The sequence below is a fragment of the Hesperophylax consimilis genome, chromosome 13 (assembly GCF_061612785.1).
Source record: "Hesperophylax consimilis isolate HC1 chromosome 13, BYU_Hcon_1.0, whole genome shotgun sequence".
NCBI classification, from domain to species: domain Eukaryota; kingdom Metazoa; phylum Arthropoda; class Insecta; order Trichoptera; family Limnephilidae; genus Hesperophylax; species Hesperophylax consimilis.
The window spans coordinates 23,892,611-23,964,699 of record NC_142848.1 but is presented as its reverse complement, the minus strand read 5'-3'; the positions used below and the strand labels follow the sequence as shown (position 1 = coordinate 23,964,699).

General features: G+C 33.8%; 2 protein-coding genes across 2 annotated transcripts in view; both read left to right on the top strand.

The window, feature by feature from the left end:
* The window catches only part of LOC149418634 (glutathione S-transferase 1-like), a 15,445-nt gene extending 14,180 nt beyond the window's left edge, over positions 1 to 1,265 (top strand). The window contains exon 6 of the mRNA XM_089638895.1: positions 1,050 to 1,265. Coding sequence (XP_089495021.1) covers positions 1,050 to 1,170 — 121 coding nt within the window. The 3' untranslated portion in view covers positions 1,171 to 1,265. The remainder of the gene's footprint in view (positions 1 to 1,049) is intronic.
* A 25,696-nt stretch (positions 1,266 to 26,961) lies between these two features.
* LOC149418633 (uncharacterized) lies at positions 26,962 to 56,933 on the top strand. The gene is made up of 12 exons (XM_089639134.1): positions 26,962 to 27,027; positions 32,199 to 32,339; positions 35,606 to 35,664; positions 36,435 to 36,576; positions 38,484 to 38,677; positions 39,546 to 39,648; positions 44,012 to 44,065; positions 52,484 to 52,624; positions 53,033 to 53,091; positions 54,179 to 54,320; positions 55,602 to 55,795; positions 56,763 to 56,933. The coding sequence occupies exons 2-12, from the start codon at positions 32,199 to 32,201 to the stop codon at positions 56,881 to 56,883; spliced, it is 1,350 nt and encodes a 449-aa protein (XP_089495260.1). The 5' UTR covers positions 26,962 to 27,027; the 3' UTR covers positions 56,884 to 56,933.
* The last annotated feature ends 15,156 nt before the right edge of the window (positions 56,934 to 72,089 follow it).

The following is a 72,089-nucleotide window of genomic DNA, read 5'->3' as shown; positions in this document are numbered from 1 at the left end:
AGCGGTATAGTATGTAAATAAATAATTAGTCTGATCTATTTACTAATAATTTGAGTAATTCTTATAATCTTATAATCTTCTTATAATCCTCTAACTTCTCCATTCTCTTCTTGCAACCCTAACTAGCTCTTCATCATTTTTATTATTTTTCTTTTTCATATCATAGTAATGTGTAGATTCTGTTCAAGCTGTAAAATTCACCCGCCATAACACAGGGTCATCCCTAGCATGGAGGGTGAAATATCACAAAAACCATATGTACCCTCTAAATCTTGTATTAATAAAAAAAAATAAAAAATACGATATTGATCCGTCATTTGCAGGTGGATTTAGGCAATATGTGCGAGCACGATCATCAGTTGATATTAAATGTTTCGACAATCAGTAGACAAAAGGGGTCTTGGCTGTTACTGAGCTTCGGACTGACACAACGTTTTTAATAATGTTCTTGGTCATGCAAAATTACTGCTGGCTTATTAATTAACGGAGGCAGACTAACAAAGCTTGTAGAATTGAAATTGTAGAATTGAAATATGTCGTATGCGCGATGAATTTAATCCGTTCGAGATTGAAGAAATCTGTTCAGAATATCACTGGTTGTGGCTAAACCTGTTGTGAACGGTTTCACCCTTTTTAGTGTCAAAAATTACATGCGGATGGCCAATACATATTTAAGTGAAAAGATCCCTCTAGAAACGTTAGAGATTTTAGTAATACGTTCATCAGAAATAATTAAAATAAACGGAAAGATTGATTTTCTAGGCCTAATAGGGAAAAGTCGGCCGTATGTCCATTCATTACGCCGAACCGTACGCCGAATATTATTTTTACACGAGTTCATCACTTATGTCGTTAAGCTTCCTACTTTATTTTTGAGATTTTATAGGGCAAATTCAATCGCAGGTCTATCCAATACACAGGGCTACTCATCGTATATTTCTGTGCAAGGCTGCTTCACTTACGTCGTTAAGATTCTGGCTTTATTTTACGGAATTAGTTAATTAATTCAATTGTTTATTGTTCTACTAAAAATAGTTGACTGTTTTCAGGTTCCCTAAACTGGCAGCTTGGATCAAGAGATGTTATAGCCTCCCCTTTTACTTGGAGCTGTGCGCGCCCGGAGAGAGCAAACTGAGAGACTTTGTTGAGTCCAAAACTAAACGAACCTAAATACTTAACCAACATTACTTTATAATAAGCCAACAACCTCAAATGCTTATGAACTAGACTTGAATGGAAATATCAGTCAATAAAGTAAAACAGACGCAGAAAACATATGTGTTATAATTTATTATTACTTAGGTCAAAAATGAGCTATAACCTTTTAATTTATCTATTTACAAGACAGGGTAAATTTAGTAACTAAATAACAGTTAATACTCAGTCCCGAGGCAAAGAAAATGAAGAAAATATTAGAACCTAATGAAGCTAATAATAATGTTTTCTGCATTTTTAGAGTCCGTTGTTCAAAACGGAAGAAACAGAAATCCTCACGGCCCAGCTCTTTTTTAGTGTCAAAGCATATGTCAAAGTAAATTCTGATTTCGAATGCATATTCAACTGAGAGTAGGAATTTCAATTCGACATGGTACATGCATTCTCAAAGTCGTTTGACGTTTAAGAATGTCGATCCACAGACAATACCCGCTGATTTTATCATGGCAGGTCGATATCTTATTTACTTAATTATATCGACACGCATAACAAGCCTAGCGATCCCATATAGAAATGTATCGATCTGACCACGATTATCCCGCTGGAGGGCTCAGAAGCTTCTAAATGATTGTCATCATTGATATTTTTGTCTACATTATCGGTAAATATTTGACCTTCACCAACAAGTCCGCAATCGGTAATGGCGTATGACAGTTCTAATTGATAAAAGCTGCTTAGTTTATCGAGCCCGTCCGTTTCCAAGATAACAACGTGAAGGAAATTTCTGAAACAGTGGGTAAGCTTTAAATAGCCTTAAGACTTTATTTATTTATTTATTCATTTTCGAGAAATCGACAGTTTACATTTAATCATTTTGAACATAAGTATTATATGTATAATAAAATAAAACCAATTATGGATTTCCTCCTTGTGACTTTACCTCTACTAGTAAATTAAATTTGTGAAAAAGGAATATGAATTAAAAAATGTATACAAAAAAAGATTATATAAAACGAAAAATTTACACAACAATACATATATAGCCATGGAGAGATATAAACAATAGAGACATAAACATTATTCACAAACCATCAGAGAAATATTCTTTTATGGACCTCTTGTATTTGGTAAGTTTGCAACTGAAAATATCAACCTTGGATAAATCGCTATTGTAATTATTGCATAGTCTGTTCAGGCAAGAATTCTGCTTATAATTATCTTCCCAGATATTGAGTGTCAGAATGAAGAAGATTGTATTGTAATTGGATGAATAATCTGTCGAACAATAAAACAATAAATAAATAATGAACCAAAAAAACACTATTCAGCTACTAAGACCTAATTAAGTTCTGTCATTTTTATCGATCTCATATTTAAATTTATGAATTAGGTACTATAATCGAACAGATACCAATAGCACTCATGAAATCAATGAATATAATAAAAATATATTTTGTTAAATAAATTGTATTTTAAGCCGAGAACCTTCTTGTAAAACTTTACCTACACATTTAATGGTAAAGTTAGGATTTTTTTTTAAATATTATTAAAATTCAATTGTTTTAATTTTTCGCCAAAGCAATTCCGACGAGTTAGAAAAGAGTATTTTGATATGAACATTATAAGATTCACATACAAAATAGTACAAACATAGAAAAAGGGTGGTTAAGTAGAACAAACAAGAAAAGAAAAAAAAACACACAGGGATACACATAAGCATACTACACCCATGGATAAATTTACTAAAAATGTACTTATTCACTAAGCATTGGTAAACATAAACTATGTTTGTTTACAAGTACAGGGGAAAGAAAATGAGAGAAAAAAACTAGACAAAACGAAACACATCAAGAAAATTACGTGTTTTCATTGTTTTCATTAGTTTTTTGAATGTACATACTTAAAAAATATCCTTTTAAAGCAATCCTTTTTGAAAAATGGCGTGCTTTAAGTGGAATATTTCAACATTACCCTCGATTCCTTTATTAAAATAACTCTTTGATACTCCAACCACCATATCTACAAACCATTTATTTTAAATGAATTTAAATCTGTAAAACAATATCTTTTCCACCCTATCAGCCGTATCGATGTCATGCTGATGGCCGCCGACTACACGAGCGCCATCTGCTTTGAGTTTTCCAAAATATCAACCATTTTTTATACAATTGCACCCATCGATAAAAGAGACGAAACAATTATAAGATAAACATGAGAACATAATTTACCTGTCCATTTTACGCCGGGAAACACCATATATGAGTTATTAATAGCAACTGGTAACCAGTCAATGACACAGAACAGTCGCTTCAATTCAGACCTAACCACTTAATTATTTGTCAATTTTTCACAGTTCGTTAAAATCTACCACGATAAATAAATATTTTACTTTATACTACAAAATTGAAGTGTAAACTATATGATATTATTTATGGAGCGATTGTTGCGATTTTGACCTTGACAAGGGACATAGATAACACTTGTGTCGTGTGATTGCCAACCATCCAAGAACAACTCCACTATAATAAAATAAATCCACTGATAAATAATAACGAGTAGTTCTGTGAACATCGTAGACAGAGATCTAACAGAGGTCTGTAACTATTTTTTACTTATTTAATAAATCAAAACCAAAAATTTCCTCGGATATCATAAAATTAGTAACTACAGGGTTTTCCAATAAGAGGTGTTATTTTGATATTCAATCGTAAAAGATCAATTATTTCGTTGCTTGTGTGGCACGTAGCGCCGTCTTGTTGAAATTAAACAATGTTCAGATCAATACCATCTAATTCCGGCCATAAAAAATCATTAATCATCTCTTGATAGCGCAATCCATTCACCGTAACTGTTGCTCCAGCCTCATTTTCGAAAAAGTAAGGTCCAATGACTCCGCCGGACCATAAACCGCACCAAATAGTCACACGTTGAGGATAGAGAGGCTTTTCAACAATAATTCTTGGGTTTTCCGAGCCCCAGATGCGACAATTTTGCTTGTTGACGAAGCCACCGAGGTGGAAATGGACCTCATCACTCAAGATGATTTGCATTTGATTCACTCAAGTGAATTTTAATAATTTCAATGCGTTGTTGAAGCGTGTATCGTTCCATTTTTATTAATGGCGTAGTTTTTACTTGTAAAATGTTAAAAAATGACAGCTTCAAAAGTAAAATGTACTGAAATAGAGGGCTATTTAAAATAACACCTCTTAACGGAAAACCCTGTAGTTTCTTAAATACCTACGACGTAGCTATAAACCATACAAATAACTTTAAAAAAATAAGGAGTAACACAATTTTTAAAAAGAAATGTTAATATCTCATGTTCTTCAGGCCGGTTGGTACCATAATTTTGTAAAAATGCGAATAAGAAAGTGTCACAGTAGTTATGGTGTGATAGGTGTAGAGCATCTTGTTCAAATCGATTGTGGATAGTGAATTCATGAATCAAATAACCCACTTGCTCTCAAAAAATATAACATGTGAATTTAATTAGATTGAAGTACATGAGTATAACTAAAAAAAATGTAACTACAATATACGTAAAATAGAGTGGAAATCATTTCAGACCAATTTATGCTAACGTACGCAATTTATGGAGGTAATGCTGAAATGGTAATCTTGGATCTCGTTCTCTCGGTTTCAGGTTGCCTCCGAAAATTAATCCTCGGCTTCCTCCTGTGTGAGTCTAAAAGATCAGGATCATTTAATTTAATGTTCTCAGTCATAATATAACAGAATTCAGATCAAAGATAATTAGAAGATACCTACTGTGAACAGTGTTGCCAACTCAACTACTTCAAAATATGCTAGAGTGATGGGAAAAATATGCCAGAAATATGCTAAATTCCTTTAAAAAATGCCAAAAAAAAGCCAACATAAATTTAACTTAGATACTCTATTGAGAAATAGAGTGATGGGAAAAATATGCAAGAAAAATGCTAAATTACTTTAAAAAATGCCAAAAAAAGCTAACATAAATTTAATTTAGAAATAAAATCAGTGAAATAAAATATCAATATCTTCATCTTCATCTTCTTCTTCTTCATTAACAGCAGCTGATGTGGAAGGCTGAGAGACGGAGTCGTAACTTTCTTTGGTCCCAATGCAGCGTAGTACTTCGTCAGGAACAGTGTAACAATAACAGCACTTTCCTGCTCTCTTTAGGCCAAATCTCACGTACAAAATGGCATTCGGGGTTCTCACCGCCAAACGATTTCGGAGTTTTGTTTTGACCAGACTCATTTGGCTAAATACACGTTCAATGTCCGGATTTGAATGCGGCAATGTTAAAATAGCCATTGCAAACTGACATAAATCACCGAAGGAGTTATTATTAGCTGCATCTTTATATTGCATGACTTCATTCCAAAACTCTACAGTGGAAGTCAAGGATTCCCATTTAATGTGAACTATGTTTCTCCATTGCGACACCAGTTTTTTAATCGATATCATTTTTGTTAGTTAAAAAATTAGTTTTTTTCTATTTTAATGTTTCTGTAAAAATAAGCCAAATAAATATGCTATATGCTAAAAGCATAATAGTTATGCTAAACATGGAGTAATTATGCCAAATTTAGCATATAATATGCTAACTTGGCAACACTGACTGTGAAGTGTGAAAAACTACTGCGTGTTTTTTATACAATAAAAAAAGGAATAGATATATTAAAGGTTGTGATGAACCCATTCATAATTTGCTGTATTTGTTCATAAGTTTGTCTATGGCATAGTTTTGTTTAAAAAAATACTAATTAAAAAAAAATCTGATGTCTTAAGTAACGAAAAGCACCCACTATTATTGTTCACAGGTTCCAGGGTCGTTGCCAGCTTCTTAATTAGGGGGGGTAGCCTAATTTTTAATAGAGCTTAGAGGGAAAGAACAATGAAGTAGTCAGAATACACTAGAAATGTTTACATACATGCTTTACCTGACATTACGTGGCCCGTGGGCATATTAAGTTCAAGAGCCTCTTTTGAAATCCGTAAACCTACAGAAAAACACTAAATCTAATTTTTCGATAATTTTATAGAAGAGGTTCGTACATGGTTTTTTCATTTTGTATTTACACAATTTACGTTTGAAAATATTCTTTTTCATTTTCAAGGTCAAATAAAAAATAAATATACATTATTTCTCAATAACCTCGGAGCTTGTGGAACTATGGCATCCATCATTTTGCTAACATTATGGCAAATAATGTTAGCAAAATTAAAATATAAAATGCATATTTTTTCGTCTCCCCCGACATAAAAACTTACCTTTCGTGATAATAAACCTAAATCTAACTGTTTGAATATGAAATATTACTGAAATTATAAACATGTTATTTTACGTTATTGATATTATTGCTTACTAGCAACACTTAATTTTATTTATCTTTGGTTATTTTTCTATGGATTTATTGTCAAAAAAACGCATCGACCATTGCGTTATATATTGTTTGCATCTAAAATTTTTAAGTCATGTATTTCAGTTTATATTGCTTGCCCCAACCTAATTCTTTCGGATTCGGATTCCCCGGCCCAAAGTTAGTATAAAGATGTATAAAGATAACTAGTTTTATTGTCAGAAAGCGTTCAAAATGGCCAGTTAAATTGTTTGTGCGTCGAAATTTTAAAGTCGTGTAATTCAGTTAATATTGCTTGCCGCCACCTAATTCTTCCAGATTCGGATTCCCCGGCCCAAAGTTAGTATAAAAATAACTAGTTTTAATTTTTAGGAATTTCACCCATAAACCGAAGCTTACCCAAAATTAGTCCCGCATCGACTAGTAAAACTCGAAAATTTATAAAAAAATTAACCTTTTAGATTTAGACACAAATTATTTAGACACAAATTAGGAAACTGCGTAAAATCATGGTGCCATTTTTACTCGCGAATACTTCGTAACTCCTTAATTCAGTATTGGCCGGTGAGCCGTGCACGCTTGTTGTGTTTTTGACTGAGGAAATTTATTTACGGTGTAATAGTTTTACCGTGAAATTAACTGAGATAAGTTGATTAATCAATTTTGAACATTTTATAACCTTAATTTTAATTGTGAAGTCACGAATAGTGTTTTGTATCTGTAGTCTAAACTGACGTCTTCTGCATTGTGTGACGCTCTGCCGTAGCTCTCTTGTTTTATGTGCCTCTGCGGTTGCGTTCACCGCTTTTACAGTGGTACCTACTTATCACCACACGCCCTCCTGATGTCATCATCACTGCACGAATTGATTTAACCAACCCGGAGCCCTTCGCGTCCTACCTAATAGGTCGTTGTTCTGTGATTATCTCTTCTTCAAGGTCACCATCTCTTTGCAAGTGGATTTCCTTCTGATTCATATCCGGATCCGGTTCTTCACTGTCCTCTTCAAACAAACCCAAAATATTGACGGTGGAACGTGCGGAAATTCCATCTCGTCTCTCCTCAGACACAGTCCGTTCTCTGTCAGGCATCTTCCGCGGGTCAAGCACATGTCTTGGTATGCCATCTATTTCGATGTTGTTGACTGAAGTAAGTCCTGTCACCCTTCCATGCACGATGTGCATCTCCCATCTACTGGCTTAACCGCAAGAAGATCGCCCACTTAGAACTAATTCAATACTTCCTCTTCTATATTCACTTGCGAAGAAAGGTGTCTCCACGAGTAAGTGTGAACTATACTAGACAGCGCAACACCTTGATCATCCTGACTTTTTGCAGCCAAAGATTGTAGCAAAACACTGCCTGCAGGGGATCGCTTCCACTTCTGGCTGCAGTTCTCTTTATTGTTTGATGATGTCGTTCAACTATACCGTTTCCAGATGGTCGGTATGCCGCGCAAAATCTTTGACGAACATTCCATCTCTTACACTTATCTGTAACACTGTAGAAACAAAATGCAGTACCATTGTCCATGAGAACTACTTTGGGCGGACCTCTTTCCCAAAACACTTCTTCCAAATGTCTGATAATCGAAGCTGCATTATCTGACTCGATTTCCCGCCACACGGCAAATCTACTTGGACCGCAATCGATAAATGTGAGTAAACATTTCCTACCGAAATGAGTAACATCAACTGCCAAGCGACTCCAAGTTGTCACAACATTAAGATTACCCGCTTCATGGGATGATGGCGGAGGGTCAATTGTCCTGCATTGTACGCAGGAACGCACGCATCTATCGACGTCCTTTCTTCTCGCCTCGGGATCGACCAGCCGGGCAAGATGAAGCGTTCACTTTACTCCAAAGTGATGCTGAGCATGAAGAGTTTCTACGCTTAAAGCACATGTTTGCTCACCAGTTCCACTTTCAAGTCTCTCCCACCTATCTTCACACTCTGAGGAGTCTCTTTCACAACGTTTCCTGTCATGGCTACTCTTTGCCCGGGTCTTGCAAACCCTAGTAAGTACATCAGTTTTATTTCTAAAGGACAACAAGGGTGATCGACAATGTCAGATCAAATTCTTCTACAATCTCCTTCATCAACCCCAAGCGTCACTTTACGAGCATCTCTGACACGACTACTCCCGGTCAGTGTAGATCTCACCCAGCACAAAACCGTCGGCGAATCTGTAATGATCTCCAGAGTTTGAAGATTTCACTTGAGAGTCAGATTTAATCCATTAAGGAAGGAAAAGTACCAGCATTTACAAAACTTAAAACAGACATTAGAAAAGGATTACCACTCCTTTAACGATAACCTTCCGCATCATTAAAATCATTAAAATGCATCTAAATAGACTGCCTTGACATACACATACATTGTTGTGTTTTATTTTGTGAATGTAAAATTCCTATCTCCCAAATTTTCCGCTAGGTTGTTCATAAAACTGTTCGCAGAAAAGTATGTATCTTTTGTAAAATACGTATCTCCATTCTCGGTTTTTATGTAAACTTCCTAACTCCGATTTGAAATAGAAAGCCTTAACTTACAAAAGTTTAATGATCGAAAATAAATTTCCAAATATATTATATGTTCGAAACATAAATAAAAAGAATGAGCCGTCTTTCATTTTTTTTCACTACGAGGTTTTTTGTGCCTCCTGTAAAATTTTACATTTGGTGGTTACGCATTCTACGAATTAATGCGACTTATCTACATAGGTGCAAAAATTGATAAAAATTTAAAATGGACTGATCGTATATACTATTTTTATTTTTTATTTTATATATATATATTTTTTTTATTTAGTAAAATATTATACATTATTTAAGAAATGTTTTGACTGCCCAACTAGGAGGATTCCCGTTTTAGGACAGTCAAATTAGGATGAGTATTAACATTTTGATAAGTAAGTATTAAAATAATAATGAAATAATAGGTATATGTACTTTTAACTGGTGCCTTAGCCTACTAACATATTTTTTATAAATATGAATAACAAAGAGAAGAAATAGAATAAAATAAAATATCCAATTGAACATAAGATTAACTGCTCCTTGGGTAGCATTCTAATTTAAAAGTACTAGGTAGGTACATATATACACATAATGGTAAAGATTAGAACATAAAGGTATCTTTTACATGTTTTTTTTTTTTGAGTTTTTGTTGTTGTTTTTGGTTTGTGTTTGATTTAATTTTTTGTGTAGTAAAAGTTCACTCTCCTTTCTACCTAATTGATGAAACCAATTAGTGGTCAATTTATTAAGAATAGCTGTGTTTTCCTTTTTACCAAGCATCAGGCATGAAGTTGTATAGTTTTGGAACTAAGAATGAGAAGTGTCTCTGAGCGAGAGATGTTTTAGTTGTGAGTGGTACAATTAAATAATAAAATTAAAAAAACACTAAGTTATTTCTTCAAAACTATCAGGAATGTCCTTAGTAAAAAAAGACTTAATAAAATCTACATGGCTCTTTGCCAATCGCTCTTAGAATCCGGTATTATCGGATGGATGAATAAAGAGTACTCTGTTTTTTTGCTTCATATTTTCGAAATCGTAGACAGTTTGTTTATTATAAGGGTTCCAGTTCTTTGGAATTCACAGTTTTTTCTGGAGTTCCTCAGGGGTCTATCCTTGGACCACTTCTGTTTCTGATTTTTATCAACGATATTGGTTCAGTCATCACACATTCGCTGTATTTACTATTTGCAGATGACTTGAAACTATATCGTTCAATAAAAAACCATCTTGACTGTATTCTCCTTCAACGTGACATTGACTGCGTCTCAAACTGGGCCAAAATAAATGGCTTGAACTTCAGTACACCCAAGTGCAATATCGTCTCGTATACAAGATCAAAGAAACCGCATGTATTTGAATATACAATCAATGAAATTATTCTCCAACACCTAAATCAAATCAAAGATCTAGGAGTTATTTACGACAGCAAACTAACCTTTCACCAACACATCGATGATTTAATAAGCAGAGGATACAGGCTTCTCGGCTTCGTAATTAGAAACTCATATCCGTTTCGTAACACAAAAACACTGACGTTATTATATAACACACTAGTCTTAAGTGTACTTGAATCAAACTCGATCATCTGGGCTCCACATGAATTAACATACACTTTACGCATTGAAAGAGTCCATAAAATTTTTTTAAGGTTTTTATTCTCGCGGCTCTATGGACGTTACCCTTGGCTTTACCCATCGATTTATATATTAGGCATGACCAATTACCACTCCCTAGAGACACGTAGAGGTATTGCTTTGCTTAAATATTTTTTCCAACTAATAAACGGTCACTTATCTAATAATGAGATACTGGCCCAATTAAATTTTTTTGTACCAGAGTCTCACTCTCGAGGACGTCATCACAATCTTCTATATAGTAGAGCAAGCCGCACTAATTTATTAATGAACTCACCTGTGGGGAGAGCTACGTGCTTTTTGAATGCGGTAGATAAGAAATTAGATTTATTTTTTGTGTCCTATAGCGCATTTGCGAGATTTTTGGCATTGCATATACACTGCATAAATGGTACAATTATAACGTCTTAGGCTTTATTACCTGTAATTGTTATAAATAAATGTACAAATTATATATAAATAAATAAATGGGGAAGTGCAAATGACAATCCTAAAATCACTCATTAAAACCCAAAATGACATAATGAAAATTATTCTGAGGATCACACCCAGGAACTGGACTGAGGAGATACAAGAGTTACAGCAGCATTCGGATGTCATGCAAGAAATTGGTTTCGAGGAGTCAGAGGAGGAGGAGGTTATTTCTACAAGTGAGATAAAGGAGATCTTAGGAATGTGGGAGAGAGTTTCACAGTTCGTGGAAAAGAAACACCCAGAAAAAGTTGCAACAGGTCGGGCATCTGATCTTTTCAATGACACTTGCCTAACTCATTTCCGGAACATTTTGAGAGGGAGGAAGAAACAAACCTCCTTGGACATGTTTTTTTTCTAAACGGCTTACATGTGAGAGCGAGAAAAATGTAGCGAAAAAGGCAAAGACTAGTTAGGATATCTAATTTATTTATTTACATTATCTTTTTTGTTTTTGTTCAATAAATATTTGTCATTTATAAATACGTTTTTATTATTCAAAACCATTTAAAAAAAATAACTGGGGTGACATTTTGGGGGTTGGAACAGATTAATGGTAGTCTAAATGTTTTGTATGGGGAAATCTACATCGATATACGAGTAATTCAAGATACGAGCAAGGTTGCGGAACGAATTAAACTCGTATGTCGAGGTACCACTGTATAAAAGAGTTGCAAGTAACCTAGTTTAGCCCAATTATCGTATCTTATAAAAAACATTTTGGATGAGATTACCTTTGAACCAAGGTTCTTTCAGGTATTAAAATATTTTATTTATCGGTATGTTTCAAAATGGCAATGTCAGTTAATAACAATAGTAGCTGACGTATACCCGGCCTTGCTCGGGGTTGTGAATGATTTGGAGTAAAGTTTTGAGGTTGAGAATTCTAGGATTAACATTGACCTTTCTCTACTTTCTATAAATATATGTCACATGTGTTAAATATACATAAACCTTCCGGAAGAAAATTTATAAATGGTAGTGAAAACCCTACGAAAATCCGTTGCGTAGTTTAGAATAACTATGCACACAAACAGACAAACGCGGATGGGGACTTTATTTTTTAATATTTCTAGATTTATTTATTTTTACAAAGTTTCCCACTTCAATCAGCATGGTGTTCTGCTCAGGGTCAGCCCTAAGCCAAACGGCGCCTGGCGCGAGTAAAATTTTGGCGCCCCTTGTCAAAACCAGTAGACTTTTAGGTGGGTGATCAGTGTAAACAATAATATTCGGATGATGATGTGTTAGGACGGGTAGGCGGTACGTATTATCAGCGCCTTGACAGTTCGGCGCCCGGAGCGGACTGTTTAAATTGCTCATAGAGCCGGCCCTGACTAATATTACTATGCGAGGATGTTAATTTGAGTCATGAAATCATGACCGTTGAGAACAAACCATTCTCATATTGAAACTTATAAAATCCCTATTATACCTCGACAAACTGCTTTAGATTGATTACACTGGTCAACACATTTTTTGTCCCTTCGAAAGTAGCCAAATCTGACAGGAATCACGTCAGGTTTTTATGGGTTTTAAGTTTTACTAAAATGTGTATTAATTCATATTTATTCGTGAGTTATCATTGGTTTTTTTTATAATATGGCAACATTAGACTCGAATGTCATTTCCTTCACTCTCATTTGAATTTTTTCCCCGAAAATATGGGAGATGTCAGTGACGAGCACGGCGAACGATTTCACCAGGACATTGCGGCTATGGAAAAGCGATACCAAGGAAAGAGTCCATCTATGCTAGCAGACTATTGCTGGACCCTGCAGAGAGACTCTCAAGATACTTACAAGCGCAAATCAGGAGCAAAAAAAATTAAATAATTAGTTTTGAAATTTTGTTAAGTAAGTACCCTTCCATACTATGGAAGAATTATGTAAAAAAACTTTGTTAAATCATAAAAAAACCTGACCTATAATTTTTTTTTGTTTCATTTCGTTGTTTATGGATACTAAATACATATAAAAAAATTAGCTATGCTTAAGGGACTGCACTTAAAAAAAATAATGTCGACCAGTGTTATCATCCTTTATCAACTGTCATCGGTCGATAAAGCATTGAAGTTAGCCCAGTCAATGAAGGGAAAAAAAGACCCAAGGTCGGAACTAATTCCCCGGAAGCTGAATTTTTCACAGATGTTAGAAGATCTTTAGACATGTATTTTTACAAAAGTCCCCGACTTTCTCCCTTGTGCTTCCTTCCCCACCCCCTCTTGAATATATTTTTTAAAGCCTTTTGAAAAACGCTAATATCTCCTTAATGGTTTTATAAAATCAAATTATTTATTTTTTGTTTAGTTTCTAATTAGTTATTCTAAAAAATTGTATTCTTTAATTTTTGCGAGAAAAGCTATACAATCTCTACAATTTATTAGTAAAGGAAAAATATCAGTTTTTAAAATAGTATTTCAGAATATATTTGCACATAACTTTTTTCTGAGCCCGTTAACGAAATAAAATAAATCAACAAAACTTGTAGACAATATTTTTAACTATAAAATAATGTATATAATGATGGGTTTTAATTTATAATAACGCACGTAGGCTGTTAATAAGGAGCACGGCGCGCGGCGGCTCGAACGCGCAGCGGTTCGCGGCGCAGCGAGAAATTACAAAAACCTAAGGAAAGTAATGATTAACTAGCAGTTAAAAACCCGCTCCGCGGGTTTTTTTTCTGCTAGGCCCTGCGGGCGGCTCTTGTTTGGGCTTCGCCCATTTTAAGTGATATTAACAACAGTTATATTTAATAGATAGATATTAGGACATTCACAGAGAGAGGGTGAGTATATATATATATATTGTTAAAACACGGAACAGGAAGGAGTTAATTAATAATAACATTCTAAATTTACGCATAATAAGAATGACAGTTGTTTGAATACATGAAATTTTACGTATTTGTGATGGATTATTTCAAATGAAACATTATTATTGACTACATGTCTACAACTGATATTAACTGTTATCGTACCTAATATAATTAGCTCATAGGAGACTTGCAGTGCTTAAATATGTGTTACAACCGTCAATGTCTATAAGTTGAATCAATATCGTTTAGTTTATCACAATTAAAGATAGTTATAACAAAGTTGATTAAATAATAGATTATTACATATTGATTAATTGTACCCGTGTTTATGAATAAAAGGAGGGTAATTGTGCGATGAGATTAGCAATCGGTTTAATTAAAAGGTGTTAATTTTACTCCAACTGGTGGTAATTCTTAACCTACAACTGTTACTGTATCTAATAAAGTTTAAAGTTAGATTATATATACAACATCATCAGGAGAATAAAAATCTATATATAAAGGAAGATTATTACAATATAGCGCCCCTGAGGTGATATCTCACAAAAGCGGAGCTATGCAAATTGTCCAATAAATAAATAAATTTAATGTTTACATTTTATTGTGTATACATCGAAGTCAAAAATTAAATATAGATTGCAATTGCGAAAGAAGAAGTGGAAGGAGGGGGGAGGGGTAAGAGTAGGCTGGGTTTATAATAATTAGGAATTACAATATCGTTAGACGGGAAAGACCAGTTGAGTGGGAAAATATTTAAAAGAGATTTTATAAAAAAAATCTTGTTAATTATATCTGCTTTTATATTAACATGTTTCCTAATTTCTAAAATTTCTAAATTATTTATAGTGAAGTATTTAAGACCTGAAAAAAACAAATAGCATATAACCATAAAACAATATAGTCATAAGACAAATAGCATTTAATAACGGATATTTTAATAAATTTATAGTTGAAATACTAAATAAAAAAATTAAACATATTCTCTTCAAACGGTCTTTCTAAAGATAGAAAATAAACAATGGCGTAGAATTCTGTTTGTGGATAACGATACTTCTAAAATTATATATAAAAACAATCTTGGTAGTATTCAACTGGCGTTTTACACTAATAACAATGAAAAAATATATTCTTAATAATAAAGATAGCAAAATTCAAACAAAAAAATCATGAGTTTAAAAACTCAATTGGGATGATTGTAATTTCTTTTACAAAGGTAGAACCAATAGAAACATTGAAGTGAGAACTAAAGAATATCGCAGGGCTCTAAATGGAAATAGTGAATCTGAGTTTGCAAATCATCTTTTGAATAATGATCACACTTTCGATAAAAAAAATCAGGTCTTAAAATACTTCACTCAGGATATAAAGCATCGCAAATAAATAATTTTGAAATTAGAAAACATGTCAATATAAAATCAGATATAATTAATAAACAAAAAAAATATAAATAATAATGAAAAATGCCATTACAAAGTGATAAGCTTCCAGAAGAAATCTTATTATTATAATAATAAGATTTAGAACATATTATATCGGGATGTTCTATACTATAGAACATATTATATCGGGATGTTCTATATTAGCACCGTCCGAGTATACATTTAGGCACAATCAAGTTTTAAAAATAATTCACCAAAATTTGGTAATTAAACATAACTTGATTGACTGCCGTAATGTAGTACCATATTATGAATACGAACCAAATTCATTTTTAGAAAACGAATTTTATAAAATATATTATGATAAAACTATACTAACAGACCGAGCGATTAGTCATAATAGACCCGATATAGTTTTACATGACAAAATTAAAAAAATAACTTATATCATTGATGTCGCTATTCCAAATTCCTGTAATATTCGAAAATCTGTTAGTGAAAAAATAAGAAAATACACAGATTTAGGAAATGAAATAAAAAGAATTTGGCATTCTCAGACTATAAAAATATTACCATTCGTTATTTCGGCTACTGGCATTATACCTAGCTCTCTAATTAAAAATTTAGGCGTATTAGATCTATCAAAAAAATTATATATAAAGATGCAAAAGTCGGTCATTTTGAATACATGTAGGATAACAAAAGATTTTTTAAATATTTATGTTGAGGGATCAGTAGGATTTATAGGCCCTGTTAGAAGTTCTACCGAGCCGAACCCTCTGATATGAAAATATCTGGAGACGGTGAATTATTTTCCCATTTGATCTCTGGTGATTTGACGTGTTGTTCTTGTATTGTTTTGTATTTATTTTGCTTATATAATGCACTTACATAATGTTGATTGACTAGATGATCATTTGTGGAAAAGTGAGTGGAAGGGTTAAGTTTTTCCTTTGGGGAAGATTTAACCCGGACAACTAAATCGGAAGTTTAAAAAAAAGCCTTTTATTCTGAACTTCTGTTAGGTACATTAATATTAGAAATATTTTTTTTGTTATAATATATCCCGAAGCTCAGTTTGCCTCTTGGCATAGGCCTCCTCTAACAATTTCCATTGGGACCTGTCACGCGCTACTCTTCTCCATTGATGTCCAGCCGTGAGTTTTAGGTCGTCTTCCCATCTCATGTGTTGACGTCCTCTACTTCTCTTGTTATCTCTGGGATACCAGTCAGTGACATTTTTACACCATTTCTCTTGTGGGTCTCGGATCATATGACCTGTCCATCTCCATTTTTGTTGGTCTATTCGGGTAACTATATCGGCAACATTAGTTATCTCCCTTATTTTGCTACATCTCACTCTGTCCTGTTTTCTTATTCCTGTCAAACTTCTCTCCATGGCTCTCTGGCAGCGTTCCAACTTTTCTCTGTGGCGTTTGGTGAGTGCCCAAGTTTCGCATCCATAGGTGATGACTGGAATTATAAACGTGTTGAAGACTTTCCTTTTTATTTGCATACTTAGTTCCTTGGATTTCAAGACTTCTTTCAAAGACCAGTATTTCTTCCATCCATTTGTTACTCTTCGCTCGATTTCTTTAGTGGTTTGATCTTTGTGTGATATTATTTGTCCAAGATAGATGTACTCTGACGCATATTCGAGTGGTTGGTTGTCAATTTTTATAGTTACTGTATCAGAGTTTGTAAGTAATTTTGTTTTGTCTTTGTTCATGCATAAGCCAACTTTCACACTTTCCTCGTTTAGTGATTCTATCATTTTATTTAGGTGCGTTGGGTTTTCCTCGAATAGGACTATATCGTCTGCAAATCTTAGGTGGTTCAGTTTTGCACCTTGCACGTTGATACCATATTTTTCCCAATCTAGTTTGCGGAAGATACTTTCTAGAGCAGCTGAGAATAATTTTGGTGATAGAGGGTCTCCCTGTCTTACTCCTCTCTTGATCTTGAACTTTTTCCCCAAGGTTTCTAGTTGGATCCTCGCTTCGCAATTCAGGTATATTTTTTTTATAATATTGATGTATATTAAAGGTATCCCTTGCTGTTTAAGACTATCCCATAAAGCTGTGTGTTTTATGCTGTCGAAAGCTTTGGAGTAATCGATGAATGCCATGTATATTTTCTTGTTATACTCGTTATATTTTTCTACTATTTGTTTCACTGTGTGTATGTGGTCCAGGGTAGAGTATTTTTGTCTGAAGCCGGCTTGCTCCCGTGGTTGGTTTTCGTCTAACTTTTTACTTACTCTTTCCAGGATAACCTTGGAAAATACTTTGTAGATATTTGACATCAAACTTATAGGTCTGTAGTTCCCTATATCTTCCTTTTGTCCTTTTTTAAATATAAGAATAATGTTTGATGTTTTCCACTGTGGAGGGATTAGACCGGTTGTTAGTATTTCGTTGAATATTGAAGTGAGTATTGGTAGTAGTTCTTTTAGGGTGCCTTTAAGAAGTTCGTTTGTCACTTTGTCTGGGCCTGGAGCTTTTTCCATCTTCTGACTGAATATGGCTTTTTCTACTTCTCTGGAAAGTATTTTTGGTTCGATTATAACGTTTTTCTGCTCTTTAATGACGTTTGTCTTCTGATCGTATTTTTGTTTGTCGTCTGGGCTTGAATAGAGGTCCTGGTAAAATTTTGTGGCTATTTCGTTGATGTTATTTCTATTTGAAGAAGTAGTCCCCTTTTTGTTTAGTTTTGGTATCCATTCCTTATTTGATTCCTTCAATTCTTTAGGCGCTTTTTTCACTCCTCCTGTTTTCACTATATGCTTTTCTAATGTTTGCAGCCTCTTGGTCTTCCTATCTTTCCTGATGTTCTCTCTGATTTCCTTACTTAGTTTCGTTATAGTTTTTATGTTCTCTTTTTTAGGATGTTTTGTAAGTAGATTTTTTCTTTCTTTTATAAGTTGCAGCGTTGTGTCACTTAGCTTGTACTTGTTTCTATTGCTAGTCTCAGCTTTTACTTTAGTTAGTAGATTTTCTAGCTTTCCATATTTTGTATGAGTATCAATGTTACTCGTAGTTAATTCTGCGGCTGATCTAATTAGAGATTGTGTTATTACCTTTATGTTTTCATCGCTGTGGTGTTTTGTAGTGAGTGAAGCGAAATGTTTTCTAGATTTCTTTGGTTATTCTATTCTTATGTTGCTTCTGACCATTCGATGATCTGTATTGAAGTTGAATTTAGTTAGAACCGACGTATCCGTGAAGGCTTTTGGATAGTTTGATGTTATGTAGTCAATTTCGTTTTTGGTGTTGCCGTCGGGGGAGATCCATGTCCACTTATTCTTTTGGTTTTTCATATATAAACTGTTCAAGAGCGTTAGGTTGTGTTGTAATAAGAATTTAACCAGAAACTCACCTTGTGGACTTCTTCTACCTTGACCGAACTTTCCCAAGACATATTCTTCCTTGCATTGCTTCTCCCCGACTTGAGCATTAAAGTCGCCCATTAGAATAATATGGTTGTTTTGATACCTCGTTATTGTCTGTGTTAGTTCTTTATAGAAAAGTTTGAATTCTGTTTTCGTTGCTTGTTCTGTTGGAGCATAAATTTGTATAATTGACCATACTTTTTGGTATCCCGGTATGTCAATGTTAAGAATGGCTATTCGATCAGAGATTCCAATTAGGTCTTGTATGTATTGTTTCATTGACCGTTTGATTATAATCTTATTATTAAACGCTTGTTAATCGTAAGTAGTCAAATATTGTGAGCTGCATTTTTAAATATTCGCGCCATTCATTTGGTTCGTTTTTAAAGCGCCAGAGGTGCGCTCTGTCGGCCATCTATAGCTGTGCGTATCGGCCATTGAAGGAACGCGTGATTTTTTTATAAACGTCAAACATAATCACGTAACTGTGGATAATTTTCACTGTAATGTAATTAATCCAATAGATTATGAACTTTCTAAAACATATTTTCTTCGATATTATCCAAAAATTATATGAGCAGAAACGATGCTTTTGAAGAAATCTCATATTATTATGAGGCGATCCTATTTTAGTATGAAATCGTGTCTTAATTTTCAAGTTACCTGAATTTACCCGAAACAGACAATTTTAATTTGACCAATCAGAGGGCTTACATCGTCCAGACGCTAGGACATTAATACTATCAGATTCATGTGTTTGCTTTATTTTTATTACAATTTCATCTAACGTTGAAGAGTTTTATTGTTATTTACCAGTTTTAGTTCGGCGGGGAGGGGGGGGGGGTGGAATATATATTTTTTCCCCTACCCAATGAAGCGCTTTCATTATCCACCAACCGCCGTGCCCTGGTCTGGATAAACAGTGATATTATGTTGTATGATTGTTTGTAACTTATTATTTAAATAAAGGTATGTGGGAAATTTATGGGAATCAGTTTACGCGTCCTCAACAGTAACCCACATGCTCCAGGGACATGAATATTCTCGGGCAAACAGAGCCTACACTTTAACAGCAGCGTCTCTTGTCCACGTAATTAGAGAAGAATACCGAGATATTGATGGGAAATTAAGACAAATAGAAAATATGTATCAAGATTTAGTTACATGAAAAAAAGATATGGAGGAGGTTAATAATGATGAAAATCTAAAAGAGACGATTCCATATACTGAAGCAAGTGAAGACAGGATTAATGAATCATCTAGTAGGACTGTCAAGTTGTGGCTTTACCTTTTACATTGCATCGACCTCATGTTTTGATTTATATTTGAAGTCCGGGAATCGGAAAATGCACCTAAATACTATTGTTGATTCCACCCGGCAGGACATTTACCATACGCAAAATCAGCACATATGTACGTTCAAAGTATGTTGCAACTCGAATCAAGAATAACTAAAAAAGAATATAAACTATTCACTGAAAATGGGTACTTTACAATAAGAAGAAGCGACAGATACGTGGACGGACATGATCATCGAGCAGTGTCTCATGCGACCAATGAAGTAAGTAGGAGGTTTGACACATTGGCGCGGAATCACTGACAGCGCTTTGTCAAAGTGGAAACTTGGAACCACTTACAATAGACCACTTAAAGTGCAAGAGAGCATTGAAGAATTCTTCGGTATAGAATTTCATTTTACTGAACAGCATATTGAGCTGCGCGAATCACGGAAGAAAGGAATGAGCTAGATATATGAAAATATACATCATGGCTAAGACAGCACAGCCCGTTCACAAAGCTCTCAGGGGAGCTGATGTCTTTATCTTCAGGGTTTGTTTCAAATAATAGTGTCAATTGTGATAACGCTCATGAGGTGGGCCTGGCAGCTATGCGAAAAACGAAAGGATGTAATTTTGGAGATATACGACTGAAAAGGAAAGACATGGTGACTACCCAGTAAGATTCAAATCAGCAACTGTTAGGACGAAACAAGTTGCAGTAAACCCCCAGCAGCTATTTAACAGAATACTGTGCATTAGTGATAGTCCTAGTAAGCTTTAGACCTACTTAGGATATGAATTGGCTTCAAGACCCCTTCTATTTTTGATGAAGTCTCCCTTCGTAAAGGAACAAAATCATGTATCGCGAAAGTATTCATGACGAAGTTGATTCGGAAAATGCTGCAATAGTCATCGATGGGGAATATCTCCTACACTCTGTTGTTTGGCAAACTGAAAATACTTACGGAGACATCATTAAATCATACTCACGTTTCGTCCATACTAAATTTGGCAAACATTCTATTGTCGTTTTCGATGGATACCCTGAAGAACCAACTGTAAAATATGAAGGGCAAAGACGAAGGTCGGCTAACAACTCATCGTGCGATATTGAATTAAACTTCACTACACGTTGTTTGGATAAGAAGGAAGCTTTCTTATCTAATAAGAATAACAACAAAAATAATGATTGAAGCACTGTGTCATGAATTTAGTGAATCTGGTTTGAAAACTGTCACGGCCGCAGGTGATGCCGATATTGACATTGTACTAACCGGCATCGAACAACTCAACATCTTCTCACAAGTGATTGTTGTTGGCACGGATAGTGATCTTTTGGTATTACTTGTAAGTCTTGCTCCTGAAGGAAAATCTTTTTTTTTTCTGTAGAGATGTTGGTGGAAAGGCCCCTTCAAGAACTTTCTACATCATATAGAAACCTATAATGTTACATAAAGATATTAGAAAACACATGATATTTACCCATGCCATTACGGGCTGTGATACGACCTCATCTTTATATGGGTTAGAAAAGATAAAAGCTGTTGACATGATGAAAAACAATCCCGAAGCAAAACGCGCAGCTGAGGCATTTCTGGAAAAATATGCAACTGAAGAGAACTTGTTGCAAAATGGAGAAAAATTCGCTCTCGCCATGTATGGTCTTGGTAGCTACTCTAATTGAAACGAAGCTCGATACTATAAGTTTACCAGACTAACGACAAAATCAGATTTTAAATCTAAATTTGAATTGGCAAAACTACCACCGACTTCAGAATCGTGTCATCAACATTTGTTGAGAGTTTATTTACAACTACAGTTTTTGTTAGGAAACAAACTAAACCCTATAAACTGGGGATGGAGGTATGAAAATGAAAATAAAAATGGTTGAGTTAAGAAATTTTTGAAACCATTTGCTCCTGATGACCTTCTTTCTCTGCTGTCCTGTTCCTGCAAGTCTGGATGTGGAAATTACTGTGGCTGCAGAAAATATGGACTTACCTGATCTGCCATGTGCTACAACCGTAACGGATTATCATGTCTGAACAGTATGACGAAGAAATGAAAGACTCTCTTGACTACAAAATTATTTAAATATTTGCCTAATTTTGTCATAGATAATATTGATAAGTATATAATATACAAACCGTTTTGTCATTATAATATTTTTTAAGGTATATTTTAAGAAGCTTGTTTGAAAGTAACCCATTTTAGATCTATGCACTATTTTAAGTGATTTGTTGTTTCGGTATTTTATTGTTGATAAGTGCACATAATAAAACAAGTGAGAATTTAAACAAAAGATTTTTTAGAACTTCGCCATAACATAAGGTCTGCAATATTTTAATGTGGTGAAAGGGTAGTCCCACGCTGTCGTAGGTATTTTTGGCTTATTACACATAACTTTATTTAAATAATAAGTTACAAACAATCATACAACATAATATCACTGTTTAGCCAGACCAGGGCACGGCGGTTGGTGGATAATGAAAGCGCTTCATTGGGTAGGGGAAAAAATATATATTCCAGCCCCCCCCCCCCTTCCCACCGAACTAAAACTGGTAAATAACAATAAAACTCTTCAACGTTAGATGAAATTGTAATAAAAATAAAGCAAACAAATGAATTAATCATAACTTTCCTTAGGTTTTTGTAATTTCTCGGTGCGCCGCGAACCGCTGCGCGTTTGAGCCGCCGCGCGCCGTGCTCCTTATTAACAGCCTACGTGCGTTATTATAAATTAAAACCCATCATTATATACATTATTTTATAGCTAAAAATATTGTCTACAAGTTTTGTTGATTTATTTTTTTTCGTTAACAGGCTCAGAAAAAAGTTATGTTCAAATATATTCTGAAATTAAAAACTGATATTTTTCCTTTACTAATAAATTGTAGAGATTGTATAGCTTTTCTCGCAAAAATTAAAGAATACAATATTTTAGAGTGACTAATTAGAAACTAGACAAAAAATAAATAATATGATTTAATAAAACCATTAAGGAGATATTAGCGTTTTCCGAAAGGCTTTAAAAAATATATTCAAGAGGGGGTGGGGAAAGAAGCACAAGGGGGAAAGTCGGGGACTTTTGTAAAAATACATGTCTAAAGGTCTTCTAACATCTGTGAAAAATTCAGCTTCCGGGGAATTAGTTCCGACACAAAACCTTCATTGACTGGGCTAAGTCCGTAATTTTAAAAGTAGGCAATTTACTTTAATTTCGTTGATATGTATACAAGTATTTACGTAAATGTCAAATTAGTAAGTGCCACTGCTAACACCTCTGCGTCCAAAATATGAACTACTTTGCACCTTAGCAACTGATATACCGGGCATATACCGTGGTATTATGCTATTCTTACTCCCATGCTCTATAGCAATGATACTCAACCTTTTTCTTCTGCGGGCCACATTCATATTTGAAATCCATGGGGGGGGGGGAGTTGTTACAGAACTTCGCTGAAATAAATTCCGCCCAGCCAAAAGCTTCATATGTGGTTCCCCACAACAATTTTTAAAATCCATGGGGGGGGGGTAGCTACGGAATTCCATTTCGATTTTAAATTTTTTCGTTGGCAACACTGATACTGGTATGAAAAAGAATATCATGAAACCTACCACCCCCGTTTTCTTGGCAACACTGTGAATGTGACGCATTTAACTTTGGAGCTGTAAAAAAATGTATGTGTTGCCACGAGCAAAATTATTTGCGCGCCTATTTGTCTGTCATATTTTTGTTTTTTGGAGATAGATCTAGCGTTTGCAGTAGCAACACTCTTATACCAGATATGATGTTGACACGACAACGACTATCCTCTTCGGTTTCAATGTCTGTACGTCAAAGTCGCAATTAATCCCAAATTAACGTGATATAGAATGCCAGATTTTGTAAACCATGTTCCTGATATTAAATGTATTGAGGGCCGCACAAAATAGCTTGGCGGGCCGCAGGTTGAGTATGACTGCTCTATAGTCTATACTATATAAAAATCCAACAACTTCAACTTCTTGTGAACTAGAATTGATTGGATATGCCAGTCAGTAAAACAGATGCAGAATCATGTATTATTAGTTATTAGTTTTAAACCTTATTCGTCTAACTTAGATTATTACAACTTGTTATATGTGAATACCCCACAAGAGTCCCAACTGCTTTCAACCGTGTAAATAATTAAAGCTGTAGAAATCATTACGTTGCAGAAAATCATCATTATATTATTGTCCAATTGGTTTGACCTTGGCACAAGACGGAGATTATACTCGTGGGACGGCCAACCAGCAAGAAAAACTATTCAACTTTATCTACATTGTTTTAATTGTTTATTTTTATTTTTATTAACAATTACAATTATGGTAATTTTCTCAACTACCATACTAGGATCATGTTGGTATGGTAGTCGTACATGATTTACGTTAGAACTAACAACATATTTTTTTGTAGAACAAATAATAAATCATAAGGAAAAGGACAAATTATGGTAAAACAAAATAAAAAAATACACATTATTATAATAACCATATTAATAGTAAAAATAAACATATTGATAAAACGATATTTAAAACAACAACAAAAAAGTAATCGAAATACTAAAAGTAAGGTTAAAATAAACCTAAGTATTTTATTTTAATATATTTTTTTAACACAGGTTAATCATGGTAACTACTTATATATACAGGTTAGTCATGGCAACTGCGTATATATCCAGGTTAATCATGGTAACTACTTATATATCCAGGTTAATCATGGTAACTACTTACATATATATACATTATATACAGGTTAATCATGGTAACGACTTTTATATACAAGTTAATCATGGTAACTACAAATATATACTGGTTAATCATGGTAACTACTTGTATACAAGTGTACCTGTTTAAGACACACTGTCACATTTGAATTTAGTTTTTAAACAGTATTAGGAACTCGTGTTTTCTTTAAAGAAGGCTCGTCCCTTTTCAAATAGCCAATGTTGAACACGGATAAAGGATAAATAATAAATTGAATTTATATTGGTGTTTAAAGCATTGAATATTTTAGAAGCGATGAACCAGAATTGTCTCTGAGCGAATGTCATTCTAGTTTTAGGTACCACGCATCCCAGGTTTGATGAAAAGTGGGTGTGTGCTTGATGTTTTGGAGATATCAGCAGGTTATTTGTATGTTATCTAAGATATTGTGCACGCAATGTTTTGGCAGTGTATAGATACCCGACACTGCCTAGAGCTTATAGCCCGACAAACAATTATCTGCGATACATTAATAATTGTTATTCAGGACATTCTTGTAAAACTAATATAAGTTATATCCAAACATTACAAAACTCCCTTACAAAATTGTTAATCCATAAATATACCAATGCACACAGAAACGACACTAAATTAATATACAAGTCTCTGAATGTTTTACCTGTCAGAGGATTATTGTTTTATAATATTGTAAGTCAACATCTTATATTGTCTGATTCCTTGTATAGGGAAAGAGTTTTCCATAAACATAATACAAGATTCACCCAAAATGAAGGACTGGTGGTCCCGAAATGTACCAATAAATACGGTGAAAGAACGCTAAACTTTATTGTACCCAGAATATTTAATAAACTACCAATGACAATTAAAAATATAAACGTTTTTACAGCCAAAGTCAAATATAATCTAAGGAAATGGCTATTAGATACTGAGGATTTATATTGATGCACTACTGAAGACCTTGTTTTCCTAATTGGAATTCTCATTCTAGGGAAATGGAAAATCGTTATAAATTTGTATTACCTTATGTGTATTAAAACCATAGAAGTACTTGTTGATTATATTCACTTGATTATATTCATTTGTTCATATTTAATTCATTTGTGCTTGTTTTTGTTATATGAGGCTTATACTGCTTCTTACATATTTATATTTATACAATTCTGTAATTTAACCAACTTGTCATTTATTGTTAATTTTATTTATCATCAGCATTATACATACCTACATACTGTTTTACAATTGTACCATGTTATTGCAAAAATGTTGTCATTATGTACCTGCTGACAAACTACATAAGTAGTTTAGCAGGTTTGAATGTTAATAAATAAAAAATAAAAAATAAAAAAAAGTTGTGTAAAATTGAAAACACATTTATTTGCAAGGCCCTTATAGTACACATTGGAAACCCGTCACAGCTCTGTCTGTCTCACTGAAATAAGTTATTGGAATATAGCGTACGACATAATTTAAATGTAGTTACGTAATTTGAACATTAAAGTGGGTTCTTTTTTAATAGTGGCAGTAAATATATAACAAAAAAACATCATTTGAACGAAGTTTTAGAAAGTCTAGCTACATTTATATTCATTATTAACAATTCTTTTTCTGCAAATTGCGTACTTTATAAATGTCAAGGGACATTTACATTCATTACTAATATTTTTATGTGCTTCACATTTAAGCATGTTTTATAAACGTCTAGGTACATTTATATTTGTCATAAACAATTACATATTTTAAAAATAATTATTATAATAATTTTTTCTTTGTGTAACCACACAAGAGTCCCAACTGCTCCCAACCGTCTATCACACCCCCGATCGGGGTAGGTTGTGAGGCTGTAGATAATAGGGAGGGGAAAGAGATGGAAAAGAGGAAGGTGGGGAAGTACCTGGCTATTCAGATCTACTCACCAGACACGGCCAAAGCCATTTCAAGCAACATTTTTATTCTGAATGGTGCTCTTACACCAGGGTGATACTGAGAGTATGTTTTTCTGAGAGTGCCGCAAATGTACAATATATTATTTCAAATGAGTAAATTGTGATATAAAACAAATGTTCCGTATAGAAAGAAATAAACACCTCAGTATTACATAACTGCAGATACATAATTTATCACGCCTGTAAACCAACAGTTGTCCACAACTGAACCCAAGGCCAAGTGGAATCTACGGTTACATCACGCACGAAACTCTTCACTTCGAATAGCGATTCTGCTCAGAGCACACGCAGTTCTCGATCCGCACTCCTGTTCGGCAACACTAAACAAAGGTAGGCTAACAAACTAATCATAAATAATATACTTATACTTTTAGTCATTATGTTGTTAAAAAGATACGCTCAAAAAGATACATATTCCTTTTGTGTACGAGAATCACCAGGTAGCCAATGATTGTATCTCTACGCATGTAGCACGTCCGATTAGCGAATGTTATTTATCGCGAACAACCCAATCAAATTAATGTTTTCCTTGTGACTCCATATCAAATTTAATCTCTTGTAGTTTGAGGTAAACAACTATATCATAAATAAACCACTCATTACATCTTTAAATAAAAAGCAATAAGCAATACATACGCCATTGAAGAAGAAGATAATACTAATAAAGGGTTTTCCAATAAGAGGTGTTATTTTGAATAGCCCGCTATTCCGGTAGATGTTACTTTTGAAGCTGTCATTTTTTAACATTTGACAAGTAGAAACTACGTCATTTATAAAAATGGAACGATACACGCTTCAACAACGCATTGAAATTATTAAAATTAACTTGAGTGAATCAAATGCAAATCATCTTGAGTGATGAGGCCCATTTCCACCTCGGTGGCTTCGTCAACAAGCAAAATTGTCGTATCTGGGGCTCGGAAAACCCAAAAGTTATTCTTAAAATGCCTCTTTATCTTCAACGTGTGACTGTTTGGTGCAGTTTATGGTCCGGCGGAGTCATTGGACCTTACTTTTTAGAAAATGAGGCTGGAGCAACAGTTACGGTGAATGGATTGCGCTGTCGAGAGATGATTAATGATTTTTTATGGCCAAAATTGGATGGTATTGATCTAGACAACTTTTACTTTCAACGAGACGGCGCTACGTGCCACACAAGCAACGAAACCATTGATGTTATATCAAAATAACACCTCTTATTGGAAAATCCTGTATATCTAAAACAGAACAAGACACAGAAAAATAAAAAATATAACGAACACAAATAAGAATTGAAACAAAGATGTTTTGTCTTACCGGGACAGACGTCTTAATCAACTTAACCATTGGGACATATTCTTCAATTATATGTTGATGGGTACAACCTTCGAAATTAGTTAAAAAGAAAAGTTATTATTCAATACATATACATTTATTGTCTTTAGGCGAATATCATATAATATTATGAATACGTCCAACTCCAGTGAAATAGTGGCAACATCAACAACTCAAGCCCCTAGAGGCGCTAGTGCATCATTTTGACTTTGATATTTGGCTTTGATATTTAAAATTTCCAAAAAGTAAGTTCTGTGTGTTCAGTTTACGGATGTAATAATTACATACAGCGAAAATGCTATTTGCATCTGGAATATTATTTTATCGGTGATTATTACTTATCAAAACTTTTCAACGATAAACTAATGGACTCCTACAGGTATTTGATATTATTGACATTATTAGAAAGTAAAGATACTTTTCGGTTAAATATTGTTGACTATAGTTTCACCTTCTGAACACGCTTCAAAATCATATAAAAATATTAGGAAATCTGACTGAGTGAAATGAACAAATTCACGATGTCCATTAAAGAAACAGGTTCTCAACAAATAATAAAATCAAGAATATACCGAGGAATCCAAATACAATATTTGATTCATATATAATATTATGAAGTTTAAATCATGTTCTACATTTGTACAATGTATCTGTACTCTTATACTACAGTGTGTCTACAGAAAATTTTGATACGTAACTTACCTCAAATTACTACATTGTGTCTATATAATATTATGAAGTGTAAATCATGTTCTACATTTGTACAATGTATCTGTAATCTTTTACTACAGTGTGTCTACAGAACATTTTGATACGTAACTTACCTCAAATTAGTACATTGTGTCTATATAATATTATGAAGTTTAAATCATGTTCTACATTTGTACAATGTATCTGTAATCTTATACTACAGTGTGTCTACAGAATATTTTGATATGTAACTTACCTCAAATGGCTACATTGTTAATTATTTTTTTGGTAAACTAATGTTTAAGACAAGATTTTTTATGCATAGCACAAAGGGTAGCAATTATTTTATAAGCAATAATTATTAGCCTGAAACACTCATCCACATTGAAAAAATCTCCTGATAAAAGATACATGACGCCAACGGTTGGTTGTTTCAGGTGAAAAAATGTAACAAGCAGTAATTGTTGAATGAAACACTAGTATATATTGAATTATTTCGCGGGTAAGAGATAAGCCCCCATAGCTCAGTGGTCAGAGCTGTCAACCGGAAATCGAAAGGACACGGGTGCATGTCCCGTTGGCGTCATCAGGAGATCAGGAGATTTTTTCAATGTGGTTGAGTGTTTCAGGCTAATAATTATTGCTTATAAAATAATTGACTTTATTGTGTCTATATAATATTACAATAAAAATGTCAACACAGCTTCTAACTTCTAACCTAACCTAAATATAGCCACCACGGGTGGAACTACGGTGGAGACTTCCAATGAGGATATTGTGTTTCCACCTATGACGGCAGAATAACACCCATGCGAACACCTCGGCACAGGTTCTCCTAGTGAGGTGTTCACAGAACATTGCTACCTAAGCTTCAATCATGTATATACAGTTGCATATCACATTTCATTCTACTACCACGTTTTATATATGGAACATCTATCTGTATTACTTGCACCCAATGTCATACTACCATGTTTTATATATGGAACATCTATCTGTATTACTTGCACCCAATGTCAATATTTATACTTATAAACTGTATGTATAAGTGAATAGATAAATTAATAAATAAATAAAAAATAAAGACACTTTAAGAAGCTACATTAGGCCACCTTATCATAATACTCACATTTGGAGGGTTTGTTATTTATAATTAATTTTCAAAGATTTTAAATAGACGGATTTCGTTCGCTTGGACTTATTACGAAAAAAATACTATTGCCTAAATTGTTAAAAGATCATATTAGTTTTGTAAATAAATGAGGTACCTACGTGTTATTATTACATTACTTGTATACAATTATATGGATTTTTACCTCCAACTGACCTCCAACTCTCCCAAATAAAACTATCGAATACGGTCTACGCGCACCGTTTATCGCATTCTAATTGTAACGCAGTAGCGCCTCTAATCCATTAGCTGTATTATCAACAACAAACATTTAGTGGTGTGACATTGTAAATATAAGATAAAAAGTTATTTTTATAAAATAAAACACAAACACTTTGTATTCAACCACGAATTTATTATTTCATATATCGACCGGTTTCACTTCGACCAAGCTTCTTCAGGATATAATAATAACTGTTATTTTGATATAATAATAAGTTATTTTGATACAATTAGTTTCCAAGACATTACTTATCTTTTAAATCGCCTTGTTATGCAGAATATTTTGTTTACATAATTATTGCATTAGAGATTAAATAAACAACTTTATGAATAATATTATTACTGCAACACACATAAGCGCAATTACATTGCGAACTTCCCCAATACAATGGTTTCACACTATGGGAAACCAATACTTAGGTATGTCGATATGTTTAATATTAACTTTGCGAATTTTGTGGATCACGTAAAAGACTTATTTCAACAACATTCCTAAATGGAAGTTGTATTTTTGTAAACCAATCAAATCGCTGTATTTTTTAATTTATGTTCTTGTTCTTAAACTACACTTAAACGCATTTTAGACAACTGACGATTAACGAATGATATTAACCGACCGATTTTTTTTTTAAATTTGACTTAAAACATTTCAATTTCAGACTCCATTTATTCGAAAGCTCAAATTAAAAAAAAAATTATCACAAAAATGTACGCAAAAGCTTTGCAGAATTACCAGCTTTCCGCGTGTTCTACGAGATTCACACCGTTTATACAGGGTGGGGCAAAAGTAATCACCCGATGTTCTTTTGTTGTAATATTTTATTATGATAAACTTTGGTACTGTTTGTTATTCCGCGTTCTTGCGGAGTAAACTGATTTATGTTTTGTTGATTTGTATTCTGCGTTTGTTAACTTCACAAATGCCACAACCGAATTGACATTTGGCGCCATTTGCAAAAGTTATATTGTTTTCCAATAGGGTGATTACTTTTGCCCTATCCTGTATATATCACACCTCTCCTCGCACAGATCCTGTAGTTGCTTCTCCCAATATATCCTAAGGCGACCACTGGTTTTATGATATTTTTGTTAATTAATCTTCCATCTGGAGTCGCAAAATTTGTGCCCTCCATGGTAGAAGGGTAAGACTCTCTCTAGCAATCCGAAGGTATGTGGTTCAAATCCTGGCGTGCGCAAGTAAATTTTATTCAACGATTTTGTGATGTATCAAAATTAATTAATTCAAAATAATTTATACCTAGTATGTAGAATATTCGCGAGCACGTCCAAGAGTGAAAGATACTCTCAGTATCGCCCAGTTGCTTGAAATAGCTTTAGCCGTGTTTGGTGACTAGATCTGAATAGCCAGGTACTAACCTATTTTCCTCTTCCCATCTCCTTTAGCTCCCCTTTAACTTAAGCCTCACAACTTAGCCCAATATGGGGATGCGATTGTCTCACTGCCTCCATACGGTGAGGAGAAGTTGGAGCTCTTGTGCGGTAATCACAATAAATGAAAAGTTAAATGGTTAGCTCATCTCTGATCGTCGAGATTTTTTCCAATTTTGTAAATTTTTTAGAATTTTGTAGTCATTCAAAATGGACGAAGCATTGTCCCGGTAAGATAGAGAACCTAGATCCTAGGTTCGATTCCTAGTTGAGACTGTTACTGTAGTGTTTCTATTGATTACTACACTTTTACTGTTGCTCAAGGCTCGTTAGGTGATTGAAACTCTGATGGTTCGTTTTCAGATTTATCACGATAAATGCTTATTACAACCGAGCTGTACAATATTAGTTGGAATCGTGTGCTCGCTAGCGGGGTGGTTTTCCGTCTGGCGAGCGCCGCGCACGCTTGCCCGTTTACGCGACCGGTTCGGAAGTGCTCGGCCTTCCCGAGCAGTTCCGAACCGCCTGTTCAGTGTTGCTAGACACTGCAGTTACCCTTGTTTTTTGTGTGTCTTGTTCCAGGTATCGTTTAAATTTATTATTACTATCTTATTCTCCAATGACCATAATACATTGATGGGTATAACCGTCAAAAGTTATTAAAATAAAAGTTAATCCAATAAAATTGAATTAAATAATTATTTATGTTTTATAGATGGCACCCAAGTTGTACATGACGGAAGGAAGCCCTCCGGCTCGGGCTGCAGTGATGGTGGCTGCGGCCCTCAATGTGGAGGTGGTGAAGGTCGAAGTCGACCTCTACAAGAAGGAGAATTTGAGTCCCGAGTTCGTCAAGGTATTTGATTTTCCGCCATTATTTTTTTATTGTGATATCTGTATCAATAACCAGAGAAACAGTCCAAGAGATGGCGCTGTTTAAACAAAATATATTACCTGTCACAGGTGACATCTATATAATATAAGTATCTAAAAACATGCGCGTATTCGAATGCAACGTTGAGAAAAAATTTCAAAGCAATCGGTGTAGAAATTTCGCCGTAGATTTTGAAAAAACGAATATTTTTATTTATATAAATAGATATAGAAGATATATTTAGGAAAACCTACAGACAAAAAAAGAGATAGACACACCATAAGTTGTTAACACACCAGTAGTTGATGCGTTCAACTGCATGGAATGAAGTTACAAGAAGGCTATAATAACATACCTCATAAATAAATATTAATGTTAGCTTTTGTTATATTAGTGCTAAATTATTATATTTATATCACATATTTGTAAAAGCCGCTATGGGCGTGTAATATAAATAAATTAAAAAATCAATTATGTAAACTTACGAAGTTAACTAAATTTATCTAAATTATCAGAAAGGCGAACAATATTTGATTTTCTTTTACTGTATAAAATTATTAATTCTATGTTTGACAGCCCTGATATGAACCTCCCAAACATACTAGATGAAATATTTTATTTCACAACAATAACTTTGTATTCAATTCAGTTATCGAGAGGGTACATGGGCTGGGCAATGAGTTAATGGATGTCGCTGATATTTTTGTTCTAATTCTAGACCCGTAAAAATCCAAATTAGTTCAGCAAATTTTCGGATCATGTAAATAACGATGGTAATCATAATTTAAGCGTAATATGCTTATTTAAATATACATAATATCTTTTATAATTTATTTTTATTTTGTATTACACGTATATAAATTTAAATAGTTTCTTTTGAAGTTAATTGTGATAATAACTTATTTAAATTTACTGTATTTTATGCTTATAACACAATTATTGGTTAATCGTTATTTATTTAAGGTAAGTTCACAGATCACATATAGTAAAAATAGTCACAATGTATCAAATCACAATAATAATTAACTGAGCACGGGATCGAAGGGAACTTTGCCGATTTGTCTTTGGGAGCAACAAAACTGACTTGTGCCGTTATGGAAACGGGCAGCGGCGACTGTGTTCTGCTTAGAGGGTCGTACCATAGGACGAAGCGCAACTAAGGCAGCAGTCGGGGTCTGGTTGGTGCTTTGCTTATGGAAGTAGAATACTCCTAGGTTTGGGTGAGCAGGATGGCGCTGTACGGGGAAAAGAGATGGTGTAGTGGCAAGCGTAAAAACGGTGCGCTACATGCTTTATTATTTGTGTTTTATTGTGGTTTTAAATTAACGTTGTGATCTTTATGTAAAAGCCCAGTAGGGCGTTGATAAATAAATAACGCTAAATCTGTGTATCGTTTCGATGAGTTTGAGGCACACCATGCGACAATTGTTTTGGTACCAGGAGAATACCAGCATTTCTTGAATAAACCAGGACATCAATTATTGTATTGTATTGAATTATACAATCGTACAATTTACAACGCCAAAAATATCTTTGTTTGATATTCTGATAATAAATGCTTATAAGGCGAAATATAAAAAAAAAAAACTGAATATCATGTTAGATTTTTTTCTATATTTTGATTAGTGAAATAGGTAAATAAGACATGTAATATATTATAGCTAAAATATAAAATGACGATAACTTGTAAAACTATTAATTTTTTAAATTATAAATATAATTCCTTCAGAGTGGGGACGCCAAGCCTACTTGAAAAGAAAGTGCTCAATTTAACTAAAGTTTCTACATAACTTATAAGATATTTTTTCGAACTAGTAAGAAAAAGTCCAAGAAGTCGGTAGAACTTTGTAGTATTTCATAAAACGTGTATTATATCCATATTACGTTAAAACATTTTTGCTAAAAATAATTGCAGATAAAAGTACCTACACACCCGACGCTTCAAAATCCATTTTGAAAACTTTCCGATTTTAATATAGGACGGGCGTAGTTACCACGTCAATGAATTAGATGCAACTAGAACTAAGCAATATTGACCACGAGAAAAAAACTTGAGGGTTACGTTAAAATGGTGACCCATCATAATAGGTTACATTTATAACTATTTAACCTAGTTTTTGTTTCATAACTTTATAGAACTTTTTATAGGTGTGTTGAATTGTGATTTTGATTAGATATCACGCGACCCTTTAAAATAAATGCTTGCGGTTTATTTTGAAATGGTTTATAGAAAACCTTTCATAGGTATTTATGATTGTTTCTAAGACAATGCTTTTACCAATTTTGACGCCGTTATTTCCTTTTGTCGTCCTTATGGGTGCCGTGAAAAGCTCATCGAATGACCAGACCCAGCGCAGAAAAGTAAAGTTCACTAAAGTAAGGTAACGGCTTGCAGCAGAGTCTATTGTATTCTGCGCAGGGTCTACTAAATGTTCGTTTTTAACCGTCTAATATAAGTAATAGACACCAAGAATTATTAAGGTCAGCACCGTCGTGCGTCGTATCCATTAATATAAATAAGGTTTTTGTGGATTTCAATTTACTCCGTCAATAGGCGTGCTCGATACGTTTTGGGTCTTCCCAGAAACAAATCCAATGTAACGACCGGTTTCAATTAGGTGCTCTGCAATTTTATATCTGTCTCTGATGGACTAACGCTTGCTGAGACTGTAATGCTACGTAAACATACGTGAGCAGAACTGACGAGCTGAACCTCAATTTATGGAAAAAGGACGAAGCAACCGCAAATGGCGCGAAATGCCGTTTGCAGTTGCTTTGTTCTATTCCGTAATTCTTGGCTGGGTTTGATTTTTGGTTCACAAATGTATACGTGTCATAACGCTCGCTGACACTAACTCTGCTGTACACTGTAACGCTTCTGAAACATTGACTAAACACAAAGGAATCCCAACACGATATAATAACCAGTAATGAAAAACGCTCGATTAGTAAAAAGCCAGATGTGCTCTACTCGCATTATTTAAAAAGCTTCTAAAATATTTTTAAGCGATCACATTGTCAAATCAAAAACAAATTACATTGCATTACTTTGTAGTGCTTCGCCTTAAAACACGATACACATCGACCCGTCACTCGTACTCCCATAATAATAGCAATAAAGCACGACGATGTATTAACCAAAGACGCGCTCACCCACACACACAATCACATACACTTATCTTTATAATTATTAAATTAGGAAAGTTATTGCCATTGCTTTTTTTTACAAATAAATCGTTTCGTTTCAGAAAAATCCAGAGCACACAGTTCCTGTCTTGGAAGATGGAGACTTATTCCTTGGAGACAGGTATTAAGTTTTTCCCATCGATAAAATGTAACAACAATAGATTAGCCCTCTCATACCTAATTTCAACACAAAAATTACACCGCCTAAGAGTAATTTCATAATAACTATCAAAAGCCTATCATAATAACTATCAAAAGCCTATCATAATAACTATCAAAAGCACTATCGAAAGCCTAGATGGAAATGCAAATTCCTTATAATAACAAATAGAGTACAAAGTTATCGCTCAGATCCCATTTTATAATATTTTTTCATTTATCGGCCAATAGCGAGTCTAAAAAGCATCACATCACAAGATATAGAGATGAACTTATAAACCCAACTTTACGTGAACTTGTTGTACAAGCTTCTAAAAACGTTCGCAAGACCAGCGAAGATCGTTCATTTTATGGCAAAAGTGTTGACGTAATTTGTTGACATAGATGTTTTACTAGACACATTTCTAACTGCTTCAATTTCGTGTTTGAAAAATGATCTTCACAAATCTAGCAGTGAGCGTTGGGACCAAATACTTGTAAATACTTGCTTAAGCGAAAAATATTCAAATCGTCGCAAAAATTGCACTAAACGTAATTTTTAGTGATTTGACACTCCAGTGTTGTCAGTTCATAAACACACTTTCCCTACTATTATTAAAGTTAATTTAGAATTATGTGTTTGTCATAAAAATAAAAAAGTGTTCTGAGGTACAAACTTACACAGGTACAACACTTGACTCTAGTTGTGAGATTTATCAAAAATAATATATTATGTCCATTTGTGTTTTGTAGTCACGCTATCGCAGCGTACCTGGCTAACGCCTACGCCAAGGACGACTCGCTGTACCCCAAGGACCCCAAGAAGCGCGCCGTCATCGATAGCAGGCTGCACTTCGACAACAGCACCCTCTTCGCCCGCTTCAAGTCTATTGTCGTAAGTGAAATAAAGATTTCAACTTTTGAATGCTGCGTATAAACAAGACGAATAAAGCTCTAGCCAAACCAGGAATTATGGGAAGGGAACGAAGCAACGAAGGGGTAACAATGGGGTATTTTCGCAAAATATTAATGTTTATATCGGTGTTTAGTCAATGTTTCAGAAGCGTAACAGTGTCCATCACCAGCAGAGTTAGTGTCAGCCAGCGTTATGGCACGTATGCATTTGTTAACCAAAAATCAAACCCAGCCATGAATTACGGAATAGAACAAAGTAACTGTAAGCGGCATTTCGCGCCAATTGCGGTTGCTTCGTCCCTTTTCCATTAAAAAAAATTAAGGGTTTCTCTGAATGTGTTCGGTTTGAACTTGCAGCCTTCTGCAGAACTACGCTTAAATCAAATTGTTTTAAATTTGTGGTAAAAAAATTTTTTTGTCATGGCACACTTTTCAAACAATACTACCTTATTTATATTTTTAGTCATGGAACACTTTTCAATGAATACCACCCTATTTAGGCATGGAACACTTTTCAATCAATACTACCCTATTTATATATTTTTGTAAAATATCTATATAACGATGTAATATTATTTTTTAAGCTAATTATTTTTTTGTACAAAAAAACAGGTATTTGAAAAAAAATGCGTATTAAAACAGTATTTTAATTACAGAAAAATAAAATAAAATAATTCAATGATTTTTTTGGCTACATTCAAATTTTCTCTTTACCCAAAACACATAAAAACAAACGCATTTTCGATTCCTGCTCATAGTACGAATGTCTTTCGTCTTTCGCCACGAACGGTTGTTCCCTGACGCTCTGTTCTGTACGGTGGTGTCTAGTAAAAAAAGATCTAGTATAATTGGTGTTTGGCTAGTATGCATATTTTCTTATTTATTTATAGAACTTACCATAAAAATCTTATTATGTATTTATTTTAATAAATGTAGTTTACAAGTTCGTTTTTGAGCCACATGTTTGTGGTATCCCTTGTATTTTAGTAGGAAACCAGATTTCCCGTATGATTATCATATGAAGAAAAATATCCCATGGTAAAGGAATTTAATATTTTCTTCCATACCTAAATTATATTTCAAGAATTATTAGTTTGTACGTAAAAGCAAAAAGTTTCTAATCTTAATTTCACTTGAAATGTTATAAATGAGCTGATTTGTTTAAGAAATTTGTCAACCGTTATTCGATTTAAATTGACAAACACAGATTTGTAGCGTTAACTTCGCAAAAATCGGAAATGGAGCGTAGAATTAATCCGTGTATTCTAAAATAGTAGGGAATTTCAAGAGAAAATTCTCCAAATTATAAGGAAAATCAACATTCACTGAATTAGTGATTCATGAAAACGGTATTTTTAATATGCCATTTTTAATTTGTTCGGGAATGTCTGTTTGAATTTTCATCCAAATCATTTTAAGCAACGATAAAAATTAATTTTTGTGCAATTGTCTGACTGTGATAAAATTTTAACCACGATAGCCAATCTGGACAACATACCTCAGAATTAAATGGTCGGTTGTCCAGTTTTTTTGTGAAAATGAGTTATGTATGAGACCTTTTTAGTTTTTTAAGTATCTGCACAGAGGTATAAAGACTGTTGTCCAACGACAATGTGAAACTAAGTTAGATCAATATAAAAGTCCTGGAATCCCTATAATGTTCAAAGGAAAATTTAACTTTTTTATTTCCTCTCTCCTGAACAATTTAAAAAATGTGACAACCGACCTTTGACTTTGAGGTTCAGATATATAGCCCTTTTACTGTCTTAAGCAGAACGCAGAAAAAACTATCATAAAAATATGACGACCACAATAACACTTTTTTTTTTCATTTTGTGGACTAGCTCACAACTATATTAATATTTACTAATGAATATCTCCTTACAGCGTCCATTGTTCTACTTGGGAGAGACAAACATCCCCCAGGCTAAGCTGAACGAAGTTGTGGAGGCCTACAGCATTTTGGAAGCGTTCCTGGACACCAACAAGTGGGTGGCTGGTGATCAGCCCTCCATCGCAGACTATTGCTGCATCACCTCTGTGGGGGCCCTCGGCATGCTCATTCCAATCAGCAATGGAGAGTAAGAACCTACAACCATCTTATCATGTTGACCGGACAAAAACGTCGAATTCCAACCCAAATGGAGCACAACGCGCCTTGAGCTGCTCCGTACTCTCAAATAAATAATTACGCTGTGAAATGAAAAATATAAAATGCACTACACCAGTTTACTAAAATTAATGGTGAATTCGGGCCATCCAATTAAAGGATCAGCCATTTTTAAGGCATCACTGTTTCCTATATTATTGTTATTTTCGTTTCCAACTATTTGCTGATGTTGTGTACTGCCTGCGCATTTTTACAAAGGATCATAGCTAATTTACTGTCAGTAACTGGTCGCCTCATACATTCCTTTGACCCTTTCCCGCAAACGAGTGCAGCTGCTCTGGGGAAGCAAATATATTTCGTTCCTTCCGGACCCTTCCCTCGATCTGGCGGCATGGGATAGTTCAGGAAGGAGCAAAGTATGTTTGTTTCTTTAGTAGCAACTAAAAAATTGCTTGGCGCTGGTAATATATTTTGTTAGTGATGCAGTTCCAGTGACTGGACGCAAAATAGTTATTACTATTATTTACATTATTATAATAATATTATTATAGGAAACTGATGATGCCGTCAAAAAGCCGCTCGAATAGACTTCGTCACAATCGATTTCATATACGAGTTATCCTCTTTTTACTGATAAATTCGATTATTTATTCGCTCAACGGGTTCAGCGGCTCTATTCAAAACGTAACCTGTGATGTGGGACGTGATGTGCCGTTGGGAGACAGCCTGGACAAGAGTATTCCTGGATTTTTAATCAATTTTACTTATAAAATGTTAAGAACTGATAATTCAATAGTTTATTTTTATGCTCCAAATCATTGTTTTATGTCTGTCTCCAGGTACCCTAAATTGGCAGCTTGGATCAAGAGATGTCACGGTCTTCCTTTCTATATGGAGTTGAATGTGCCTGGAGAGAACAAACTACGGAATATGGTCAAGAGTGTAACAAACCAAACCTAAATACCTAACCAACATAACTATACATAAGTCAACAGCTTCAAATTTCGTACTTAATTATTTACAGAAGTTCATGTGAACTAGGAAAATAATCAATAAAACAGACCCAAAAACCATAATGTCAGTATTTATTTTCTTTTATAAAGGCTTTTCACAGATCGTTCAATCCAATTTATTTCAACAAAAGATACACCGTAATTACATTTTTCTAGTAAAATATATATTTTTTCAAAAGGTAAGATGTTCCATTTATAAAACTTTGTTTATGTGTTTGATTCCAAATGTTTTGTATTTGAAAAAATATATGTTTCTTCCTAATACAGTTCTGAAATGCTGACCGTTAGCTCCGTTAGAAATATAAATACTCATTCTAGTGTTGCGCACTTGTGATATTTTGTCATCTGCAAATACAATTGAAATTCCAGAAAATGACAGTTTCCAAAGGTCATTAATATATAACAAAAATAAAAATGTACAAGAACACTACCCTGAGGAACACCATTTAGAATTGATTTATTTGAACTAACGTGATAATTACTCATTACTCTCTTTAATCTGTTAACAAGATAAGTTCTGAACCAATCTAAAGCTTTCTTGGCAATATCCTTTGAACTGAGTTTTTTTAGGATTAAATCGTGGATACGGTATCAAATGTCTTAGATGGGTCTAAAAAGACAGCTATTGCTTTGTTGCCAGCATCTAGAGCTGAGACTGAGGTGATCACTGTGAATGCTGCATCACTGGTTCCCATGTTCTCTCGGAAGCCAAACTGATTATCTTAGAGAATTTCATAGCTTTTATATAAGCGATTAACCTAATGTTAACTAATTTCTGTATTATTTTTATAAGGTTTTATCAGAAAGATAGATCGATAGTTATTAACATCTAGGATCCTCTCTCTTAAATAAATGTATAACTTTGGCATTTTTGCATTGATTATGAAACAAGCCATTCTCAAAGATGACATTTACAATGTGTAATAGGTATAACTAGTCCAGAAGCATTTTTATTGTAAACCATTGCACTTATATTGTCATTTCCACTCGAAAAACCTGAATTAAGCTCATTAATCACATTTAGACCTTCATTACAATTCGTTGGGTTAAATTCAAAACAAGCATTTTCCCTGGAACTTGTTGGATAACAATTTGTAATTAAACATTATTCACTGGTGTTATTTGAACTGCACAATATATTAACAAAATTATGATCTATATCACTAAAAAAATATTCACATGGTTAGTAATGGGTGTTGAATTATCATGTATAGATACAATATTATTATTTGTTTCAGTTTATTTATGGATACTGAATCCTTTTGCATATCCAATGCTTGTTTTATTATTTTCCATTCTTGATGTATGTTTCCTTTAACTTCATGAAGCTTCTCTTGATATGACTGTTTGGTAGTTTTTTTATAAGTGTAAAATACTGATTCCTGTATCTTCTGTAATACGCAAACAGTTCAATATTATTTGGTTCTTGATGACAACTATTGTGTAATTTGTCAATTTTTATGTGGCAGTCAACAATTCCAAATTATTCATGGTTATAAGTACATTTTTATAATGGTTTCTCTTTGCAAATGAGCAACTTTCAATATTATCATTTTAAAAGTCTTATGGGATTATCAATGGCTGTATTAATATCACTTGCGGATTAAACTGTATTCCATGTTTCCTTTTTCAGTTTTAAATGTAGCAGGTCATTTACAATTAGTTTAAGCTTAACGTCTATTTATCGGGATTTTATTACTGAAAATTTAAGATATTTCAATATTGCAGCAAAATGGTCTGTAACAGTGGTGTTGAAGACTGCACTCTGGGGATCCTCTGTAGACTAAACTATAAAGTGGTCAATACAATATTGACTACTTGAAGATATTTTTTATTGTTCATATCTGTTAGGAAGTAAGAGCTTCATAGATGCACGCACAGATGGCAGTGCATAGAGCTTGCGTGGAAGTCTGCAAGATGGAGCCAGTAGCCAGTAGTCGCCAGGGCCGTTGTAAGGCTCCCAGAGAAACTTACTGGTTCAGATTCCAAGTAGCCAGCTTCTAGTTAGGTCGACTATCGAGTCACCTTTATAATACGCGGAGTATTAATAAATCCCTGATTAATCTAAGAGAACCACTTATTTATAAACTCTTTCCGAGACGAATCGGAGACCTGTTTGTACGAACACAACAATATCCAAAATACTCGTATTTATATCGATATCGCAACATAAAATCACTTCGTGGTTAAGCGCTTCGTGGTTAAGCGTTAACACAGAACAGAGTAAATCATTTAGGTGGTCTAAAGAAGTAGCAATGCGTGCTTCAGATGGAGATATATAAACTGCTATAAATATAAACCTACATCATTAGATAGTTTTAATTTAAGACAATTAGCATGTGGAATAGTTATTTCTTCACCAGAAACCATTACATCATTCCGAGTGAAAATGAGAGCTCCATTAATTTGTGAATAATTTTTCTTGGCCCTGTTTCTTTTACATTAACCCACACAGGAGGCCCTACGGAAATTAATCTCCCTCGAGGCCTTTGTAATCTTTGTGGATGCTGTGTGGAGGGTCTTTTTAAGGAAAGGAATAATAGGAAGTTCTGGGATGGAAAAGGGTAAGAGGGGCGGGTAGGAATTGGGAGTCAGCGTGTCCAGGAGTGACGCATGGATCCATCCCTACCCCTACGATGCAAGGCGATGGGTCGAGAGAGTCCGGCTGAAGACGTCATAAATCTCCCTCAACCGACCTCACGTAATCATACAAAAAATTGACCCATAAAAAATAATTTTCTTTGCTATAATACATCAATTTTATTTTAATAGATATATTTACAAAAATATAAAAAACATATTTATTTGGATTGAACCTTCCCACCTAGGGACTGGGAACTTTTAAAGTATATTTTAAAACTTAAAAAAAATAGTTTGACTTTTTTGAACTTTCTCGCTGTAAACTTTTATAATGTCATCCAATTTCACGAATCTATTTGCCGAGTTTTAGATCGATCGGATGTCGGGAAGTTGGTTATTTTCCCCTTTATTCATTCATTCAAACAGCCAAAAAAACAAAATCGAAGTTTAGAGCTAACTTACAGATAAACAACAAATGTACGTTCATGTTTAATATTTTTGACCTCTAGACCTGAAATTCACCACAATTCACAAACTCAAATAATATGTACTATAAACACGTCTTAAATAATTCTTACACATATATTATTTTACATTAAAGAAACAATGAAAAAAATTAAGATGCTCACCTAAATATCTCTTATATTTGAAACATGAAAGTAACTTCCACAATTTTATGAATTAATTTTGTGTAAAAAGTAATTTCTTCAATGATATGTATTCATTGTTATGTATTTGTGGTACATTACCTACTTCATATGAACTAAACCTATCAATTTGATTGTCCCGAAACGGGAAACCTTCCCAGTTGGACAGTCGACGATTCATTATTGTGTAATTGTATTTCTTACTATCTAATAAATAATAATTAGATGTATTTGATAAGATAGTAGCTACACCATCTGGGAAAATTATTTACATATATTTGTTTATTTTGTATGATATAATATGAATTCTGTAGGCATTACACCTACTGAAGACAAAGTAAGTGTACAGTGTGGGTGCCACTAAAACTTAGAAACGAGTCCCGGTAAGATCGAGGAAGTCATATGGTGTGGTAGCCCTCTATCTTCCATCCACGAAGGAGATTCCCGTTTTCACCTGAAGGGCGTGCTTTTGTAATAAGGTCTGGAAGTTTCGCCCTCTATAAATTTTTAGAACATTCCAGAACACAACATTCTAGAACTTCCCGGAACATTCTGGAATGTTGTGCAATGTTCGGGAATAGTCTGGAACGTTCGGGAACATCCCGGAAAATTCCTGATCATAATGAACCGAAAAACGGGATCCTGGTAAACTTTTAATAAATTCTATAAATAGTACAAAATCAAGTCACTATTCGCGTCTGTCTATTTGTGCGATTTTCTTCTAAACCATGCGACGGAGTTTGATAGGGTTTTCACCATCATTTAGAGAATTTCTTCCGCAAGGTTTATTTATATAATACATGGATATTGTATGTATTGAAAGTAGAGAAAAACAGAGCACCGCCGGGTACACGTCAGCTAGCGTTTTATAAATGTTCCGTTTGGAAATAAATTAACGCCTCAACATTACATCTTAAACAGACAGCGTGATAAATGTAGATATATAATTTATCGCGCCTATAGACCAAAATTTGTCATCAACTGCATCCATAGATAGGCAAGTGGAATCAACGATTACATCACGCCTCACGACGCTCGAAACTCTACTTCGACTAGTGATTCTGCTTAGAGCTTCCGCAGTTCGCGATCCGCACTCCTGTTCGACAACACACAACAAAGGTAGGCTGACACACTATTCATTAATAATATACTCGTACTTATAGTCATTATTTCATTAATAAGATGCAAATATACTCAACAAGATACATATTCATATGCGTACAAGAATCGCCAGGTAGCAATTGATTGTATCTATATGCACTATATGCAGGTAGCACGTCTGATTTGCGAATGTCACCTATAGATTGCGAACAAACACAAAAAAATTGATTTTCTCCTCGATTATATTACTATTATGGATCCCAGATCAAAGGCAACCTTTCGTGAATTGTCGTAAACATCTATATATTTTAATAAAACAAAAGCTATACATGTAAATCAACATTTTTTTACTGTCTATAAGTAAGTAGGTACCACACTTTTTTATGGTGTTTTTACGATATTTTTATTGGCATTTTAACACGTTTTTTTTATAATTTATTTTTAATCTAATTAAGCCACTTTTATTTTATTCGGGAAGTAACATTAATAGCGAAGTCCTGCTTGAACTGACCATGAGGCATTTCATCTATCTGTAAATTTGTTTGTGTGTTCCGTTTCCGTGTTCGGAAATCTGCTGCATCCACTATTTTATTCAAGCAAGCCATACTTTGACTAGGTGGGCTAACTTTGACTATGGTTCAGTAAAGATTCTATTTTCAAATGTGAAATCGTCGGTACCTATCTACCAGAAGAAAGTTTGAAAAAAGAATTTTCAATAAGATTGTTGCGTTTTTTCGACAAATTGTATAATAATTCCTCATTTGAAATTAACTAGGTGGGAATTTAAATACCCACTAACAAAACTCATAATTTCAGAGGAAATTTTGGTAAGAGAGATAATAAGAGAATATGAGCAACATATTTTATTGACGCGAAGTCAACTCGCCAGCTTGGTTTGTTTCTACAGATATATATAAATGGTGTTGGTTTATTAATTACTAATAATTTGCCGAGAAATCGCCCCTCCGTGCTTTCTTTCGTATTGGTTCATCCTACATCGTTTTTGACCAATGGCGTAGAGCATTCGTCTGCGTAAACATTGTGGACGAAAAACAAAGCAATACACAGTTCTTGTATCAAAATAAATGATCAGTTTGTTCTACGACCATAATGTTTTCTACGTTCACAAAAGAGTATAACCTATCGTAGAACGCAGCCTTTTGTGGATATAAAACACATAATAACGCAATAAAACCAAAACGGCGCCGACGAACATCATGTAAAATTAGTATTTATAAAATGTAACGATGAAAATAATGATATCCCAATAGAAAATTTTCTCAACCAAACGCAATCGCTTATGTAAATATGTCGTTTCCCGAATTTTTTTCTTTATTTTGGTATTGAACTGTCCTGAATTACTAGTAATCATGTTTTTATTTTATTTTTCTTTGTTATTTATTTGTAAACTACACTTATTCTGCATAAATCTCTCCAAATGGATTTGGATATGTATCGTAGGAATCATAACATTTAAATAAGTAACATGGTCCAATTGGTCAATCAAAATGTTAATAAAATATTCATTTACATTAGATTTGTGTTCGTTAGAATAGAAATGTTATATTTTTTTATTGTGATAAATTTTTAGAAATGTCCTCGAAGTTTAGAGTTAACCCCTAAAGCCACCTACATTTTACAATGTACGTCTCATATGAGTACTAACATAATGCAGGTTGAGCGGAAAATATTTTCAGTTTTATTTCATATAAAGAAGATTAAGTGGGTTAAAACGGGTTATTTGTAATTCAGTTTTTCACTAAACTTTTATGAAGTCTCTATGTCTAATATGTAATAACTTAATATATTGTTGTTGTCTGTGAAGAATTACTCCAAAAATTTCTCAAGCGGTTAAAACGGGTAATTTGTAATTCAGTTTTTCACTAAACTTTTTTGATGTCTATCTGCTCAATATGTAATAAACATACTATATTATTATTTTTTACACTTTTGAGATGCATTTATCTGGAATACTATTTAAAAGATGATTATCAAAGCTCTTTACCAATAAACTAATGGCCACTTACTGATGATTAACCAAACACTTATCTGATATTATAAAAGTTATTAAAAAAGTATAGTTATTTACCTTCAACAAATATTATTCACTTTTCGCCTTCCGAATACGCTTCAAAGTCTTATAAAAGTTGGGAGAAATTTGCTGGAGTAAAATTTACAAAACACTTGACGTCATTTAATTTCAAATCGTAATCGTGGGTTCTGAACAAATAATAAAATCCAGATTATACCGATTATCGGGCAAAGATACCTACTTTAAGTATGTAGGTACTAGATCATTATAATATTATTTGGTTTGATTGTACAACGCTTTTTGTGTGAAAAATCACCCGAGGGGAGCTTAACAATTTTTTTCAACGCTATATCTTATTATAACTAACAACTATAGATAATTTATTGGAAGTAAAACAACTTAAGGCGATTTAACCAGCGGACGAGAATTCAAATTTCGTTAAAAGACGATCTCGCGATCGGACGTTTTTTTAGACCGAGACAGAAATACCGAATTCATTCCACTGCGAGCCGTCCACTCGCGCGGCAGTGAAAACTACAGCATGGTTCCGATGAAATAACAATTATTGTTGTTTAATTCTTGGTTGTAGCTTTCTTCCTTATAAGTAGTTACATACATATTTGTAAATTATACGTCGGAGTGCGTAAACATAAATAAATACAAATGCAGTTTGTTGACATGGTAGATATAAAATATGTAGGTATATAAATATACATTTAAAAAAAATTTCAAATATTTGTTTAATTTGTTTTTTTTTTTAAATATTTTACACGAGTTTTCCAAAGGTGAGTAAAAATCTTGTTTTACTTATTTATTCGTTTGTCCAAAAGGTATTACCGGTAAGTTTTATTTCTAATACTTATCTTCAAAGTATTACTTGATTTGATATGTATGACATTGAAAAGAGGGTTTATTCCTTACAACTGAAGTAGTTTATATATTAAAACTAGGTTTTATTTCCAACTATTTTCTACGGTACCTACCTACATATGTAGTTATGCGATTGCATAATATTGTATCGCTTTCATGTATTTGTTTTCATGATTAACGGAGCGACCTGACTCGTCTAATTTTCGAAATGTTATTAAATTCACGAGCAAAAATCATAGGTTTGTATGTCAAAAATAACCTTGTTTTTTTTTCCTAAAACAAGAAGCTCATTTCACAATATGACATTATGAAACTGACAAAAAGTAACACAAAAAACATTAAATACGTTGAATTATACCAATGTAATAGTGAATTGGACAATAAAATAGAAATTATGAACAAAAAAATGATTTGAATCGCACACCACGAATCGAAATTCATTTGGTTCGTGTCACTTTTTGACTACCAATCACAAACAGTTTCACGTACTTTGGCATAAGTTTTAACATTTATACATGAAAAAACGATAACAGACATAAACTCCTGTCCATAGTTGATTCTTTTCCCTGGAAATTAAACAACACAAAATTATCGCCAAATGTTATAAAAAATATGTGCTTATTCTGACTGATTCTTTCGAATGACCCTGTAGCATATAAGTACGAACAATGTACACGGATAATTAAATATCACTAACCTTTGTTTTTTCTGAAAATATATCTCCCACGTACGTTTTTGATGTCGTAATTTGTGCTATCTAATAAAACTTTTTTTCGAGGGTATTTTCCTCCTCATTTTTAAGCGAGGAATTTCTTTAAAATGTTATCAAGTAGACTGGCGTGGAATAGACGTCCGCTCGCCGCCCTGTCGCAGCGGGGAATGATAAAATTTCGGCTTGCGCCGGGGTAATCACAAACAACAAACGCGAATCGAAATTAATTACTATTATATACTTTAAGAATATATTTTTTGGTCATAAATTATTTCTAATGTTTCAATTATGTCTTGGTAAATTATTTTTCTAAAAAAATCTGAACTATACCAATTTGTAAGACCATAAATAAATAGTCCAATTGAGGGATTTTCGTCACAAAACGCGTGCTCGGATTTATTTATTAGTAATTTTATTTGAAATAAAAACAAAATTCTTATACATACTTATGATAGATAATTTATTGATTGTTTATACATTATTATTCAATGATTTGAAATATTTGTTGTATAATACAACTTCACCTTTGAAAATGCAACAAATCTGCGCATCGTCCAACGGTAACACTTTATTATGATATGAAAATAATATTATTTTTCAAAATTTTACATATTACTTTACAAGATAAAATAACGATCTTTCGAAATCAATTTGTGTTTTTTTCTAGAAAAGTGTCCATACGTCTAAAAGTGGCCTCAAAAATGCCAAATTTCAGGTCAAGTCTACCTATTTCGCCTTAACAGCTTACAGATTGCATCCACCATTTCATCAACCAATCATAAAGTATGCTTATAGGTAACAATTTACAAAAAGAAGAGTGTGTTTGGCGGGAGGTCGGGTGAATTTTTATACAAATCTACGGTTTTATTCCGAAACTGATGAACTTTTGCACACTTGACCTTCAAAACAAGGGAAACGTCACTGTCTACATTAAATTACATTTCTTAATACTCTGTGAAAGTCTGGGCAACACCGTAGGTAAATAATTGTATAAATTTAAAAATTATTTACATCACTATAAAATCGACAATACAGCTCTGTTTTTGTAACTTTATCTAAGACTAGCTCACTAATGAGATATTACTCTACAAAGAATTTTCCTACGGGAATGAAATGTTTTTCCAGGATGAAAAGTAGCCTATGTCACTCCTCAGTCTTCGAACAATCCCTATCCAAAAACTCACGTCGATCGGTCTCTCCGTTGCGACGTGAAATAAGGACAGACAAACAAATAAACAAACTATCGTATTTAAGGTCATTGGACCTTACTTTTTTGAAAATGAGGCTGGAGCAACAGTTACGGTGAATGGATTGCGCTATCGAGAGATGATTAATGAATTTTTATGGCCGGAATTGGATGGTGTTGATCTGGACAACGTTTCTTTCAATAAAACGGCGCTACGTGCCACACAAGCAACGAAACTATTGATCTTTTACGATTGAATATCAAAATAACACCTCTTATTGAAAAACCCTGTAGTTTTCAATGTTTTAATTTTTCGGAACTCCCAAAATCGCCCCAAATCTATGGACGTGACGTATGGCGTCACCAGACTCAAAAACCCTCCCTTTTTTCAACGGGCGTTGTATTTTGTATGGGAATCGAGATATTTTTATTCTTATAATTACCAGCTTTTAACATTAGGTAAAATGTTAGCATATCATCACTAATGTTATTGTATTGTACCGAAGTGCAAAAACACATCCATGACCATACCTGATAAACAATTTACCGGTGTTTACCACTTAGGCCATCTGAATTTTGTTTCGGGGATCATATTGATACAAGTACAATAGTTTAATTTAGGTGGTCAAATAAATGTATGCCATATATTTTTAATATTCTATTTCAGTTTGTTTCCACTTTGGTGATTCAATTGCAAATTTTATTTTTAAATTACATGATTGTTTCTAGATTTTTTCCTTTGTGGTACCTACCTATTATGTTGGAATTTTTATAATCAAAAATGGTCATAATCGGTTCCATGATAACTGCATTCAATGAAAATTAACACATTTTCAGCAAAAAGAGATAAAAAGTCATTAAAAACGATGAAAAAAAAAACTAACATATAAACCTAACCTGCGTATCCAATTTTTCGTGATTATATCAAATTTTTTTAGGCCATGGTTTCGTCTTAAACGTAAAGATGTACATAGTTATTATTAATCTTTTTGATACTAGTATGATATAAGAAAGTCGCCAATCTCGTGTTTTGCTCCAAACTTAACGATAATATTTTGTACGAATAATAACATTTGAAATGGAAAAGTAAATCTCACTTTACTGAACAACATGTATCCATTATTTAAATTCATAGCAGGTCTTTTAAATATTAAATAAAGTTTAAACAAAACTCAATATTGTAAAGTAAAAGACGCAATTAAAATCAAGAGATTTTCAGAAAAGAAACTCTTCTACGTACTTTAGACAATTCAATTTAAAAACTTTACAAGTTACAATTCTTCCAAAAGTTTATAAGGCTTTGAGAATTTTCAAATAATCTCTGTGACTAGTTGACTAATGTTATAATACTGGTAGAGGGTTTTTATTTAATAAAGGTGTAACGTAGGTTTAATGTTTGTAGTGTCATCAATCATTCACAATAGAATGCTTACATAGGGTGTTAAGGGACGTATTTGACTTACTTTAGCACTGTTATTTGGATTAAAATATTTAAATGAAAATTTTGTTTCTAGTGCCATTTTGTTGTTTTTTTTTTCTACAATGTATTGTTTTTCACATGTCATTCTCAGCCGAGTAACCTCCCAAACCCTCACCCCTGCACTACCTGTCCAATACCTACTGTTTATTTTTAATGTTGAGTTGTTAAAAAAATACCTCCCACATACACTGGCCAAAAAATTCTTTATAATATTACGAAATCTAAGATTCAATCAAATTTTCTTAAATTTATCACGAAATCTAAGATTCAATCGAATTTTGATATATTTATCAGGAAATCTAAGATTATCTTGATAATATTACGAAATCTAATATTCAATCTTCAATTCTAATATATTATGAAAATACATACTTCATGTAATGGTATGTGTCATTCCATTATAACCGAACCCCCTGCAGAACGATAACAAAACAAAACACCCACTCCTTCCACTCGAAAACAAAAGCACGAATCAAAAAAGTTTTATCATCATATCGATAATTTTATCAGCACATAGAAATCAAATCCAACAACAACAACATCAATAATGTCTTTTTGTAATATTAGCACTCTAGTACACCCAAAAGTCACGAGCCGCTACTGTTTGATGGTGGAATTTATTTTTAATTCTTCCTTTTTATCGTTTATGTTTATAAAATGTACAAATACAACTTAAAATTAAAAAGTAAAATGGTAAATAAATAATATAAAAAAAATACTTTTAACCAATTTCAATCAATAATAATCGATATGTTTCTAACCGATGGATTCTGTCATGATAACGAAAATTAACAAATTTAAAATAGAAAAATATAGACAAATAAGTACCTACAGACAAAAATATTGAAAGAGAGGTGATTAATTAGTTATCATCATAAAAAAAATTATATACAATTATCATAAAATAGTTAATTATTATATTTATTTAAATACATTGAAAAATTTTGTAAATCAACATCAAATAATTAAGGAGTAACTAAAATGTACAAATAACAAAAATGAAAATTATTATTACAACATTAAAATTATTATCTATGGGAAAATAAATTTAATCAATATTTGCCAATAAGATTAGTGATAACGAATAAATATATGAAAACACACTTATTTTATTAAACAAATTTATTACATACGTTTTCTTCACCTCACTTTTTTGTCGTTTCAAATAAAATATTTAAGGCGAAGCTTAATGCCAAATCACTATTTTGATAAATCTTTATAACGAATTGGTGTACATTATGAATACCAAAAAATATGCTTTAAATAAATTGAACGTTTTCCAATTGTTTCGCTTGAGTAGAGTACAAGTAAAATAATAAATTACTCAATAAAAAATATAAATGTAAACTACAATTTTTTTTTGTTCAATAGAAATGTATGAACGCGTAAAGGAAACAACTTTTTAAAAATACATTATTATAGCTTAGATTATCTGTGACAGTTTCACTTGATTAACTTTTTTGCTTTCTTATTAAATTATTTACAAAATAAATAAAAAACAGTTTTGTGCTTGAAATCTAACGTTTCTAGACTCCGTTTGTCAAGCGATTTTAATGCCTATTACATACAATATAAGGTTTACCAAGAATATAGACATTTTTGGCTTGTAGCTTCCTCTTAAGTTATTTTCAAATTGAACATAAAGAATTACACAAGAAGTGACTTGTGAGCGCGTTCGTTATCTTAATATTTGCCTAATCGATGCTTAAATTTCCTTTACAATTTGGAAAATTAAATGGGATTGAGGTCTACGATGCCAGGCGAGTGAAAGTAGCTAATTGGATCATTTGTTTTCTTTCAAATTTGTGGAAGGCATTTCTAGTGTTATTCATTACTCTATGGCGGTCGTACCTATTGACACCACCAACTTTGTGGCAGTACGGAGATGGCGAGAGGACTGGCTAGACCAAACTCGTTCAGTGGGTGGTTTATTTATGCTTGTTCACTTCTACAGCTCCCGCGGCACTCTGGAGAGAATCTTTTAAGACGGTTAATCTGCCGTACTAGCTAAAAAAATTATATTTAGACAGCTTGTTGCTCTCTTTCACCACCCATTTTTGATGACCATATTTAAGCGTGAGGGATAAAATGATTTGTAGTATTTGTAATCTGTGTATTATATTATTATAAATTGAAGTATTATTTATGTTTGATAGATGGCACCCAAGTTGTACGTAACGGAAACTAGCCCTCCTTCTCGGGCTGTGATGATGGTGGCTGCGGCCCTCAAGGTGGAAGTGGTGAATGTGGAAGTTGACTACTTCAAGAAGGAGAACTTGAGTCCAGAGTTCGTCAAGGTATTTAAATTGCCACCAATTACAAATTACAAGAATTTAAAATTACACTTCACATATTAACTGAATAATGGTTTATTATTTTTTTAAATTTTAACATTTTTTCCTCTTCTTTTATGTTGGTCGGTATTCTTCTTGTCTATACAGGATGTTAGCACATGTCCGAAGGATTTAAAGAATACGATTTTACTGTCCTATGATTTTTTATGTCAATTAAAAACAAAAATAATATGTTTTGAGAATCAGTTCAGCTCGTCAGTGCTACGTCATCAGTCGACCGACGGGGCGCGTGGCACTATTTCAGCCTAAGGCTTAACTTAATATACGACTCACAGCCGACTTCTCACTCGTAACCCCAGAAAAAAGTTATTTTTATTATTTTCATTTAAAAAAAAATCATTTCCGTTTCAGAAAAATCCAGAGCACACCATTCCCATGCTAGAAGATGGAGACTTGTTACTCGGAGACAGGTAACTTCTTTACATTGATATATAAGAACAATAGATTTGCCCATTGGTGAATCTCATGATGTAATATTTGTTAATTCATCGGCCAATGGCGAGCCTGAAAAGAATTACGTCACATAATATAGAGATAAACTAAACAACCCAACTTGTTGCTTCTAAAAACGTTCACGAAACCAGAGAAGATAATTTTGTTGCAAAAATATTTATTTATATATTCTATTTACCAACGTCCTATTGGACTTTTTCAAGGAAATTTACACTTAATTACAGTATGTAAGTATAACAGAAAAAATGTTCTAGCTACATATGGCATAACTATAAAAAATAATATTTTTACTTTGATTAACATCGAATCCAAATAATAGCACCTAATTAAAAAATATATATTATAATACCCCAAACTAGGCAAATGCCCGTATTATGATGGTATCATAAATAAGAAAATATAATAACAATAGTACAATGGTGTAAAAATTATAATTACATGCCATATGAATATAAAATGTATGTATTTATACAGCAGATTAAATCGTTTATGGCATAATTGCTAAAATATTTCTAACTGCCTAAATTTCATGTTGAAAAATGATCTTTACGAATTTAGTAATCAGAATTGGGACTGGAAGACAAATTTGCTTCGATCTTTCTTTTTATAAATGTTTTCTTAAACCAATATTCTTGGTTTCGGTGTTTATTTTAAAAATACTCTACCTATTTAGATAATACTTGGTGGATACTTCTTTCAATTGGTATTGTATCTGAAAGCTTTATGAACATAAAATAAATTTAGAAAAATGAGTCAGCAATTTTCAAACCCTCATAATTTCTACGTTTTACGTGTCAGTTTTCTATTTTCCCTCGTGGAAACGTATTTTTTGTCAATATTATTTTTCTGTTATCTTTATTACTGTTGATATGGATTTTTTTACTTTGCTAAAACCATTGCCTGTCAAAAATGTCGGACCCCGCAATCGAAGAAGTGCACGACCCACACCTGTAAATTGGATATTATATAGTCGCTATGGATGGAATGGTACACTCACATGAGATTTATCAAAAATAATGTATCACTTCCGAATATGTTTTGCAGTCACGCTATCGTAACCTACCTGTCCAATGCCTACGCCAAGGACGACTCGCTGTACCCCAAGGACGCCAGGAAGCGCGCTGTCGTCGACAGCAGGCTGCACTTCGACAACAGCACCCTCTTCCCCCGCTTCAAGACCATTATCGTAAGTATAAATAAAAACTGCACCATTTTAAGAAGTCGCATGCAAATTAACAGCATTTCTGGACATGAATGGACGGGCATGACCAATGAGGTATTTTCATAAACGATGAATGTCTGGTGAAGCAATTAGATAACAAATTTGTGCTTTACAGTGGCCTTATAGCGTGACATTATAACACTATTTGCATTAGATAGAAAGAAACCATCCCATAAAAATTCTAATGTCTAATAAATTTGGCATGGAATCTCCGGATTTACTACATTAATTTTTAAATAACGCACTACAATATGTTTTGTTATGTCGATACCAATAATCCCATTCAATAGAAAAGTGCTTGTGTGACCAAATGTGTTTTTGAGTGGTCTTACTGTAGAACTACGACCAAATCAAATGTTCTTCTCGTATGTGACCTGTCAAAATGCAGATTGCGCAGAGAATATTTTCGGGTTACATTTGATTACAGATAAATTCGCTATTTAACGTAGTTTGAACGTAGCAGATGAAAGATTCATAACAAATCGACATGTCTTAAAGTCGCTTGCCGATGGTTTTTATTGTGTTAACTGTTATTACCACCTTACAAGAAACTAAAACACTTATTTGATTTGACAAAGCTATTATAAAAGTTTATGTCTCTTGGACACTTCACTTTTTTTCGTTTTATATTAAAAAATGTTGATATCAAAAATTGGAAACCTCGACAAATGTTTTCCAAATGCTAAATGCTGTTTCTAAGGACTGGTTGTTTTGGCAATTCATCAAATTTCAACGTCAATTTTCGGGTTCTGTGAAAGTCCTATTCATTTTCTGTTATGACATCATTATAGGCTAGTAGCTTGACAGAACTGAATTAATAACAGAAATTGAAAAAATCTTTCAAAAATTCTCCGGAACAACCCGTTAATTATTTAGAAAAAATTGTGAGCGTTTATGGTAATTTTTTGTACGCAAACTGAAGCCCGATATTCTCTCTTTCCAACGTTCTTTAAATCATCATAATCTTATTGTTATACGACATGAGATAGCGGTTTTTTTAAGAGACCGTGTCAGGCTGGGAGATATTTGTTGCCAGTGTCACTGTTTTCTATACATAGATTTTGTGATCAGTCATTATTTCCATATGCATTTATTTGAAACTTTAACGGGAGGTTCCGTAATTGGCAGAACGTAGAAAAAACTATCATAAACATATGATGAGCAAAATATGTAAGAAGTATTTTTTGAATTATGTGGACTGGCTCACAACTACGCACATTTTTAATAGTGAATATCTCCTTACAGCGTCCATTGTTATACTTGGGAGAGACAGATATCCCCAAGGCTAAGATGGACGACGTTGTGGAGGCCTATAGCATTTTGGAAGCGTTCCTGGACACCAACAAGTGGGTGGCTGGTGATCAGTCCTCCATCGCCGACTATTGCTGCATCACCTCTATCAAGTCCCTCGACATGTTCATTCCTATCAACAATGCAGAGTAAGTACCTACAAAATACAAGTTCTATCATTTTAACCGGACAAATACGTCGGCTTCGCACCCAGAGAGCACAACGCGCCTTGAGCTGTACCAAACTATCCAATATATAATTAAGCTGACGAAAAGGCGACATAAAGTGTATGAAATCAATTTATTGGAATATTAGTATATACAGGCCCTCCCATAAAAAAATCAGCCCTTTTTACGACGTTATTGTTTGCTACATTGTTGTTGCTTGCATTTCAAACTATCTGCTGAGGTTGTGTTATTGATCGGAAGTAATCACTGCGGCAACCTATTGGCTACGCATTTTTTTATAAAAAGGCATTGCGAATGTACCGTCTGTCACGGGATGCCTCATACATTCCTTTGACCCTTTCCCGCAAACGAGTGCAGCTGCTTTGGGGAAGCGAATATATTTTGTTCCTTCTGGACGTTTCCCTGTCGGCGGTCTGGAATCGGTCAGGAAGGAACAAAGTATTTTTGATTCTTTTGTAGCTAGATGCGTTTGCAGCGAGGATCGACGAAATACATGGGTGTTTCATGACCGATAGCGATGGTACATTCGTTACCTGGAGCGGAGATATTATTTTGGTGTGAAGTACCGGAAGAAGAAGATGTATTACCAACTATTTGCTATATTATTTTCATTATATTATTAAAGGAAACTGGGTGATGCCGTCAAAAGAACGCTCAAATACACTATTAGTCACAATTGATTTTATTTACAAGTTTCTCCTTTTTGAATGATTGATTCAATGAATATGCTAGAAAGGCGTTGAGCGGCTCTGTACCAGATGAAGCCTATGATGCAGGACGCACTGTGCCGACAGCCTGGACAACAGTATTTTCGGATTTTAATCTCAATTACTTATGCAATGTGATGTGTTGTTAATTCGTTTAATATTATAAATGTATGTATGATTTTTACTGTTGTACTTTAAATATTTTTTATGTCTGTACCCAGGTACCCTAAATTGGTAGCTTGGATCAAGAGATGTTACAGTCTTCCTTTCTACATGGAACTGAATGATCCCGGAGAGAGCAAACTGCGGGATGTGATCGAGAGTAAAAAAAAACTAACCTAAGTTCCTAACTAACATAACTACACATTTGTATAATATATCAACCAATCGCAACATATTAAAAAAAAACAAACAATCTTTCAAAAATATGTTCTATTCAAAGCATAGTATTAAATATCGTGGTTCCCTTATCAGGCACCAGAGTTCCTCTTTCCTGATCAATACACTATGTTTCCCTTTATTCATGTTAATAAAGTTCTTATTTATTTTGAGAAGGCAGTTTTATTTGGCATGCCGCGGAACAAATCGCATTTAGCAATGTGCCATGATGTGAAAAAGTTTGACTGACACTGATACACATATTCATTATATTTCAATAAAAAGTCAACTAAGCACTTAAAATTTTGTACCAAATTACAGAAGTTTATGTTAACTAGAAAAATAATCGTAATTGTAAAAAGCATTCACTTTGTGGCTCATCATAATTTACAATAAAAACACATAAATTTGTTTTTGACCACTATTGTGGTCAATTAACAATAACAATTAACAATAGTGGTCAAAAACAAATTTATGTGTTTTTATTGTAGAAAAATAATCAATAAAACAGACCCAGAAACCATAATGTCTGTATATATTTGTTTTTATTCAGGGATAAATATTGCGTAATAAATTACCTGTAGCGTATAGATATTATTACATATATTAAAATACATTTTTAGTTACATTTAATGTTGTTAGCTTGATCTCTAAAATACCAATAAACGAATTAAATATAATTATTAATAAAACGGATACAAACGGAAATAAATAACTAGACTACTAAATGTGTTAATTGATCAAACGGAAAGAAATAACTATTCCACTAAATGCGTGTATTTATCAAACGGAAAGAGATAACTAGATTACTAAATGCGTTTATTGAACAAAATTTCTTTAGATTCAATGATATCTAGTGGGTTAGACATAGGCAGCCCGATCTCCCAGGTGTTAATTGAATTCTTTATGGATTACATGCAATAATCTATCGAAAACTAATCATTTCAAAATGTCTCCTATTGTAGATATGTAGATGACATTCTTCATAATTACAGGACAGGAACACACAGACAATTAGATATGTTTTCCAAAAGAAATTAATAGAATTAATAAAACTATCTAGTTTAAAATAGAAATAGGAGTGATAAGATTAATTTTATAGACATGGGTATCAAAATCGTTAGTAAAAAATTAAAATTTTCAATGTACAGAAAACCAACATACAGCGATAACACCAGACACCACCTTTCTCTCAAATTATTCGTCTTCCCCTCACTCATTCACAGACTTTTACACGTTCGCTTGTATTTTATAAATTTTAACAATTAAAAAGATATCAGAAAAACCAAACTAAAGAACGATGGATATAATAATAATAATAAAAACGTTTATTTGACAATAATTTTTTACATGTTTGCATATAGTTTGTACACATACATTTAGATGATTATATTGCCAAAAGGGCAACTGCTCAGCTGTACATTCCGGATTTCTCCGGGAATGTAGCTGGTTTTCAGCAGTGCCTTTAATATAATGTGTTATAAATCGATAAATACAAATTTCTTTAAAATAAAATAAAATATAAATTCAGGATTAAATTTACATATAATACATAGATAAAATAAAAAAAAATAATAATCACAAGTAGGTGTCCCTTTCATTTTAAATTCGATCAATTATGATGTTGTGCGGTTGACTGTGCTGTCAGCAACCATTCGCTGCAGAGCTTCTTAAAGCACTGCAACGATGTTGTTGTTCGAATAGGCAGTGGTATTTTATTCCAAAGTTTTGACGATGAGTAGCTAAAACTACCCTCAAAAACAGCAGTTTTATGTTTGGGGTGCATGTGAGTCACGGGACCACTGCAGTCTGTCAAACAGATAGGAAGGAACCTTTGAATTCATCAAGTTGAACAGTTGACACATTTGATGTAACTTCCTTCTGTTCGACATATTCAGTATTCGATGCCGATAGAGGTAAGGCGAGATATGCTCGCGTCTCGGGACATTATAGCAATATCGGACACATGCATTTTGGACTCGTTGTACTTGTTTTTGGGTTTTTTTCAATAAAGATGGACCGTAAACTGAGTCTCCATAGTCCAATATTGAGAGAACAAGACTATCAGTAATAATCTTGCGTAGTTTTACTGATATGTTATCTCTTATATTGTACAATAGACGAAGCCTCGAGTAGCACCACTGTGACCTGTTTTTAACATGTTCATCATACCTCAATCTACCGTCCACCATTATTCCAAGGTTGCGCGCAGCATCAACAAAGGGAACGGTGGTTTCATGTATTTTTACAACATGTCCTCCATTTTTTACGCATGATATTTTTTGCTTAGTTCCCATTAATAAAGCAACAGTTTTTTGAGGATTGAGAAGTAACGCGTGCTCCTTTGCCCAACTGCAAACTCTACGTAGGTCACCATTTACCATATCCACTGCCACATGAGTTTTACTTACGTCAAACGATAAATATAGTTGTGTGTCATCAGCATACATGTGCGAACCACAGTGTTCAATAGATTGCATCATGTCAGCGGTATATATAGCAAAAAGCAATGGCCCTAGTATCGATCCCTGGGGTACCCCTCTTGTTATTATAATGTCAGATGAATATTTTAGAGTCCCATTACTATCCTTGCAAACTGTGCGCTGAGTTCTATCTTCGAAGTAATTTTGAAACCATTTTATTGCTTCATCGTCAAAACCAAAGTAACGCAACTTTGCAATAAGTAATGGAATGCTCAGTAAGTCAAATGCCTTAGAGAAGTCCAGCAGAACTAGTATCGAGGCTTTGCCTGCATCAGTGGAGGCAAGAATATCATCTGTAATACATTGCAGAGCTGTTGTAGTGCTGTGGCCTTTACGAAACCCCGATTGATGACGAGGTATAATCCCGCATGTTTCAGCGTAGACTACTGTTTGCTCAAACACAACTTTTTCGAGTACCTTGGATAATGCTGGTAATATGCTAATCGGTCTGAGATCACTAATACTTGAAATTGGTTTCTTTTTCGGAATTGGTGTGACTAAACCATTTTTCCACAGTGCTGGAACTATACCTGTCCGTAATGATTGGTTAATAATGGTTGTTATAGTGCTGAGTGCATACGGAAGTATGAGTTTAATCATTGAGATACTTATTTTATCGCAACCGATAGCGTTTGATTTGATAGTATGAATGTGTTTTGATATTGTAGTTTCATCAACTATTTGAAGTGAAAATGATTTTGCTATAGAGTGATTTTGTGTATTATAATGGTTGACTAAAATTGGACTATGTTCTAGATTTTGACTGTGATTAATAAAATGATTATTTATGGCTTCTGGGTCATTTAAATGTGTTGGTATATCTCCGACTTTGTCTTTAACATGAAGGCAATTTTCTAAAGATTTCCAGAGTTTTTTTGAGTCATGTACATTATTATTGATGTTATATTCAAAAAATGCTTTTTTTCTCTTTTCATGGAAGAGGTTACTAGATTTCGTAATTGTTTATAATAAGTGTAGTGTGAGTCTAATTTTGATTTTAAATACCTGATATACGCGCGATCTCGAATTTTCATCATATATTTAATGACATCTGTTATCCAAGGTTTGTGTTTGTCTTTAATGGTTATTGTCTGTTTTGGTGCATGCGTATCGTAGATATTCAATACGTACGCATTGAAGTGTGTGACCATACTGTCAACATCATTCAAAGCGCTTATGTGTTGCCATGGCCCGTTAGCCAAATCGGCATTTAGCCTATTCATGTCTATGTCTTTAGTGTTTCTGTAAGTTATTGTTTTTGGTATATATTTTGGTTTTGAAAATTTTAAGTCGCATATAACTAAACCATGGTCGCTTATAGTTTTATAATGGTAAATTTGTGTACGTGTAACTATTTCAGGTTTATTAGTGAATACCACATCTATAAGTGTCGAGGAGGTACCTGTTACTCTTGTTGGTTCGTTTACAGTTGGCGACATATTAAATGCTTGCAATGCATCTATTAACTTTTTTGCATCCGGTTCCTGTTTGTTTAATAAGTTTATATTTAAATCGCCAAGTAAAAAAAGTGTTTCACACTGAAACATGTGGTCAGATAAGTTATCACTGATACAATCGATTGCGTCATTGACGAGGTTTTTACTAGTTCTGTATGCTGTGCCTAAACATATATCGATATTCGGAGCCTTAATTTTAAGCCACATTTGTTCCAAGTACTTGTTTTCGTGTGGTAGTATAACGCTTGATAATTCACGACGTACATAGAAACCAACACCTCCCCCACGTTTAGGACGAGGGGAAAGATATAAGTTATAACCCGGAATTGCTCTATCAGTTGTACCTCTGCTTGCATCAATCCAAGTTTCGTTCAAGGCTAATGCATCGATTTCGTGTTCTCTAATATAGATACATAGATCATCAAAGCCTGTACCAAGCGATTGTGCATTTAGAAAACCAATAGTCAGTCTACGTTTTTTATTATTATTTGGAGCCATTTATGTAATATGCAATCATCTTGAATGGTAAAGACAAGATATTGTAATATACAGTATTTGAACATAGAGAAGTTGAATGAAATAACAACATGGATAATTTAAGCAAACACAGCACAAGATTTAAATAATCTGGAGGTAATAAATAAAACAGGTTTTTAGCGCATGAGAAGTTAATGTAATGAACGTGTAGGAATTGTAAGATAAAGAGACATAAGAATAGAACAGAAAAAATAAAGTTGGAACTCAATACCACTGCCCGTCCGGTAAAATTAATAATATAATATGGTTGCCATAATGTCGCACTACGCGCATAACAACAGCAATATAATAAATCGAGATCATCAATATTGGTAATACTTCGTATATTCTGGTGTACAATTTTTAGACTGTACGATTCCCAACAGTATTTATTTATGTCTTTAGGATTATCAACTACATAATTGTTGCATGTGAGCATAGATTCATCGGGAATCCCAAAAGAATGTTGGATCATTTTTAGAGTAAGTTATCTGTAAGTAAACCCACACGGTAATATTAATTTGGGATGGTAAATTTATGTTTTTGATGTGTGAACAAAGAGTACATAAGTTTGGTTGCTCAGTTATTGACATAAAATAATATACATAAATTATTGTAATACATAAATTGTGAGAAAACATTAGCCATTTCATGTTCTTCGAATGGTACAAATAAAAATTGCAATTGGTATTAGTGGTGAATTGAGGGTTAGCTAGTAATTTCTTATAATAAGGAAGTAAAGTAGCGGGGTCAGAGAGACACAATGATGTAGTTGTAAATTTGTCATATAAGAATTTCCTGATAATGTGTGGGTAATATAAATGCACCACGATGTTAATAATTAAATTATTAATTGAAATGTCTGACATCGTGCTTATTTGGGGATTGAACAATGCAATATTGTAGTATTTTTTTGAAAGGAATAGAAATATCATGAAATATAGGAACACTCTGATTAACATTTTGAAAAGGGATACAGGTAGTATGGGTATGATTGCATTTGTGAGTCATAGTGCAAGTAAGATATTCTCAGAGGTGATATGTATAGCTCTCGATTCCGTGGTTTGGCGTATATATACTCGTCCCGCTTTTACCCATACGAATGCAAATTTTTTATCAATAGCCGTCTTCTTCGCTAGGTAAAGTAGGCGTTTATTTGTTGAAGTCAGGTGTTCCGATATATATACCGGCGTGCGCGGTCCGGAGAGTCCTATTGAGGTCGTGTTGAGTTTGTCTTCCTTAGTCACAGCATTCATATTGTACCTTTTTACATCGTTTAAAAAGACATCTCTTACGTGAACGTGCTTAAACCGCACAATTATGGGTCTGGTTTTTTGGGGGATTGTCTTACCCGGAGACCTATAGCTGGTCTCAATGTCATTTTTCGTAGTGTTTGTTTTTATTTCTTGATTTATGTTAAATAAAATATTTGCCAAATTCTCACCTTCAACCTCCGGTATACCTCTTATTTCGGCGGCAAAATTTTTTTGTTGCCGATCTTGATCGTCGATCTTTAATTCGAGCATAGTTAGTTTTGCCTCGAGTTCTGTGTTTTTTTTTTGAACGGAGTATATGCTTTGTAGTTTTATCAGAGATTTTTTAAAGTCTTCTTCAAATCCCTCCATTTTGCTATTAAAGAATGTTAGCGAGGCCTTGAAGTCCTTGAATTCATCGAACATTTCGTATAATTTCGTCTGGACATTCTTGAATCCCTGTAGCTCAGTCTTGATTTGACGTAATTCATGTGTGATTAGGTCGAGCTGTGTTTCTCCTACTTTAGTGGTGCTGGCCGCTGGGGTCTCCTTCCTGGAAATGGAAGTAGAACGCGCCGTACTGCGCGTTTCCGTCTTGCAGCCAGTGCATTTGGTATTATTGCGTTTTTCTTGGGAGAGTTTTCGGTAATGACCTTCACTTACGCCACCGCAGGCGAAATGTAGACTCTCCTTGCAGGAGGAGCACCAGAACATTGATTCCCTCGTGAGTATGGGTTTCGGGCACTTGCTGCAGGTGGTGCTCTCCATATTGCAGGGAGTTATTATGTATTACACTGAACAATCGACACAGAAACTGAGTTGTAAAAAAAATTATATTTTAGTATTACAGTTTTGAAGGATTTGTATTAGACTATTATATTTAGTTTATTTTGTTGTTGGATTTAATATCACATTTATTTTTAAAATTACAGTATATATTTGATTTAGTATTGGATTTATTTTGTTTGATTTATTGGATTGCCATCTGTTGGACAAAATGTAAATCAAACTTCACAACGTAAAAAATAAAAAATAAATGTTTACTCTGGGTTTCGAACTCACGTCCCAGGAAGGTAGATCGGAATGTGTCGGCGCCTCTCACCACGCTGCCAAGTACCGATACACAATTAGCGTGATTTAATCCAATATAACTGGTAGACTTGCGAAATAGTCGTACAAAAGGTCTAAATTGTGGTTTAGTTGTTTGACACTTAGGTATATAACGACTGTTTTTTTTTTAAATAAATCATGAAATTCACGTTCGCGCACAACGGGTTCACTGGTTTAGTAGTAATTATTTTTAATGTTTGTTATTTAGATTCACTTTTCACTATGTTTATTACGATTGTTTGTTACCTTCTTTTGTATGTCAGAAGGTGTTGATATAAAACACAAATTTAATGTCGGTTTGTCGTTTTTTAGAATAGCGCAGCTCACAAGTGCGCAAACGCAAAAATGATTATATTCACTTGAATTCTAACTTTAATTCTAACTTTAAGATTGTTTTATTTTTAAATTAGTTTATAGTAAAATGAAATGCGACTGGTCGGTAGGTAGTTTTTGTAGTATGTATGAAATATTTTGTAGTATGTATGGATATAGTATTGAAACCATTGACAGCTTATTACAGAAAAAAAAGATTTAACATTAGTAATAATCTCACGAGGCGTTGAGAATCAAAATGAAAAAGAGGTTAGAAACAAATGGGCTAAAATCCCTTATATGTGCAAAATATCTACAAAAATATCTAGTCCAAACAAAAAGGATAAATTTAGAACAGCATTCTATAATGTGACCTCTTTAGGTAAAATATTAATCAATAATAAAGACAAGAGGGAAAAACTGAAAATCACAGGAATTTACAAAGTAAACTGCCTGTCACATTTATTTATTTATTCATTTATTCAAACAGTTTTTAACATAAAAAAAATACTCTGCACATCTCACTAGGGCATTCCTGTATCAATATGTGCAGCTTTACAATTACATCATTAAAAAAAATACACATATGTAAACTTAATATAATAATAACATTAAATGTAACCCGATAAAAGAAAAGTTAAATGACACGGTTGTTTCGAGACCGGTAGACAAAAATAAAAAAATTTAGTAACAAATGTACGAAAAATAAAACAAAAATGTCAACAAAAGAAGTATTGGGCAGTAAGTTTATAGTAAGTTGGCAACAATAATATTTTTCTGTTAACTAAAGTACATGGTACCTGTGCTGGCTTATCAGACACAAGCATAGGGTAACCATACTAACAATTACAACATGGATAGTATGAATAATAAATTATAAGAAAAAATAAAATAACTAAATAAAAATAGGTAAATAATTACCGATTGGTAGGTAAATAATAATAATAATAAATAGTAAGTAAGTAAATAAATTATAATAATTAAAGTAAATAATAATACGAGAATGAAGTAGATAATAATAAGTACATAATAATAATAATAAGTATATAACAAAAGATTTTTTTAATTTTTTAAATATTTATGTTTAGGGATCAGTAGGATTTATAGGCCCTGTTAGAAGTTCTACCGAGCCGAACCCTCTGATATGAAAATATCTGGAGTCGGTGAATTATTTTCCCATTTGATCTCTGGTGAGTTGACGTGTTGTTCTTGTATTGTTTTGTATTTATTTTGCTTATATAATGCACTTACATAATGTTGATTGACTAGATGATCATTTGTGGAAAAGTGTGTGGAAGGGTTAAGTTTTTCCTTTGGGGAAGATTTAACCCCGACAACCAAATCGGAAGTTTAAAAATCAATAAATAATAATAACAACAAGTTTTTTTAGAAGTAAATAAGTACATGCGCAGTAAGTAAATAAGGATTGTATCGAAACAGAACTTCCACACGGAATTAAGCGACAACATGGGTGATCCAAAATCATCACTCTCAGCTTGTCTACTCTTTCCAAAGATTGACAGTTACACTCCTGCACACAACAGTGTATTTTTAATGAACGTTCCAAAGATGGTTGATTTACAGAGGAAATGCTAAAAGTAATATATTAAGTTTTGTTCATGTTTAAGGTTAACAAGTTTTTATCAAGCCAATTTTTGACAGCCCTTAATCCATTACATTACGCAGGACAAACTGGTAAAGCATTCAAAACCGGCATAAGAGAACATTTCATAAATTGCGTGAATGATAAAGGTAAAATTTCGAATGTTTCGTCACACCTACCAGACAATAAACACTTTTTGATAAAGAGATAAATGTTAATTTTATCAATGCCTGCAATAAAGGACGAAAACTAGATGGACTGGAATCATTAGAAATAATCCGCCTAGATAAAAAAAAATGATCCTAGCTGCAGGGAGACTAGTCCAGTCAGTGGGGGATAAAAAAGGGCTCCACCTTGCAAAAGGTTAGGTAGTAGCGATTTTCACATATGTTGTTAAGATTGGGACTCTAAAGAAAAAAAAAAGTTTTCGACCTTGGGAAGGTCGAGCTCGACCCGCCATCTTGGATTGAAGGTGCCAAAATTTGTTTTTTTCAAAATAATTGTGAATTGGTCGTTTTTACAACCAAATTGTTTAAAGCAAACTTTAAGACAACTAAATTACCTACATTTTTTGTAGAAAGTTTTTTTTTTGTAAGTCTAATAGGTAACGAGTTACAGCGGTTGAAAGAAGAAAATTTTGACAAAAAATTGTAAAACTCCAGTTTTCTTGATAAATTTTGTATTCTATTGTATGGAATAGGAATGATTATTTTGGGTCAATTTGCGAGAAGTACGTTCACTATGGAAGAAATCACTATGGATCACATGCAGTCATTGTTTTCGATGAATATCCGCTTGATGATGGTGAAAAAAATACGAAAACCGCAGAAAGACTTCGCCCATCGAAGAATCACATGTCTGCAGATGTTCTTTTCGATGAAACAATGCCAGTTCAAGTTTCACAAGAACGATTTTTAGTCAATGAAAATAACAAAGTCCGTCTGATTTCGATGCTTACAAAGCAATTTATACAGGATGATTTTACAGTTAAGCAGGCTGAAGAAGATGCTGATGAATTGATTGTCAATACTGCGATTTCCTTGTGTTCATCATATGACGCTGTTTTCATTATTGGCAAAGACGTTGATCTCCTAGTTCTGCTGACAGCATTAGCACCACCCAAAAGTAGTATATATCTTCGCAAACCCGGGAGAGGCAAAACTTTTGAAAGACTGTATTCCGCGAATAGTGTGAAATACAAAGAGGCGGCTGAGAATATTCTGTTTCTTCATGCCTTTAGCGGCTGCGATACAACATCGTCCTTCTTCAACCAAGGAAAAACAAAATTTTGTTTGCTTGTGCAAAACGACTCAAGACTCAATGCCATGATAGGAATTTTCAAACAACATGATGCAACACCAGAAGACAGCAGTTTCAGGAACACGCTTTCTTGTTGCTTTGTACGGGGGTGACATGGATAAGGAAGCCTTGGAAGAAGTCAGCTACAAACGTTTCGCAAAGTCGACAACAAAAAGCAAATTCAATCTTGCCTCTTTGCCACCAACGAACGACGCTGCACGGTACCATGCATTTAGAACGTACCATCAAGTCCAAAAATGGTATGGAATCCGAAAAAATCAGAAAACTGGGGCTGGAAACGTGACACCAACGGGCTTGTTCTAGTAAGAATGACAAAGAAACCAGCACCCGAGACTTTATTAAAATTTATTTCATGCAATTGTATAAAAGGATGCGGCGTTGCATGTAGCTGCAGGAAAGCTGGATTGAAGTGTTCTATTGTATGTGCGTGCTGTAATGGTCAAACATGCCGAAATTCGCCAGAGGTTCACATCGATGTCGAGGACGAAGAAGAAGAGATTTTGTCAATGGAAGCCCAGAATCTCTGTATCACAGGCAATGAGTTAGATGATGACATTGATGACGAAGACTGTTATTACGTTACATAATTTATAGTAACATAATTCATAGTAATGTAACATAATTTCGAAATCTACCATCGCTGGTATATCTGTGGAGTAGACCTACTGAGGATACAACAGTAAGAAAAAATGCGCCATGTTCTCTACCTCATGGTGGTGTGGAAATGAGTTCACAAAATTATTATAATTATGTAATGAATAAATTCAAAGACAGTCATCCAGAGGTAGACCAAAGAACTCCTGGATGACCCAATGCTCCAAAATCCTACAAAGAAACGGCCTAGATGAAAGCGACACTCAGAACCGAAGAAGCTATAACCTGAGAACTAGAAGAGCCGACCCCAACAGCCTACCTAGGCAATGAGTTGGGATAGTGCTAGGAAGAAGATGTAATGAATAACCCGAAAAAATTACAAAGTTGGGAATTTCATAATTTTTTAGAAAAATATTCACATTTCCGCCACTGTAACTCGTTACCTATTAGACTTACAAAAAAAAAACATTCCACAAAAAATGTAGGTAATTTAGTTGTCTTTAAGTTTGAATTCAACAATTTGGTTGTAAAAACGACCACTTCACAATTATTTTGAAAAAAACAAATTTTGGCACCTTCAATCCAAGATGGCGGGTCGAGCTCGACCCTCCCAAGGTCGAAAACTTTTTTTTTTCTTTAGAGTCTCAATCTTAACAACATATATCAAAATCGCTACTACCTAACCTTTTGCAAGGTAAAACTCCCCACTGACTGGACTAGACGGGCCGTAGCTTCAACAGCCGAAAGGGGTTCGTAGGTCTCATTAGCCCAGTCAATGAAGGGAAAAAAAGACCCAATGTCGGAACTAATTCCCCGGAAGCTGAATTTTTCACAGATTTTAGAAGACTTTTAGACATGTATTTTTACAAAAGTCCCCGACTTTCCCCTTTGTGCTTCCTTCCCCACCCCCTCTTGAATATATTTTTCAAAGCCTTTCGGAATACGCTAATATCTCACTAATGGTTTTATAAAATCAGATTATTTATTTTTTGTTTAGTTTTTAATTAAATATTCTAAAATATTGTATTCTTTCATTTTTGCGAGAAAAGCTATACAATCGCTACAATTTATTAGTAAAGGAAAAATATCAGTTTTTAAAATAGTATATCAGAATATATTTGCACATAACTTTTTTCTGAGCCTGTTAACGAAAAAAAATAAATCAACAAAACTTGTAGACAATACTTTTAGCTATAAAATAATGTATATAATGATGGGTTTTAATTTATAATAAGGCACGTAGGCTGTTAATAAGGAGCACAGCGTGCGGCGGCTCGAACGCGCAGCGGTTCGCGGCGCAGCGAGAAATTACAAAAACCTATGGAAAGTAATGATTATTTCATGTGTTTGCTTTTTTTATAACAAATTCATTTAACGTTGAAGAGTTTTATTGTTATTTACCAGTTTTAGTTCGGAGGTTAGGGGTTAATGAAGCGCTTTCATTATCCACCAACCGCCGTGCCCCTGTCTGGCTAAACAGTCATATTATGTTGAATGATTGTTTGTTACTTATTATTTAAATAAAGTTATGTGAAATAAGCCAAAAATACCTACAACAGCGTGGGACTACCCTTTCACAACATTAAAATATTGCAGACCTTATGTTATGGCGAAGTTCTAAAAAATCTTTTGTGGAAATTCTCACTTGTTTTATTATGTGCACCTATCAACAATAAAATACCGAAACAACAAATCACTTAAAATAGTGCATAAATCTAAAATGGTTTAAGCTTTTTAAAATATAGGTACATCTAAAAATATTATAATGACAAAACGGTGTGTAAATTATATTATATACCTACTTATCAATATTATCTATGACAAAATTAGGCAAATATTCAAATAATTTTCTAGTCAAGAGAGTCTTCCATTTATTCGTCATACTGGGGTGTGTTCAGACATGATAATCCGTTACGGTTGTAGCACATGGCAGAGCAGGTAAATCCAGATTTTCTGCAGCCACAGTAATTTCCACATCCAGACCTGCAGGAACAGGACACCATATAAAGAAGGTCATCAGGAGCAAATGGTTTCAAAAATTTCTTCTTTCCACCATTTTCATTTACATTTTCGTACCTCCATCCCCAGTTTATAGAGTTTACTTTGTTTCCTAACCAAAACTGTACTTGCAAATAAACTCTCAACAAATGTTGATGACACGATTCTGAAGTCGGTGGTAGTTTTGCCAAGTCAAATTTAGATTTAAAAGCTGATTTTGTCGTTAGTCTGGTAAACTTATAGTATCGAACTTCGTTTCAATTAGAGTAGCTACCAAGACCATACATGGCGAGAGCGAATTTTTCTCCATTTTGCAACAAGTTCTCTTCAGTTGGATCTTTTTCCAGAAATGCCTCAGCTGCGCGTTTTGCTTCGGGATTGTTTTTCATCAAATCAACAGCTTTTATCTTTTCTAACCCATATAAAGATGGGGTCGTATCACAGCCCGTAATGGCATGGGTAAATAGAATGTGTTTTTGAATATCTTTATGTAACATTATAGGTTTCTCTATGACGTAGAAAGTTCTTGAAGGGGCCTTTCCACCAACATCTTTACAGAAAAAAATAGATTATTTTTCAGGTGCAAGACTCACAAGTAATACCAAAAGATCACTATCCGTGGCAACAACAATCACTTTAGAGAAGATTTTGAGTTGTTCGATGCCAGTACAATGTCAATATCGGCATCACCTGTGGCCGTGACTGTTTTCAAACCAGATTCACTAAATTCATGACACAGTGCTTCAATCATTATTTTTGTTGGTTTTCTTATTAGATAAAAAAGCTTCATTCTTAGTCAAACAACGTGTAGTGAAGTTTAATTCAATATCGCACGATGAGTTGTTAGCCGACCTTCGTCTTTGCTCTTCATATTTTACAGTTGGTTCTTCAGGGTATCCATTGAAAACGACAATAGAATGTTTGCCAAATTTAGTATGGACGAAACGTGAGCATGATTTAATGATGTCTCCGTAAGTAGTTTAAGTTTGCCAAACAACAGAGTGTAGGAGGTATCCCCCATCGATGACTATTGCAGCATTTTCCAAATCAACTTCTTCATGAATACTTTCGCTAAATACTTTGGCCATACATAATTTTGTTCCTTTACGAAGGGAGACTTCATCAAAAATAGAAGGGGTCTTGAAGCCAATTCATATCCTAAGTAGGTCTAAAGCTTGCTAGGACTATCACTAATGCACAGTATTCTGTTAAATAGCTGCTGGGGGTTTACTGCAACTTGTCTCGTCCTAACAGTTGCGGATTTGAATCTTGCTGGGTAGTCACCATGTCTTTCCTTTTCAGTCGTATATCTCCAAAATTACATCCTTTCATTTTTTGCATAGCTGCCAGGCCCACCTCATAAGCGTTATCACAATTGACACTATTATCTGAAATAAACCCTAAAGATAAAGACACCAGCTCCCCCGAAAGCTTGGTGAACGGACTGTGCTGTCTTAGCCATGATGTATATTTTCCTATATCCAGCTCATCCCTTTTCTTCCGTGATTCGAGCAGGTCAACATGCTGTTCAGTAAAATTAAATTCTATACCGATGAATTCTTCAATGCTCTCTTGCACTTTCACGCAGTAAGTGGTTCCAAGTTTCCACTTTGACAAAGCGTCGTCAGTGATTCCGCGCTCAAGTGTCGAACCTCCTACTGACTTCATTGGTCGCATGAGACACTGCTCTATGATCATGTCCGTCCACGTACCGGACCAATATCTGTCGCTTCTTCTTATTTTAAAGTACCCATTTTCAGTGAATAGTTTATATTATTCTTTAGTTATTCTTGATTTGAGTTGCAACATACTTTGAACGTACATATGTGCTGATTTTGCGTATGATAAATGTCCTGCCGGGTGGAAAAATGGAAGCATATCAACAATAGTATTTAGGTGCATTTTCCGATTCCCGGACTTCTCTGCAAATATAAATCTAAGCATGAGGTCGATACAATGTAGAAAGTAAAGCCACAACTTGGCAGTCCTACTCGATGATTCCTTAATCCTGTCTTCACTTGCTTCAGTATATGGAATCGTCTCTTTTAGATTGTCATCATTATTAACATCCTCCATTTTTTTTTTCCACGTAACTAAATCTTGATACATATTTTCTATTTGTCTTAATTTCCCTTCAATATCTCAGTATTCTTCTCTCATTGCGTGGACTTGTCTCTTGAGACGCTGCTGTTAAAGTGTAGGCTCCGTTTGCCCGAGAATATTCATGTCCATGGAGCATGTGGGTTACTGTTGAGGACGCGTAAACTGATTCTCATAAATTTCCCACATACCTTTATTTAAATAATAAGTAACAAACAATCATACAACATAATATGACTGTTTAGCCAGACCGTGGCACGGCGGTTGGTGGATAATGAAAGCGCTTCATTGGGCAGGGGAAAATATTTATATTACCCCCCTCCCCTCCGAACTAAAACTGGTAAATAACAATATAACTCTTCAACGTTAAATGAATTTGTTATAAAAAAAGCAAACACATGAATTAATCATTATTTTCCTTAGG

Coding starts and splice junctions, on each gene's coding strand:
- LOC149418633 (XM_089639134.1), top strand. CDS start 32,199: ATGGCACCCAAGTTGTACATGACGGAAGGAAGCCCTCCGGCTCGGGCT. Junction 35,665..36,434: donor GACTTATTCCTTGGAGACAG/GTATTAAGTTTT, acceptor TGTGTTTTGTAG/TCACGCTATCGCAGCGTACC. Junction 54,321..55,601: donor CCCGCTTCAAGACCATTATC/GTAAGTATAAAT, acceptor ATCTCCTTACAG/CGTCCATTGTTATACTTGGG.